The sequence below is a fragment of the Olea europaea genome, unplaced genomic scaffold (genome assembly GCF_002742605.1).
Source record: "Olea europaea var. sylvestris unplaced genomic scaffold, O_europaea_v1 scaffold1132, whole genome shotgun sequence".
Taxonomy (NCBI): domain Eukaryota; kingdom Viridiplantae; phylum Streptophyta; class Magnoliopsida; order Lamiales; family Oleaceae; genus Olea; species Olea europaea.
Genome location: NW_019228702.1, coordinates 149,176 through 221,264, shown reverse-complemented (window position 1 = coordinate 221,264; position 72,089 = coordinate 149,176). Strand labels below are relative to the sequence as shown.

General features: G+C 39.3%; 3 protein-coding genes and 2 pseudogenes across 3 annotated transcripts; 1 reads left to right on the top strand and 4 right to left on the bottom strand.

Annotated features, from left to right (window-relative positions):
• Positions 1 to 30,436: 30,436 nt before the first annotated feature.
• On the bottom strand, positions 30,437 to 36,989 carry LOC111373435 (phytochrome B-like). The gene is given in 5 exon segments (XM_022995970.1): positions 30,437 to 31,109; positions 32,414 to 32,707; positions 33,053 to 33,860; positions 34,659 to 35,770; positions 35,772 to 36,989. Coding segments are annotated over 5 exon segments (3,435 nt in total). The 5' UTR covers positions 36,773 to 36,989; the 3' UTR covers positions 30,437 to 30,889.
• Positions 36,990 to 46,710: 9,721 nt separating this feature from the next.
• LOC111373433 lies at positions 46,711 to 50,897 on the bottom strand (annotated as a pseudogene).
• LOC111373434 lies at positions 50,875 to 51,545 on the bottom strand. Its single transcript, XM_022995969.1, has one exon. The coding sequence runs from the start codon at positions 51,441 to 51,443 to the stop codon at positions 51,027 to 51,029; it is 417 nt and encodes a 138-aa protein (XP_022851737.1). The 5' UTR covers positions 51,444 to 51,545; the 3' UTR covers positions 50,875 to 51,026.
• Positions 51,546 to 57,784: 6,239 nt separating this feature from the next.
• On the top strand, positions 57,785 to 60,916 carry LOC111373432 (annotated as a pseudogene).
• A 1,404-nt stretch (positions 60,917 to 62,320) lies between these two features.
• LOC111373430 (pectinesterase inhibitor 1-like) lies at positions 62,321 to 62,785 on the bottom strand. Its single transcript, XM_022995967.1, has one exon. The coding sequence runs from the start codon at positions 62,783 to 62,785 to the stop codon at positions 62,321 to 62,323; it is 465 nt and encodes a 154-aa protein (XP_022851735.1).
• Between the last annotated feature and the right edge of the window lie 9,304 nt (positions 62,786 to 72,089).

Below are 72,089 nucleotides of genomic sequence, written 5' to 3'. Positions count from 1 at the left end.
GTTTCCGATCAACCTGTCAAAATTTTGCCCATTTCGACAAAGTCGCGAATAATGACGAAATTGCCCTAGGCGCGATTCTTGTTTCCGATCAACCTGTCAGTTTTTGGCCCATTCCGACATCGTCGCGAAAAATTACCAAATTGCCCCCGGCGCGATTTTTGTTTCTGATCAACCGGTCAAATTTGAGCCCATTCCGACACCGTCGCAAAAAATGACGAAACTGCCCCCGACACGATTTTTGTTTCCGATCAATCTGTCAAATTTGAGCCCATTCCGACATCATCGCGAAAAATGAAGAAATTGCCCCCCGGCACGGTTTTTGTTTCCAATCAACCTATCAAATTTGAGCCCATTCCGACACCGTCGTGAAAAATGACGAAATTACCCCCGGTGCGTTTTTTGTATCCGAACTACCTGTCCAAATTTAGCCCATTCAGACACCGCCGCGAAAAATGACGAAATCGCCCCCGGTGCGGTTTGTGTTTCCGATCAACCCGTCAAATTTTAGCCCGTTCCGACACCGTAGCGAAAAATGACAAAATTGCCCCCGGCGCGGTTTGTGTTCCCAATCAACCTGTCAAATTTGAGGCCATTCCGAAACCGTCGCAAAAAATGACGAAGCTGCCCCTGGGGCGATTTTTGTTTCCGATCAACCTGTCAAATTTTAGCCCATTCCGACACAGTCGCGAAAAATGACGAAATTGACCTCGGCGCGATTTTTGTTTCCGATCAACCTGTCAAATTTTAGCCCATTCCGACACAGTCGCGAAAAATGACGAAATTGACCTCGGCGCGATTTTTGTTTCCGATCAACCTGTCAAATTTTAGCTAATTCCGACACAGTCGCGAAAAATTACGAAATTGCCCTCGGCGCAATTTTTGTTTCCTATCAACCTACCAAATTTTAGCCCATTCCGACACCGTCGCGAAAAATGACAGAGCTGCCCCTAGGGCGATTTTAGTTTCCGATCAACCTATCAAATCTTAGCCCATTCTGACACCGTCGCGAAAAATGACGAAATTGACCCCAGCGCGATTTTTGTTTCCGATCAACCTGTCAAATTTTAGACCATTCCGACACCGTCGCGAAAAATGACGAAATTGCCCCAGTCGCGATTTTTGTCTCCAATCAATCTGTCTAATTTTAGCCCATTCCGACACCGTCGCGAAAAATGACGAAATTGCCCCCGACGCGATTTTTTTTCCGATCAACCTGTCAAATTTTAGCCCATTTCGACACCGTCACGAAAAATGACGAAATTACCCCCTGCGCGATTTTTGTTTCTGATCAACCTTTCAAATTTTAGCCCGTTTCGACACAGTCGCGGAAAATGACGAAATTACCCCCGGCGTGATTTTTGTTTCCGATCAATCTCTCAAATTTTGGCCAATTCCGACACCGTCGGGAAAAATAACAAAACTGCCCCCGGCGCGATTTTTGTTTCCGATTAATCTGTCAAATTTTAGCCCATTCCGACCCCGTCGCAAAAAATGACGAAATTGTCCCCGACGCGATTTTTGTTTCCGATCAACTTGTTAAATCTTAGCTCATTCCGACACCGTCGCGAAAAATGACAAAATTGACCCGGGCGTGGTTTTTGTTTCCGATCAACATGTCAAATTTTAGCCCATTACGATACCTTTGCGAAAAATGACGAAATCGATCCCGGCGCGATTTTTGTTTCCGATCAATCTGTCAAATTTTAGCAAATTCCGACACCGTCGCGAAAAATAACGAAAATGCCCCCGGTGCAATTTTTGTTTCTGATCAATCTGTCAAATTTTAGCACATTCCGACTCGTCGCGAAAAATGACGAAATTGCCCCCGACGCGATTTTTGTTTCCGATCAACCTGTCAAATCTTAGCCCATTCCGACACCGTCGCGAAAAATGACGAAATTGCCCCCAGCGCATTTTTTGTTTCCGGTCAACCAGTCAAGTTTTAGCACTTTCCGACACCTTCGCGAAAAACGACCAAATTGCCCCCGGCGCGATTTTTGTTTCCAATCAATCTGTCAAATTTGAGCCCATTCCGACACCGTCGCGAAAAATGACGAAATTGCCCCCGACGCGATTTTTGTTTCCGATCAACCTGTCAAATTTTAGCCCATTCGACACTGTCCGAAAAATGACAAAATTGCACTCGGCTCGATTTTTGTTTCCGATCAACATTTCAAATTTTACCCCGTTTCGACACCGTCGCGAAAAATGACGAATTAGCCCCCGGCGCGATTTTTGTTTCCGATCAATCTATCAAATTTTAGCCAATTCCGACACCGTCGCGAAAAATAACGAAATTGCCCCCGACGCGATTTTTGTTTCCGAGCAATCTGCCAAATTTTAGCCAATTCCGACACTGTAACGAAAAATAACGAAACTGCCCCAGGCGCGATTTTTGTTTCCGATCATTCTGTCAAATTTTAGCCCATTCCAACACCGTCGCGAAAAATGACGAAATTGAACCCGACGCGATTTTTGTTTCCGATCAATCTGTCAAATTTTAGCCAATTTCGACACCGTCTTGAAAAATAACGAAACTACACCTGGCGCAACTTTTGTTTCTGATCAATCTGTCAAATTTTAGCACAATCCGACCCGTCGCGAAAAATGACTAAATTGCCCCGGCGCGATTTTTGTTTTCGAGCAATCTGTCAAATTTTAACCAATTCCGACGCCGTCGCGAAAAATAACGAAACTGCCCCTGGCGCGATTTTTGTTTTCGATCAATCTGTTAAATTTTAGCCAATTCCGACACCGTCGCGACAAATAAAGAAACTGCCCCTGCCGCAATTTTTGTTTCTGATCAATCAGTCAAATCTTAGCCCATTCCGACACCGTCGCGAAAAATGACGAAATTGCCCCCAGCGCGTTTTTTGGTTCCGATCAACCTGTCAAATTTTAGCCCATTCCCACACCGTCGCGAAAAATGACGAAATTGCCCCTGGCGCGATTTTTGTTTCCGATCAACCTGTCAAATCTTAGCCCATTCCGACACCATCGCGAAAAAAGACGAAATTGCCCCCAGCGCGTTTTTTGTTTCCTATCAACCTGTCAAATTTTAGCCCATTCCGACACCGTCGCGAAAAATGACGAAATTGCCCGCGGCGCGATTTTTGTTTCCGAGCAATCTATCAAATTTTAGCCAATTCCGACACCGTCGCGAAAAATAACAAAACTGCCCCTGGCGCGATTTTTGTTTTCGATCATTCTGTCAAATTTAGCCCATTCCGACCCCGTCGCGAAAAATGACGAAATTGCCCACAACGCGATTTTTGTTTCCGATCAACCTGACAAATCTTAGCCCATTCCGACACCGTTGCGAAAAATGACAAAATTGCCCCGGGCGTGGTTTTTGTTTCCGATCAACATGTCAAATTTTAGCCCATTACGATACCTTTGCGAAAAATGACGAAATCGCTCCCGGTGCGATTTTTGTTTCCGATCAATCTGTCAAATTTTAGCCAATTCCGACACCGTCGCGAAAAATAACGAAAATGCCCCCGGTGAAATTTTTGTTTCTGATCAATCTGTCAAATTTTAGCACATTCCGACCCGTCGCGAAAAATGACGAAATTGCCCCCAACGCGATTTTTGTTTCCGATCAACCTGTCAAATCTTAGCCCATTCCGACACCGTCGCGAAAAATGACGAAATTGCCCCCAGCGCATTTTTTGTTTTCGATCAACCAGTCCAGTTTTAGCCCTTTCCGACACCTTCGCGAAAAACGACCAAATTGCCCCCGGCGCGATTTTTGTTTCCAATCAATCTGTCAAATTTGAGCCCATTCCGACACCGTCGCGAAAAATGACGAAATTGCCCCCGACGCGATTTTTGTTTCCGATCAACCTGTCAAATTTTAGCCCATTCGACACTATCACGAAAAATGACAAAATTGCACTCGGCTCGATTTTTGTTTCCGATCAACATTTCAAATTTTAGCCCGTTTCGACACCGTCGCGAAAAATGACGAATTAGCCCCCGGCGCGATTTTTGTTTCCGAGCAATCTGCCAAATTTTAGCCAATTCCGACACTGTAACGAAAAATAACGAAACTAACCCGACGCGATTTTTGTTTCCGATCAATCTGTCAAATTTTAGCCAATTCCGACACCGTCTTGAAAAATAACGAAACTACACCTGGCGCAATTTTTGTTTCTGATCAATCTGTCAAATTTTAGCACATTCCGACCCGTCGCGAAAAATGACTAAATTGCCCCGGCGCGATTTTTGTTTCCGAGCAATTTGTCAAATTTTAACCAATTCCGACGCCGTCGCGAAAAATAACGAAACTTCCCCTGGCGCGATTTTTGTTTCCGATCAACCTGTCAAATCTTAGCCCATTCCGACACCGTCGCGAAAAAAGACGAAATTGCCCCAGCGCGTTTTTTGTTTCCGATCAACCTGTCAAATTTTAGCCCATTCCGACACCGTCGCGAAAAATGACGAAATTGCACGCGGCGCGATTTTTGTTTCCGATCAATCTGTCAAATTTTAGCCAATTCCGACACCGTCGCGAAAAATAACGAAATTGCCCCTGACGCGATTTTTGTTTCCGAGCAATCTGCCAAATTTTAGCCAATTCCGACACTGTAACGAAAAATAACGAAACTGCCCCAGGAGCGATTTTTGTTTCCGATCATTCTGTCAAATTTTAGCCCATTCCAACACCGTCGCGAAAAATGACGAAATTGAACCCGACGCGATTTTTGTTTCCGATCAATCTGTCAAATTTTAGCCGATTCCGACACCGTCACGAAAAATGACGAAATTGCCCCCGGCGCGATTTTTGTTTCCGATCAATCTGTCAAATTTTAGCCAATTCCGACACCGTCTTGAAAAATAACGAAACTACACCTGGCGCAATTTTTGTTTCTGATCAATCTGTCAAATTTTAGCACATTCCGACCCGTCGCGAAAAATGACTAAATTGCCCCGGCGCGATTTTTGTTTCCGAGCAATCTGTCAAATTTTAACCAATTCCGACGCCGTCGCGAAAAATAACGAAACTGCCTCTGGCGCGATTTTTGTTTTCGATCAATCTGTCAAATTTTAGCCAATTCCGACACCGTCGCGACAAATAAAGAAACTGCCCCTGCCGCAATTTTTGTTTCTGATCAATCTGTCAAATCTTAGCCCATTCCGACACCGTCGCGAAAAATGACGAAATTGCCCCCAGCGCGTTTTTTGGTTCCGATCAACCTGTCAAATTTTAGCCCATTCCGACACCGTCGCGAAAAATGACGAAATTGCCCCTGGCGCGATTTTTGTTTCCGATCAACCTGTCAAATCTTAGCCCATTCCGACACCATCGCGAAAAAAGACGAAATTGCCCCCAGCGCGTTTTTTGTTTCCTATCAACCTGTCAAATTTTAGCCCATTCCGACACCGTCGCGAAAAATGACGAAATTGCCCGCGGCGCGATTTTTGTTTCCGAGCAATCTATCAAATTTTAGCCAATTCCGACACCGTCGCGAAAAATAACGAAACTGCCCCTGGCATGATTTTTGTTTTCGATCATTCTGTCAAATTTAGCCCATTCCGACCCCGTCGCGAAAAATGACGAAATTGCCCACAACGCGATTTTTGTTTCCGATCAACCTGACAAATCTTAGCCCATTCCGACACCGTCGCGAAAAATGACGAAATTGCCCCGGGCGTGGTTTTTGTTTCCGATAAACATGTCAAATTTTAGCCCATTCCGACACCTTTGCGAAAAATGACGAAATCGCCCCGGCACGATTTTTGTTTCCGATCAATCTGTCAAATTTTAGTCCATTCCGACTCCGTCGCGAAAAATGTCGAAATTGTCCCCGACGCGATTTTTGTTTTCGAGCAATCTGTCAAATTTTAGCCAATTCCGACGCCGTCACGAAAAATAACGAAACTGCCCCTGGCTCGATTTTCGTTTCCGATCATTCTGTCAAATTTTAGCCCATTCCGACCCCATCGCAAAAAATGACGTAATTGCCCCCTGGGCGATTTTTGTTTCCGATCAACCTGTAAAATCTTAGCCCATTCCGACACCGTCGCAAAAAATGACAAAATTGCCCCCGGCCCGATTTTTGTTTCCAATCAATCTGTCAAATTTTGGCACATTCCGACACCATCGCGAAAAATGACGAAATTGCCCCCGACGCGATTTTTGTTTCCGATCAATCTGTCGAATTTTAGTCCATTCCGACTCCGTCGCGAAAAATGACGAAATTGCCCCCGACGCGATTTTTGTTTTCGAGCAATCTGTCAAATTTTAGCCAATTCCGACGCCGTCACGAAAAATAACGAAACTGCCACTGGCTCGATTTTCGTTTCCGATCATTCTGTCAAATTTTAGCCCATTCCGACCCCACCGCAAAAAATGACATAATTGCCCCCTGCGCGGTTTTTGTTTCCGATCAACCTGTAAAATCTTAGCCCATTCCGACACCGTCGCAAAAAATGACAAAATTGCCCCCGGCGCGATTTTTGTTTCCAATCAATCTGTCAAATTTTGGCACATTCCGACACCATAGCGAAAAATGACGAAATTGCCCCCGACACGATTTTTGTTTCCGATCAATCTGTCAAATTTTAGCGAATTTCGAAACCGTCGCGAAAAATAACGAAACTGCCCTTGGCGCAATTTTTCTTTCCGATCAATCTGTCAAATTTTAGCACATTCCGACCCGTCGCGAAAAATGACGAAGTTGCCCCCGACGCGATTTTTGTTTCCGATCAACCTGTCAAATCTTAGCCCATTTCGACACCGTCGCGAAAAATGACGAAATTGCCCCCAGCGCGTTTTTTGTTTCCGATCAACTTGCCAAATTTTAGCCCTTTCCGACACCGTCGCGAAAAATGACGAAATTGTCCCAGCCGCGATTTTTGTTTCCAATCAATCTGTCAAATTTTAGCCCGTTCCGACACCGTCGCGAAAAATGACGAAATTGCCCTCGGCGCGATTTTTGTTTCCGATCAACCTTTCAAATTTTAGCCCGTTTCGACACCGTCGCGAAAAATGAGGAAATTGCCCCCGGCGCGATTTTTGTTTCCGATCAATCTGTTAAATTTTAACCCATTCCGACCCCGTCGCGAAAAATGACGAAATTGCCCCCGACGCGATTTTTGTTTCCGATCAACCTATCAAATCTTAGCCCATTCCGACACCGTCGTGAAAAATGACGAAATTGCCCCCAGCGCATTTTTTGTTTCCGATCAACCTGTCAAATTTTAGCCCATTCTGACACCGTCGCGAAAAATGACGAAATTGCACCCGGCGTGATTTTTGTTTCCGAGCAATCTGTCAAATTTCAGCCAATTCCGACACCGTCTTGAAAAATAACGAAACTGCCCCTGGCGCGATTTTTGTTTTTGATCATTCTGTCAAATTTTAGCCCATTCCGACCCCGTCGCGAAAAACGACGAAATTGTCCCCGGCTCGATTTTTGTTTCCGATCAACCTGTCAAATCTTAGCCATTCCGACACCGTCGCGAAAAATGACGAAATTGCCCCGGGCGTGGTTTTTGTTTCCGATCAACATGTCAAATTTTTGCCAATTCCGACACCTTTGCGAAAAATGACGAAATCGTCCCCGGCGCGATTTTTGTTTCCGATCAATCTGTCAAATTTTAGTCCATTCCGACTACGTCGCGAAAAATGACGAAATTGCCCCCGACGCGATTTTTGTTTCCGAGCAATCCGTCAAATTTTAGCCAATTCCGACACCGTCGCGAAAAATAACGAAACTGCCCCTGGCGCGATTTTTGTTTCGATCATTCTGTAAAATTTTAGTCCATTCGGACCCCATCGCAAAAAATGACCAAATTGCCCCCGGCGCGATTTTTGTTTCCGATCAACCTGTAAAATCTTAGCCCATTCCGACACCGTCGCGAAAAATGACGAAATTGCCCCCGGCGCGATTTTTGTTTCCGATCGATCTGTCAAATTTCTGTCCATTCCGACACCGTCGCGAAAAATGACGAAATTGCCCCAGGCGCGATTTTTGTTTCCAATCCATCTGTCAAATTTTAGCCCATTCCGACACCGTCGCGAAAAATGACGAAATTGCGCCCGGCGCGATTTTTGTTTCCGAGCAATCTGTCAAATTTCAGCCAATTCTGACACCGTCGCGAAAAATAACGAAATTGCCCCCGACGCGATTTTTGTTTCTGAGCAATCTGCCAAATTTTTGCCAATTCCGACACTGTCGCGAAAAATAACGAAACTGCCCCAGGCGCGATTTTTGTTTCCGATCATTCTGTCAAATTTTAGCCCATTCCGACACCGTCGCGAAAAATGACGAAATTGAACCCGACGCGATTTTTGTTTCCGATCAATCTGTCAAATTTTAGCCAATTCCGACACCGTCTTGAAAAATAACGAAACTACACCTGGCGCAATTTTTGTTTCTGATCAATCTATCAAATTTTAGCACATTCCGACCCGTCGCGAAAAATGACTAAATTGCCCCGGCGCGATTTTTGTTTCCGAGTAATCTGTCAGATTTTAACCAATTCCGACGCCGTCGCGAAAAATAACGAAACTGCCCCTGGCGCGATTTTTGTTTTCGATCAATCTGTCAAATTTTAGCCAATTTCGACACCGTCGCGACAAATGAAGAAACTGCCCCTGCCGCAATTTTTGTTTCTGATCAATCTGTCAAATCTTAGCCCATTCCAACACCGTCCCGAAAAATGACGAAATTGCCCCCAGCGCGTTTTTTGGTTCCGATCAACCTGTCAAATTTTAGCCCATTCCGACACCGTCGCGAAAAATGACGAAATTGCCCCCGGCGCGATTTTTGTTTCCGATCAACCTGTCAAATTTTAGCCCATTCCGACACCGTCGCGAAAAATGACGAAATTGCCCCCGGCGCGATTTTTGTTTCCGATCAACCTGTCAAATCTTAGCCCATTCCGACACCGTCGCGAAAAATGACGAAATTGCCCCCAGCGGGTTTTTTGTTTCCGATCAACCTGTCAAATTTTAGCCCATTCCGACACCTCGCGAAAAATGACGAAATTGCCCTCGGCGCGAGTTTTGTTTCCGAGCAATCTATCAAATTTTAGCCAATTCCGACACCGTCGCGAAAAATAACGAAACTGCCCCTGGCGCGATTTTTGTTTTCGATCATTCTGTCAAATTTAGCCCATTTCGACCCCGTCGCGAAAAATGAAGAAAGTGCCCCCAGCGCGATTTTTGTTTCCGATCAACCTGACAAATCTTAGCCCATTTCGACACCGTCGCGAAAAATGACGAAATTGCCCCGGGCGTGGTTTTTGTTTCCGATCAACATGTCAAATTTTAGCCCATTCTGACACCTTTACGAAAAATGACGAAATTGCCCTCGACGCGATTTTTGTTTCCGAGCAATCTGTCAAATTTTTGCCAATTCCGACGCCGTCACGAAAAATAACGAAACTGCCCCTGGCTTGATTTCATTTCCGATCATTCTGTCAAATTTTAGCCCATTCCGACCCCATCGTAAAAAATGACATAATTGCCCCCTGCGCGATTTTTGTTTCCGATCAACCTGTAAAATCTTAGCCCATTCCGACACCGTCGCGAAAAATGACGAAACTGCCCCCGGCGCGATTTTTGTTTCCGATCAACCTGTAAAATCTTAGCCCATTCCGACACCGTCGCGAAAAATGACGAAACTGCCCCCGGCGCGATTTTTGTTTCCGATCAATCTGTCAAATTTTGGCACATTCCGACACCGTCGCGAAAAATGACGAAATTGCCCCCGACACGATTTTTGTTTCCGATCAATCTGTCAAATTTTAGCGAATTCCGACACCGTCGCGAAAAATAACGAAACTGCCCTTGTCACAATTTTTGTTTCCGATCAATTTGTCAAATTTTAGCACATTCCGACCCGTCGTGAAAAATGACGAAGTTGCCCCCGACGCGATTTTTGTTTCCGATCAACCTGTCAAATCTTAGCCCATTTCGACACCGTCGCGAAAAATGACAAAATTGCCCCCAGCACGTTTTTTGTTTCCGATCAACCTGCCAAATTTTAGCCCATTCCGACACTGTCGCGAAAAATGACGAAATTGCCCCTGACGCGATTTTTGTTTCCGATCAACCTATCAAATCATAGCCCATTCCGACACCGTCGTGAAAAATGACGAAATTTCCCCCAGCGTGTTTTTTGTTTCCGATCAACCTGTCAAATTTTAGCCCATTCCGACACCGTCGCGAAAAATGACGAAATTGCACCCGGCGCGATTTTTGTTTCCGAGCAATCTGTCAAATTTCAGCCAATTCCGACACCGACGAGAAAAATAACGAAACTGCCCCTGGAGCGATTTTTGTTTTTGATCATTCTGTCAAATTTTAGCCCATTCCGACACCGTCGCGAAAAATGACGAAACTGCCCCGGCCGGGGTTTTTGTTTCCGATCAACATGTCAAATTTTTGCCAATTTCGACACCTTTGCGAAAAATGACGAAATCGCCCCCGGCGCGATTTTTGTTTCCGATCAATCTATCAAATTTTAGTCCATTTCGACTACGTCGCGAAAAATGACGAAATTGCCCCCGACGCGATTTTTGTTTCCGAGCAATCTGTCAAATTTTAGCCAATTCCGACTCCGTCGCGAAAAATAACGAAACTGCCTCTGGCGCGATTTTTGTTTCGATCATTCTGTCAAATTTTAGCCCATTCGGACCCCATCGCAAAAAATGACGTAATTGCCCTCGGCGCGATTTTTGTTTCCGATCAACTTGTAAAATCTTAGCCCATTCCGACACAGTCGCGAAAAATGATGAAATTGCCCCCGGCGCGATTTTTGTTTCCGATCGATCTGTCAAATTTCAGCCCATTCCGACACCGTCGCGAAAAATGACGAAATTGCTCGGGACGCGATTTTTGTTTCCGATCAACCTGTCAAATTTGAGCCCATTCCGACACCGTCGCGAAAAATGACGAAATTGCTCGGGACGCGATTTTTGTTTCCGATCAACCTGTCAAATTTTAGCCCGTTTCGACACCGTCACGAAAATGACGAAATTGCCCTCGGCTCGATTTTTGTTTCTGATCAACATTTCAAATTTTAGCCCGTTTCGACACCGTCGCGAAAAATGACGAAATTGCCCCCGGCGCGATTTTTGTTTTCAATCAATCTCTCAAATTTTGGCCAATTCCGACACCATCGCGAAAAATAACAAACCTGCCCCTGGCGCGATTTTTGTTTCCGATCAATCTGTCAAATTTTAGCCCATTCCGACCCCGTCGCGAAAAATGACGAAATTGCCCCCGACGCGATTTTTGTTTCCGATCAATCTGTCAAATTTTAGCCCATTCCGACCCCGTCGCGAAAAATGACGAAATTGCCCCCGACGCGATTTTTGTTTCCGACCAACCTGTCAAATCTTAGCCCATTCCGACACCGTCGCGAAAAATGACAAAATTGCCCCCAGCGCGTTTTTTGTTTCCGATCAACCTGTCAAATTTTAGCCCTTTTCGACACCGTCGCGAAAAATGACGAAATTGCCCTTGGCGCGATTTTTGTTTCCAACCAATCTGTCAAATTTGAGCCCATTCCGACACCGTCGCGAAAAATGACGAAATTGCTCGGGACGCGATTTTTGTTTCCGATCAACCTGTCAAATTTTAGCCCTTTTCGACACCGTCGCGAAAAATGACGAAATTGCCCTTGGCGCGATTTTTGTTTCCAACCAATCTGTCAAATTTGAGCCCACTCCGACACCGTCGCGAAAAATGACGAAATTGCTCGCGACGCGATTTTTGTTTCCGATCAACCTGTCAAATTTTAGCCCTTTTCGACACCGTCGCGAAAAATGACGAAATTGCCCTCGGCTCGATTTTTGTTTCTGATCAACATTTCAAATTTTAGCCCGTTTCGACACCGTCGCGAAAAATGACAAAATAGCCCCCGGCGCGATTTTTGTTTCCGATCAATCTGTCAAATTTTAGCCAATTCCGACACCGTCGCGAAAAATGACGAATTTGCCCCCGACTCGATTTTTGTTTCCGATCAATCTGTCAAATTTTAGCCAATTCCGACACCGTCGTGAAAAATTACGAAATTGCCCCCGACGCGATTTTTGTTTCCGAGCAATCTGCCAAATTTTAGCCAATTCCGACACTGTCGCGAAAAATAACGAAACTGCCCCAGGCGCGATTTTTGTTTCCGATCATTCTGTCAAATTTTAGCCCATTCCAACACCGTCGCGAAAAATGACGAAATTGAACCCGACGCGATTTTTGTTTCCGATCAATCTGTCAAATTTTAGCCAATCCCGGCACCGTCTTGAAAAATAACGAAACTACACCTGGCGCAATTTTTGTTTCTGATCAATCTGTCAAATTTAAGCACATTCCGACCCGTCGCGAAAAATGACTAAATTGCCCCGGCGCGATTTTTGTTTCCGAGCAATCTGTCAAATTTTAACCAATTCCGACACCGTCGCGAAAAATAACGAAACTGCCCATGGCGCGATTTTTTTTTCGATCATTCTGTCAAATTTTAGCCCATTCCGACCCCGTCGCGACAAATGAAGAAACTGCCCCTGCCGCAATTTTTGTTTCTGATCAATCTGTCAAATCTTAGCACATTCCGACACCGTCGCGAAAAATGACGAAATTGCCCCCAGCGCGTTTTTTGTTTCCTATCAACCTGTCAAATTTTAGCCCATTCCGACACCGTCGCGAAAAATGACGAAATTGCCCTCGGCGCGATTTTTGTTTCCGAGCAATCTATCAAATTTTAGCCAATTCCGACACCGTCGCGAAAAATAACGAAACTGCCCCTGGCGCGATTTTTGTTTTCGATCATTCTGTCAAATTTAGCCCATTCCTACCCCGTCGCGAAAAATGACGAAATTGCCCCCAACGCGATTTTTGTTTCCGATCAACCTGACAAATCTTAGCCCATTCCGACACCGTCGCGAAAAATGACGAAATTGCCCCGGGCGTGGTTTTTGTTTCCGATCAACATGTCAAATTTTAGCCCATTCCGACACCTTTGCGAAAAATGACGAAATCGCCCCCGGCCCGATTTTTGTTTCCGATCAATCTTTCAAATTTTAGTCCATTCCGACTCCGTCGCGAAAAACGACGAAATTGCCCCCGACGCGATTTTTGTTTCCGAGCAATCTGTCATATTTTAGCCAATTTCGACGCCGTCACGAAAAATAACGAAACTGCCCCTGGCTCGATTTTCGTTTCCGATCATTCTGTCAAATTTTAGCCCATTCCGACCCCATCGCAAAAAATGACGTAATTGCCCCCTGCGCGATTTTTGTTTCCGATCAACCTGTAAAATCTTAGCCCATTCCGACACCGTCGCGAAAAATGACGAAATTGCCCCCGGCGCGATTTTTGTTTCCGATCAATCTGTCAAATTTTGGCACATTCCGACACCGTCGCGAAAAATGACGAAATTGCCCCCGACGCGATTTTTGTTTCCGATCAATCTATCAAATTTTAGCGAATTCCGACACCGTCGCGAAAAATAACGAAACTGCCCTTGGCGCAATTTTTCTTTCCGATCAATCTATCAAATTTTAGCACATTCCGACCCGTCGCGAAAAATGAAGAAGTTGCCCTCGACGCGATTTTTGTTTCCGATCAACCTGTCAAATCTTAGCCCATTTCGACACCGTCGCGAAAAATGACGAAATTGCCCCCAGCGCGTTTTTTGTTTCCGATCAACCTGCCAAATTTTAGTCCATTCCGACACCGTCGCGAAAAATGACGAAATTGCCCCTGGCGCAATTTTTGTTTCCAATCAATCTGTCAAATTTAAGCCCGTTCCGACACCGTCGCGAAAAATGACGAAATTGCCCCCGACGCGATTTTTTTTCCGATCAACCTGTAAAATTTTAGCCCGTTTCGACACCGTCACGAAAAATGACGAAATTGCCCTAGGCGCGATTTTTGTTTCCGATCAACCTTTCAAATTTTAGCCCGTTTCGACACCGTCGCGAAAAATGAGGAAATTGCCCCCGGCGCGATTTTTGTTTCCGATCAATCTGTCAAATTTTAACCCAGTCCGACCCCGTCGCGAAAAATGACGAAATTGCCCCCGACGCGATTTTTGTTTCCGATCAACCTATCAAATCTTAGCCCATTCCGACACCGTCGTGAAAAATGACGAAATTGCCCCCAGCGCGTTTTTTGTTTCCGATCAACCTGTCAAATTTTAGCCCATTCCGACACCGTCGCGAAAAATGACGAAATTGCACCCGGCGCGATTTTTGTTTCCGATCAATCAGTCAAATTTTAGCCCATTCCGACACCGTCGCGAAAAATGACGAAATTGCCCCCGGCGCGATTTTTGTTTCCGAGCAATCTGTCAAATTTCAGCCAATTCCGACACCGTCGCGAAAAATAACGAAACTGCCCCTGGCGCGCTTTTTGTTTTTGATCATTCTGTCAAATTTTAGCCCATTCCGACCCCGTCGCGAAAAATGACGAAATTGCCCCCGGCGCGATTTTTGTTTCCGATCAACCTGTCAAATCTTAGCTCATTCCGACACCGTCGCGAAAAATGACGAAATTGCCCAGGACGTGGTTTTTGTTTCCGATCAACATGTCAAATTTTTGCCAATTCCGACACCTTTGCGAAAAATGACGAAATCGCCCCCGGCGCGATTTTTGTTTCCGATCAATCTGTAAAATTTTAGTCCATTCCGACTACGTCGCGAAAAATGACGAAATTGCCCCCGACGCGATTTTTGTTTCCGAGCAATCTGTCAAATTTTAGCCAATTCCGACACCGTCACGATAAATAACGAAACTGCCCCTGGCGCGATTTTTGTTTCGATCATTCTGTCAAATTTTAGCCCATTCGGACCCCATCGCAAAAAATGACCAAATTGCCCCCGGCGCGATTTTTGTTTCCGATCAACGTGTGAAATCTTAGCCCATTCCGACACCATCGCGAAAAATGACGAAATTGCCCCCGGTACGATTTTTGTTTCCGATCGATCTGTCAAATTTCAGTCCATTCCGACACCGTCGCGAAAAATGACGAAATTGCCCCAGGCGCGATTTTTGTTTCCAATCCATCTATCAAATTTTAGCCCATTCCGACACCGTCGCGAAAAATGACGAAATTGCCCTCGGCGCGAATTTTGTTTCCGATCAACCTTTCAAATTTAACCCCGTTTCGACACCGTCGCGAAAAATGACGAAATTGACCCCGGCGCGATTTTTGTTTTCGATCAATCTCTCAAATTTTGGCCAATTCCGACACCGTCGCGAAAAATAACAAACCTGCCCCTGGCGCGATTTTTGTTTCCGATCAATCTGTCAAATTTTAGCCCATTCCGACCCCGTCGCTAAAAATGACGAAATTGCCCCCGACGCGATTTTTGTTTCCGACCAACCTGTCAAATCTAAGCCCATTCCGACACCGTCGCGAAAAATGACAAAATTGCCCCCAGCGCGTTTTTTGTTTCCGATCAATCTGTCAAATTTTAGCCCTTTCCGACACCGTCGCGAAAAATGACGAAATTGCCCCCGGCGCGATTTTTGTTTCCAATCAATCTGTCAAATATGAGCCCATTCCGATACCGTCGCGTAAAATGACGAAATTGCCCGGGACGCGATTTTTGTTTCCGATCAACCTGTCAAATTTTAACCCGTTTCGACACCGTCACGAAAAATGACGAAATTGCCCTCGGCTCGATTTTTGTCTCTGATCAACATTTCAAATTTTAGCCCGTTTCGACACCGTCGCGAAAAATGACGAAATAGCCCCCGGCGCGATTTTTGTTTCCGATCAATCTGTCAAATTTTAGCCAATTCCGACACCGTCGCGAAAAATGACGAAATTGCCCCCGGCGCGATTTTTGTTTCCGATCAATCTGTCAAATTTTAGCCAATTCCGACACCGTCGCGAAAAATGACGAAATTGCCCCCCGACTCGATTTTGATTTCCGATCAATCTGTCAAATTTTAGCCAATTCCGACACCGTCGCGAAAAATGACGAAATTGCCCCCGACGCGATTTTTGTTTCCGAGCAATCTGCTAAATTTTAGCCAATTCCGACACTGTCGCGAAAAATAACGAAACTGCCCCAGGCGCGATTTTTGTTTCCGATCATTCTGTCAAATTTTAGCCCATTCCAACACCGTCGCGAAAAATGACGAAATTGCCCCCGACGCGATTTTTGTTTCCGATCAATCTGTCAAATTTTAGCGAATTCCGACACCGTCACGAAAAATAACGAAACTGCCCCTGGCGCAATTTTTGTTTCCGATCAATCTGTCAAATTTTAGCACATTCCGACCCGTCGAGAAAAATGACGAAATTGCCCCCGGCGCGATTTTTGTTTCCGAGCAATCTGTTAAATTTTATCCAATTCCGACACCGTCGCGAAAAATAACGAAACTGCCCCCGGCGCGATTTTTGTTTTCGATCACTCTGTCAAATTTTAGCCCATTCCGACCCCGTCGCGAAAAATAACGAAATTGCCCCCGGCGCGATTTTTATTTCTGATCAACCTGTCAAATCTTAGCCCATTCCGACACCGTCGCTAAAAATGATGAAATTGCCCCGGGCGTGATTTTTGTTTCCAATCAACATGCCAAATTTTAGCCAATTCCGTCACCGTCGCGAAAAATGACGAAATTGCCCCCGACGCGATTTTTGTTTCCGATCAACCTGTCAAATCTTAGCCCATTCCGACACCGTCGCGAAAAATGACGAGATTGCCCCCAGCGCATTTTTTGTTTCCGATCAACCTGTCAAATTTTAGCCCATTCCGACACCGTCTGGAAAAATGACGAAATTGCCCCCGGCGCGATTTTTGTTTCCGAGCAATCTGTAAAATTTTAGCCAATTCCGACACCGTCGCGAAAAATAACGAAACTGCCCCTGGCGCGATTTTTGTTTTCGATCATTCTGTCAAATTTTAGCCCATTCCGACCTCGTCGCGAAAAATGACGATATTGCCCCCGGCGCGATTTTTGTTTCCGATCAACCTGTCAAATCTTAGCCAATTCCGACACCGTCGCGAAAAATGACGAAATTGCCCCGGGCGTGGTTTTTGTTTCCGATCAACATGTCAAATTTTAGCCCATTCTGACACCTTTGAGAAAAATGACGAAATCGCCCCAGCGCGATTTTTGTTTCCGATCAATCTGTCAAATTTTAGCCAATTTCGACACCGTCGCGAAAAATAACGAAACTGCCCCTGGTGCAATTTTTGTTTCTGATCAGTCTGTCAAATTTTAGCACATTCCGAGCCGTCTTTAAAAATGACAAAATTGCCCCCGACGCGATTTTTGTTTCCGATCAACCTGTCAAATCTTAGCCCATCCCGACACCGTCGCGAAAAATGACGAAATTGCCCGCGCCGCGATTTTTGTTTCCGAGCAATCTGTAAAATTTTAGCCAATTACGACACCGTCGCGAAAAATAACGAAACTGCCCCTGGCGCGATTTTTGTTTTCGATTATTCTGTCAAATTTTAACCCATTCCGACCCCGTCGTGAAAAATGACGAAATTGCCCCCGGCACGATTTTTGTCTCCGATCAATCTGTCAAATTTTAGTCCATTCCGACTCCGTCTCGAAAAATGACGAAATTGCCCTCGACGCGATTTTTGTTTCCGTGCCATCTGTCAAATTTAAGCCAATTCCGACACCGTCGTGAAAAAATGACGAAATTGCCCCCGACGCGATTTTTGTTTACGATCAATCTGTCAAATTTTAGCCAATTCCGACACCGTCGCGAAAAATAACGAAACTGCCCCTGGCGCAATTTTTGTTTCCGATCAATCTGTCAAATTTTAGCACATTCCGACCCGTCGCGAAAAATGACGAAGTTGCCCCCGACGCGATTTTTGTTTCTGATCAACCTGTCAAATCTTAGCCCATTCCGACACCGTCGCGAAAAATGACGAAACTGCCCCCGATGCGATTTTTGTTTCCGATCAAACTGTCAAATCTTAGCCCATTCCGACACCGTCCCGAAAAATGACGAAATTGCCCCAGATCAACCTTTCAAATTTTAGCCCATTCCGACACCATCGCGAAAAATTACGAAATTGCCCCCGGCGTGATTTTTGTTTCCGAGCAATCTATCAAATTTTAGCCAATTCCGACACCGTCTCGAAAAATAACGAAAATACCCCTGGCGCGATTTTTGTTTTCGATCATTCTGTCAAATTTTAGCCCATTCCGACCCCGTCGCGAAAAATAACGAAACTGCCCCTGGCGCGATTTTTGTTTCCGATCATTCTGTCAAATCTTAGCCCATTCCGACACCATCGCGAAAAATGACGTAATTGCCCCCGGCGCGATTTTTGTTTACGATCAACCAGTAAAATCTTAGCCCATTCCGATACCGTCGCGAAAAATGACGAAATTGCCCCCGGCGGGATTTTTGTTTCTTATCAATCTGTCAAATTTTAGCCCATTCCGACACCGACGCGAAAAATGACGAAATTGCCCCCGACGCGATTTTTGTTTCTGATCAATCTGTCAAATTTTAGCCAATTCCGACACCGTCGCGAAAAATAACGAAACTGCCCCTGGCGCAATTTTTGTTTCCGATCAATCTGTCAAATTTTAGCACATTCCGACCCGTCGCGAAAAATGACGAAATTCTCCCGACGCGATTTTTGTTTCCGATCAACCTGTCTAATCTTAGCCCATTCCGACACCGTCGCGAAAAATGACGAAATTCGCCCCAGCGCGTTTTTTGTTTCCGATCAACCTGCCAAATTTTAGCCCATTCCGACACAGTCGCGAAAAATGACGAAATTGCCCCAGGCGCGATTTTTGTTTCCAATCAATCTGTCAAATTTTAGCCCATTCCGACACTGTCGCGAAAAAGGACGAAATTGCCCTCGACGCGATTTTTTTTTCCGATCAACCTGTCAAATTTTAGCCCGTTTCGACACCGTCACGAAAAATGACGAAATTGCCCTCGGCGCGATTTTTGTATCCGATCAACCTTTCAAATTTTAGCCCGTTTCGACATCGTCGCGAAAAATGACGAAATTGCCCCCGGCGCGATTTTTGTTTCCAATCAATCTCTCAAATTTTGGCCAATTCCGACACCGTCGCGAAAAATAACAAAACAGCCCCTGGCGCGATTTTTGTTTCCGATCAATCTGTCAAATTTTAGCCCATTCCGACCCCGTCGCGAAAAATGACGAAATTGCCCACGACGCGATTTTTGTTTCCAATCAACCTGTCAAATCTTAGCCCATTCCGACCGTCGCGAAAAATGACGAAATTGTCCCCAGCGCATTTTTTGTTTCCGATCAACCTATCAAATTTTAGCCCTTTCCGACACCGTCGCGAAAAATGACGAAATTGCCCCCGGCGCGATTTTTGTTTCCAATCAATCGGTCAAATTTGAGCCCATTCCGACACCGTCGCGAAAAATGACGAAATTGCCCCCGACTCGATTTTTGTTTTCGATCAATCTGTCAAATTTTAGCCCGTTTCGACACCGTCACGAAAAATGACGAAATTGCCCTCGGCTCGATTTTTGTTTCCGATCAACATTTCAAATTTTAGCCCATTTCGACACCGTCGCGAAAAATGACGAAATTGCCTTCGGCGCGGTTTTTGTTTCCGATCAACCTGTCTAATTTTAGCCCGTTTCGACACGGTCGCAAAAAATGACGAAATTGCCCCTGCGCGATTTTTGTTTCCCATCAACCTGTCAAATTTTTGCCACTTCCGACAACGTCGCGAAAAATGAAGAAATTGCCCCCGGCGCGATTTTTGTTTCCGATCAACTTGTCAAATTTTAGCCAATTTAAACACCGTAACCAAAAATGACGAAATTGCCCCCGGCGCGATTTTTGTTTCCAATTAACCTGCCAAATTTCAGCCCATTCCGGCACCGTCGAGAAAAATGACGAAATTGCCCCTAGTGTGATTTTGGTTTCCAATCAACCTGTCAAATCTTAGCCCATTCCGACACTGTCGAGAAAAAAACAAAATTGCCCCCGACGCGATTTCTGTTTTCGATCAACCTGTCAAATTTGAGCCCATTTCGACACCGTCGCGAAAGATGAAGAAATTGCCCCCGGCGCAGTTTTTGTTTCCGATCAACCGGTCAAATTTTAGCCCATTTCGACACAGTCGCGAAAAATGACGAAATTGCCCCTGGCGCGATTTTTATTTCCGATCAACCTGTCAAATTTTAGCCCATTCTAAAATAGTCGCGAAAAATTACGAAATTGCCCCTGGCGCAATTTTCGTTTCCCATCAACATGCCAAATTTTAGGCCATTCCGACACCGTTGCTAAAAATGACGAAATTGCCCCCGGCGCAATTTTTGTTTTTCATCAACCTGCCAAATTTTAGCCCATTCCGACACCGTCGCGAAAAATGACGAAATTGCCCCTGGGGCGATTTTTCTTTCCGATCAATCCATCAAATTTGAGCCCATTCCGACACCGTCGCGAAAAATTACGAAATTGCCCCCGGCGCAATTTTTGTTTCCCATCAACCTGCCAAATTTTAGCCCATTCCGACACCGTCGCGAAAAATTACGAAATTGCCCCCGGCGCAATTTTTGTTTCCCATCAACCTGCCAAATTTTAGCCCATTCCGACACCGTTGCTAAAAATGACGAAATTACCCCCGGCGCTATTTTTGTTTCCGATCAACCTGTCAAATTTTAGCCGATTCCAACACCTTCGCGAAAATGACGAAATTGCCCCCGACGCAATTTTTGTTTCCGACCAATCTGTCAAATTTTAGCCCTTTCCAACACCGTCGCGAAAAATGACAAAATTGCCCCAGCGCGATTTTTGTTTCCGACCAATCTGTCAAATTTTAGCCCATTTCGACAACGTCGCTAGAAATGACGAAATTGCCCCCAGAGCGATTTTTGTTTCCGATCAATCTGTCAAATTTTAGCCCACTCCGATACCGTCGAGAAAAATGACGAAATTGCCCCCGGCCCGATTTGCGTCCGATCAATCTGTCAAATTTTAGCCCATTTCGACATCGTCGCGAAAAATGACGAAATTGCCCTCGGAGCGATTTTTGTTTCCGATCAACCTATCAAATTTTAGCGAATTCCGACAACGTTGCGAAAAATGACGAAATTGCCCCCGGCACGATTTTTGTTTCCGATCAACCTGTCAAATTTTAGCCAAATCCGACACCGTCACCAAAAATGATGAAATTGCCCCCGGCGCGATTTTTGTTTCCAATTAACCTGCCAAATTTCAGCCCATTCCGGAACCGTCGAGAAAAATGACGAAGTTGCCCCTAGTGCGATTTTTGTTTCCGATCAACCTGCCAAATCTTAGCCCATTCCGACACCGTCGAGAAAAAAACGAAATTGCCCCCGACGCGGTTTCTGTTTCCGATCAACCTATCAAATTTGAGCCCATTCCGACACCGTCGCAAAAAATGACGAAATTACCCCTGGCGCGGTTTTTGTTTCCGATCAACCCGTCAAATTTTAACCCATTTCGACACAATCGCGAAAAATGACGAAATTGCCCCTGGCGTGATTTTTGTTTCCGATCAACCTGTCAAATTTTAGCCCATTCTGAAACAGTCGCGAAAAATTACAAAATTGCCCCCGGTACAATTTTTGTTTCCCATCAACCTGCCAAATTTTAGCCGATTCCGACACCGTCGAGAAAAATGTCGAAATTGCCCCTGGTGCGGTTTTTGTTTCCGATCGACCCGTCAAATTTTAGCCAATTCCGACACCGTCGCGAAAAATTACGAAATTGCCCCCGGCGCAATTTTTGTTTCCCATCAACCTGCCAAATTTTAGCCCATTCTGACACCGTCGCGAAAAATGACGAAATTGCCCCCGGCGCGATTTTTGTTTCCGATCAACCTGTCAAATTTTTGCCCGTTTCGGCAAAGTCGTGAATAATGACGAAATCGCCCCAGGCGTGATTCTTGTTTCCGACCAATCTGTCAAATTTTGGCCCTTCCGACACCGTCGCGAAAAATTAAGAAAATGCCCCCGGCGCGGTTTTTGTTTCGGATCAACCTGTTAAATTTTAGCCCATTTCGACACTGTCGAAAAAAATTAAGAAATTGCCCCTGGCGCGATTTTTTTTCGATCACCCTGTCAAATTTTAGCCGATTCCAACACCGTCGCGAAAAATAACGAAATTGCACATAGCGCAATTTTTGTTTCCCATCAACCTGCGAAATTTTAGCCCATTTCGACACCGTCGCGAAAAATGTCGAAATTGCCCCTGGTGGGTATTTGTTTATGCTCAACCTGTCAAATTTTAGCCCATTCCGACACCGTCGCGAAAAATGACGAAATTGCCCCCGGCGCGATTTTTGTTTCCGATCAACCTATAAAATTTCAGTCCATTTCGGCACAATCGCGAAAAATGACGAAATTGCCCGAGGCGCGATTCTTGTTTCCGATCAACCTGTCAAATTTTAGCCCATTCCGACACCGTCGCGAAAATGACGAAATTGCCCCCGGTGCGATTTTTGTTTCCGATCAACCTGTCAAAATTTAGGCCATTCCGACACCGTCGCGAAAAATGACGACAATGCCCCCTGCGCGGTTTTTGTTTCGAATCAACCTATCAAATTTTAGCCCATTTCGACACAGTCGCAAAAAATGACGAAATTGCCCTCGGCGCGATTTTTGTTTCCGATCAACCTGTCAAATTTTAGCCAATTTCGGCACTGCCGCGAAAAATGATGAAATTGCCCCAGGCGCAATTCTTGTTTTCGAACAACATGTCAAATTTTAGCCCATTCCGACACCGTCGCGAAAAATTACGAAACTGCCCCCGGCGCGATTTTTATTTCTGATCAACAGGTCAAATTTTAGCCGATTCCGACAACGTCGCGAAAAATGTCGAAATTGCCCCTGGTGCGATTTTTGTTTCCGATCAACCTGTCAAATTTTAGCACATTTCGACACAGTCGCGAAAAATGACGAAATTGCCCCTGGCGCGATTTTTGTTTCCAATCATCCTGTCAATTTTTAGCCCATTCCGACAACATCGCGAAAAATTACGAACTTGTCCACGGCGCGATTTTTGTTTCAGATCAACTTGTCAAATTTTAGCCGATTCCGACACCGTCGCGAAAAATGTTGAAATTGCCCCTGGTGCGATTTTTTTTTCCGATCAAGCTGTTAAATTTTTAGCCGATTCCGACACCGTCGCGAAAATAACGAAGTTGCCCCCGACGCAGTTTCTGTTTTCGATCAACCTGTCAAATTTGAGCCCATTCCGACACCGTCACGAAAAATGACGAAATTGCCCCCAGCGCGGTTTTGATTTCCGATCGACCTGTCAAATTTTAGCCCATTTCGACACAGTCGTGAAAAATGAAAAAATTGCCCCCGGCGCGATTTTTGTTTCCGATCAACCTGTCAAATTTTAACCCATTCTGAAACAGTCGCGAAAAATTACGAAATTGCCCCCGGCGCAATTTTTGTTTCCCATCAACCTGCTAAATTTTAGCCCATTCTGACACCGTCGCGAAAAATGACGAAAATGCCCCCGGAGCGATTTTCGTTTCCGATCAACCTGTCAAATTTTAGCCGGTTCCGACTCCGTCACGAACAATGTCGAAATTGCCCCGGGTGTGATTTTTGTTTCCGATCAACCCGTCAAATTTTAGCCCATTCTGACACCGTCGCGAAAATAACGAAATTGCCCCGGCGCGATTTCTGTTTCCGATCAACCAGTCAAATTTGAGCCCATTCCGACACCGTCGTGAAAAATGACGAAATTGCCCTCGGCGCGGTTTTTGTTTCCGATCAACCTATCAAATTTTGGCCCATTTCGACACAGTCGCGAAAAAAGACGAACTTGCCCCCGGCGCGATTTTTGTTTCCGGTCAACCTGTCAAATTTTAGCCCATTCCGACACAGTCGCGAAAAATTACGAAATTGTCCCCGGCGCAATTTTTGTTTCCCATCAACCTGCCAAATTTTAGCCCATTTCGACACCGTCGCGAAAAATAACGAAATTGCCCCCGACACGATTTTTGTTTCCGATCAACCTGTCACATTTAGGCGATTCCGACACCGTCGCGAAAAATGTCGAAATTGCCCCTGTCGCGATTTTTGTTTCCGATCAACCTGTCAAATTTTAGCCCATTTTGACAGAGTCGCGAAAAATGACAAAATTGCCCCTGGCGCGATTTTTGTTTCCGATCAACCTGTCAAATTTTAGCCTATTCTGAAACAGTCGCGAAAAATTACAAAATTGCCCCCAGCACAATTTTTGTTTCCCATCAACCTGTCAAATTTGAGGCCATTCCGACACCGTCGCGAAAAATGACGAAGCTGCCCCTGGGGCGATTTTTGTTTCCGATCAACCTGTCAAATTTTACCCCATTCCGACACAGCCGCGAAAAATGACGAAATTGACCCCGGCGCGATTTTTGTTTCCGATCAACCTATCAAATTTTAGTTCATTCCGACACAGTCGCGAAAAATTACGAAATTGCCCCCGGCGCAATTTTTGTTTTCTATCAACCTGCCAAATTTTAGCCCATTCCGACACCGTCGCGAAAAATGACAAAGCTGCCCCTGGGGCGATTTTAGTTTCCGATCAGCCCGTCAAATTTTAGCCCATTCCGACACCGTCGCGAAAAATGACGAAATTGCCCCCGGCGCGATTTTTGTTTCCGATCAACCTGTCAAATTTTAGCCCATTCCGACCCCGTCGCGAAAAATGACGAAATTGCCCCCGGCGCGATTTTTGTTTCCGATCAACCTGTCAAATTTTAGCCCATTCCGACCCCGTCGCGAAAAATGACGAAATTGCCCCCGGCGCGATTTTTGTTTCCGATCAACCTGTCAAATTTTAGCCCATTTCGACACCGTCGCGAAAAATGATGAAATTGCCCCCGGCGCGATTTTTGTTTCCGATCAACCTGTCAAAATTTTGCCCATTACGGCAAAGTCGCGAATAATGACGAAATTGCCCTAGGCGCGATTCTTGTTTCCGATCAACCTGTCAGATTTTAGCCCATTCCGACACCGTCGCGAAAAATTACCAAATTGCCCCCGGCGCGATTTTTGTTTCTGATCAACTGGTCAAATTTGAGCCCATTCCGACACCGTCGAAAAAAATGACGAAATTGCCCCCGACACGATTTTTATTTCCAATCAACCTGTCAAATTTGAGCCCATTCCGACATCATTACGAAAAATGAAGAAATTGCCCCCCGGAATGGTTTTTGTTTCCGATCAACCTATCAAATTTGAGCCCATTCCGACACCGTCGCGAAAAATGACGAAATTACCCCCGGTGCGTTTTTTGTATCCGAACTACCTGTCAAAATTTAGCCCATTCAGACACCGTAGCGAAAAATGACGAAATTTCCCCGGTGCGGTTTGTGTTTCCGATCAACCTGTCAAATTTTAGCCCGTTCCGACACCGTCGCGAAAAATGACGAAATTGCCCCCGGCGCGATTTTTGTTTCCGATCAATCAGTCAAATTTGAGCCCATTCCGACACCGTCACGAAAAATAACGAAATTGCCCCCGGCGCGATTTTTGTTTCCGATCAATCAGTCAAATTTGAGCCCATTCCGACACCGTCACGAAAAATAACGAAATTGCCCCCGGCGCGATTTTTGTTTCCGATCAATCAGTCAAATTTGAGCCCATTCCGACACCGTCACGAAAAATAACGAAATTGCCCCCGGCGCGATTTTTGTTTCCGATCAATCAGTCAAATTTGAGCCCATTCCGACACCGTCACGAAAAATAACGAAATTGCCCCCGGCGCGATTTTTGTTTCCGATCAATCAGTCAAATTTGAGCCCATTCCGACACCGTCACGAAAAATAACGAAATTGCCCCCGGCGCGATTTTTGTTTCCGATCAATCAGTCAAATTTGAGCCCATTCCGACACCGTCACGAAAAATAACGAAATTGCCCCCGGCGCGATTTTTGTTTCCGATCAACCTGTCAAATTTTAGCCCATTCCGACACAGTCGCGAAAAATTACGAAATTGCCCCCGGCGCAATTTTTGTTTCCCATGAACCTTCCAAATTTTTGCCCATTTTGACACCGTCGCGAAAAATTACGAAATTGCCCCCGGCGCGAATTTTGTTTCCGATCAACCTGTCAAAATTTAGGGCATTCCGACACCGTCGCGAAAAATGACGAAAATGCCCCTGGCGCGGTTTTTGTTTCGGATCAACCTATCAAATTTTAGCCCATTTCGACACTGTCGCGAAAAATGAAGAAATTGCCCCTGGGCGGTTTTTTTTCGATCAACCTGTCAAATTTTAGCCGATTCCGACACCGTCGCGAAAAATAACGAAATTGCCCCCATCGCAATTTTTGTTTCCCATCAACCTACCAAATTTTAGCCCATTCCGACACCGTCGCGAAAAATGTCGAAATTGCCCCTAGAGCGCTTTTTGTTTCCGATCAACCTGTCAAATTTTAGCCCATTCCGATACCGTCGCGAAAAATGACGAATTGCCCCGGCGTGGTTTTTGTTTACGATCAACCTGTCAAATTTTTGCCCATTTCAACACAATCGCGAAAAATGATGAAATTGCCTCAGGAGCGGTTCTTGTTTCCGATCAACCTGTCAAATTTTAGCTCATTCCGACACCGTCGCGAAAAATTACGAAATTGCCCCTGGCGCAATTTTGGTTTCCCATCAACCTGCCAAATTTTAGCCCATTCCGACACCTTCGCGAAAAATGACGAAATTGCCCCTGGGGCGGTTTTTTTTCCGATCAACCAGTCAAATTTGAACCCATTCCGACACCGTCGCAAAAAATGACGAAATTGCCCCCGACACGATTTTTGTTTCCGATCAACCTGTCAAATTTGAGCCCATTCCGACATCATCGGGAAAAATGTAGAAATTGCCCCCGGCAAAGTTTTTTTTCCGATCATCCTGTCAAATTTGAGCCCATTCCGACACCGTCGCAAAAAATGACGAAATTGCCCCCGGTGCGATTTTTGTGTCCGAACAACCTGTCAAAATTTAGCCCATTCAGACACCGTCGCGAAAAATGACGAAATTGTCCCCAGCGCGGTTTGTGTTCCCAATCAACCTGTCAAATTTGAGGCCATTCCGACACCGTCTCGAAAAATGACGAAGCTGCCCCTGGGGCAATTTTTGTTTCCGATCAACCTGTCAAATTTTAGCCCATTCCGACACCGTCGCGAAAAATGATGAAATTGCCCCCGGCGAGATTTTTGTTTCCGATCAACCTGTCAAATTTTAGCCGATTCCGACACCGTCGCGAAAAATGACGAAATTGCCCCTGGCGCGATTTTTGTTTCCGATCAACCTGTCCAATTTTAGCACATTTCGACACAGTCGCGAAAAATGTCGAAATTGCCCTTGGCGCGATTTTTGTTTCCGATCAACCTGTCAAATTTTAGCCCATTCCGTCAGCATCGCGAAAAATGACGAAATTGCCCCCGGCGCGATTTTTGTTTCCGATCAACCTGTCAAATTTTAGCCGATTCCTGGAGAAATAGAGAGGCATGATTGTAGTGTGTAAAAATAGAGAAAGAGTAAAGACGGCTCTATGACATAATCCTCCACTCCGCGTTAATTGACCAAAAGCAACAACACGTAAGATAAACGACATCGTTTCTTTCTTTCAATAAAAAAAAAAGCTACAGTGAGACAAAATGGAAAAATCTACTGTTCTTTTTACAGTAGTGAACCATTGCCCTTTTTATATAGTAGTGATTAAGCCCAGGTTTGCAAATCATTATTAAAAATAAAAAAAATAAAAAATTCTGCGTACTCATTTTTAATCACACATTCATACAATTAAATATTCTGCATAAAAGTTCAAAATAAAATTTTTCTTCTTTAGAGCGCACATCGTCCAAAATATCATTATTCAAAACTCCATTTTATTCAAATAATGGTTATCAAACAGGGGCTAAGAAAATATAATTAATATAATTAAAAGTATAAATTTTTTTTTACATTTATTCTAACATACTCCTACACTAAATAATGATTTACATGTGACTAAATTATATCTGTTAATAATAAATTAAATTAAATAGGGACATATTAAAAATTAAAAAACATCTATACTTTCAATAAGGATAATAGTTTATAATTTGAGATAAACGAAAATAAAAATTAAACTTATCTTGATGGAACCCAACGAGTACTCGTATTTTCCTCTTCATTTTGAAAGCGGGAACATTGCATCATGGGTCCCTAAATTATTGTAGAAGTATGAAGTAGGTCTCCTTCTATAAAAACTAGTATGTCTATAGTCTATGTTTGGGTCATGTTTATAAAATGTTTAAGAGACACTTGACTTACCTTTTATCATACATATCAAGACATTTACAAATACTACTATTAATTCATAACTCATTCATACATATTTATAATTTAAATCGATTATTAACACTTCACAGATATACACTTTAGATAATAGATCGGTCAAATTTTCGTTCCATCATCACATATAACAAAGAATTAGATGAGTTCGACTGTGAAAGGCAACTTTATAACCACAATGTAAGGTTGAAAAAGAATCATACTGCTTGTACAACCTTAAATGACAACTACACATTTGACAGCATTACATTCATTCCTTTTAAAAATTGTTAAAAATTATTTTTTATATCAATAATTCAAATTTTGACAAAACATGGTTGTCAACCATGTTTGTACAACTCACTTCATTGGATGAAAACTTACTTCCTTTTTAAAGATTGGAGACTAATCACTAATATATTATTCGTTTGGGAATGGTGTACTTTGAGCCCCATTTTTTTAAACGAAATTCATTCTTGAATAGTATTTTCATCATATGTCAATCACATATTTTTTAATAAAATAATATTACACGCAAATTCAAAAAAATTCTTTATATTTTAGGCCTCGTTTAGCATCCATTACTTGGATTTATAATGGGGGAAATAGTGTTTTTTTTTTAAAAAATGAATGGTTGTAAAAGAATGAAAAATTTTCGATTTGCATATAATATTATTTTATTGAAATTTATGTTGTTGAAAATAGGAGAAAGAAAAATTTAAATTAAATTGATGAGTTTTAATGAACACCATACGGGGAGCTTAACTACACATTATCCATCAATATACTATTCAAAAATGAGGCTCAAACAAAAGCTAAATGTTACTTGTACTGTACAGCCATATCTACCTATCTTAGTTCTTTTTTCGCGAAATGCCATTTTGTCAGGGTCATTTGAACATATCCTAGTCAAAATACTCTCGTGTAAGGGGGCCACCCCATTTTTTAATGGTCAATAAAATAATATTATACGCAAATTCAAAAAATTTCTTCATATTTTAGGCCCTGCCTAGACCCCATTACTTGGATTTATAATGGAGGAAATAGTGCTTTTTTAAAAAATGAATGTTTGTAAAAAAATAAAAAGTTTTCGATTTGCATATAATATTATTTTATTAAAAATTATGTTGTTGAAAATAAGAGAGAGAAAAATTCAAATTAAATTGATGAGTTTTAATGGGCGCCATACAGAGAACTTAACTACATATTATCCATCAATATACTATTAAAAAATGAGACTCAAACAAAGGCTAAATGTTACTTGTACTGTACAGCCATATCTACCTATCTTAGTTCTTTTTTTCGAGAAATGCCATTTTGTCGGGGTCATTTGAACAGATCCTAGGCAGAATACTCTCGCGTAAGGGGACCCATCGCATTTTTTAATGGCCAAAAAAATAATACCCCCCCCCCCCCCCCCCCCCCCCCCCCCCCCCCCCCGGTATGAGAAGAGTCTAGCCAGGGTCTATCCAAATACCCCTTGCAGAAAATCATTTTCCCCATTTTTGCTGTCCCTTTCAAAATTTTATGTCGATGTATTATATTCCAGATTAATATTTAATTTTTTCAGAACCAGAGGTGCCCGTTGAAAGTTCTTTAAAAGACCCTTTTAGACGAGAGAAGGAAACCGAGAAAAGGGACTTACGTGAGTGCTACACAAGATTGGACAGCAATATGGACAAATTTTAACTTATTTTTCTTTCTTAATACTGTTCGGTAAACCTTCCAAATGTACGCCAATATATATCAGTGTACTAAAATGAAGTAGATATACTAGCAACTTTTGACACGTCTGGTTTATTTGCTATTTTACGGGTACCAGCTCACAAAATTGGCGTACAGCCCTGCCAAAGTCTCTCTTTACACTCACGACTCTTCGAAAAAACTTCGAAATGGGAGGGCATTCCTCGTAGTTAACTGACTGTACCTCAAATCGACACACGAACAAATAGAGAATACTGCGGCACCTGAAAGAACCATGTCGAAGAAGCTAGGCGAAAAGACCCAATAACTTCGAGAGAAGGGGTGTTCATAAATAAAAAAAATGACTATACTTGATCTTTAACATATACTGGTAAATCCAGGCTCTATGTTTTCTGAATCAGGTGTTTCCCTCGGAGAGGAACCAATGTTAAATTATTAACAGCCAGCGACTATCAACCAAAATTAGAGAAGAAACACCAATAACCACAAGATTCATCAAGAGAACCCAAAGGCAGTAATTATCTTAAATTAGCATCGAAACTCGAGAGAACAATGCACAAACAATATTTCAAGGATACAGACAGTATAACAGCATCCCATGACAGTGCGTACAAAAATTTGCCGTACAACTTTTGTGCCTTTTCTCTTGGTTCATATCATATTCTACATGGTAGCAAACCCTTACATGTACTCAAGATTAGCGCTATATACTAGAAATCACCATCTCACAATAGAAACAAGGATGGAACTCATAAAGGGAAGTTCGTAAATGGATAAGTATAGGCTCAAGGGGCAGAAGATTCCAAAGAGCCTACACAAATATTATTGGCACTACTAATTACTCATTAGCAGGCTCGCAAAGCAAGGCTTGAAGTACTAACCTTCTACATTCCGCAGGAAGTGTAATAAAGGTATTGCAGGGAACAATATCGAGGATCTAGACGTACGTCCTTGCTTATGTAAATTTAGACAACGCTCTTTGAACCTCTCTGCGGCATGGGTAGGTCGAGGATAATCAGAAAATAGCATCTTTCAGATTCTCTGATATATTGAACTTCACCATTCATGAGCCTCAAGATTTTTCTGCACATGCTTAGTCCTAAGCCCTCCTGGGACACCCATCGACCGTTATGAAACATACCTTGAACCAGTTCAGGAGGAAGACCTTCACCTGGGCACACAATTCTTCATCAATGAAAAAGCAATATCAGTCACTGAGCAAGCATAGATATTTGAGAATTAAAGCTTAAACGGGGTAATGAAAAAAATAAAAATAAATAAATAAAATAAAGGATAGAAAATAACTTTACTGCTCAAGAGGTATAAAATGTCCTAATAAACAAGATTACAGTAATAAGAAATTCAACAATCATATGATCAAGAATAAAACATATATGACAAGTTTATAATTGTAGAGACACTTCCAGTAATGTTATGCTCAAGCATCTAAGATGAAGATTCTATCATCCTGAATGAACTAACATGATATGATTATAGATATTAAAGAGAGCATTTAGAACTTTTCAAAAGTTAAGTCGGGCTTCTATAATATTCCAAAGTGCCTCAACCTGAATCCCCAAGCCCAGATATTAACTTCACGGTCAACCTGAATGATGGGGACGACATCGGGCCGCATTAGGTTCAATGGTTGAAGTTATTTATTAGCATCCTTTTCACAATTGGTAAGTAAAAAGATGAAATGCTTCAATATTTCTATTGAATAGTGGATAAAGTCATTATAAATCGGAATATGAATGATCTTAGTTGGGTCAAAGCAACAAATAAATTTACAAAAGATGAAAATAGAGTGAAAACCAATTTTTATTATCATTAATTAAATCGATGAAACTAAAACCAGTGAAATCTTAAACATTTGCAACTTGTGTTAAAATCAGGAGTATATCCTCCATCATGTGGTCCATACATGGCCAGTTTGGTTTTGTAGATCTTCCTTATGAACAGGTGTTCCGTTAAGAGCCGGAGATGGTACAACTGAACCATGGCACAGCTTGGAGGATATCAAAATCGTGACTGGGATGTTTTTCTTCCTTGATTATTGGTGTTTCGAATAAGACCTACATGGGACGACTTACTACTACTGACAGGCAGTATACTTGCTTCAAACAGAACCCATATAAAGAACAATTCTACTCCATTAATTGGACATTTAATCGTGTCATTAGGTATAAGAAAATTAATAAATGGACAATGTCAGTGACTTCCGAATACATAATGAGAAAAGGCCTAAAGTGCATGCCATTTTATTAATGCTAAGACAGCTGCATTTCAAATGAATAACTCTGGAGTCACTTTCTGCCTATTTGATGGTTTCGCATCTTTAGTCTATCTTTAGAGTCAGTTTACCGAGGGATTGCTAAAGACTTCATGAAGCAGACAGAGAATCAAGATCCTTGATGCTGTAAAAATTACTAGTAAAATAATCACAACAGTATTAACAAATTATTGAAAACCAGTGCGGAAAATCATACCTAAATTTAATGTGCACAATGGTCATTCCATCAGAAATATGCTTCAAGATTGGTCTAAGTTGAATTTCTACCCAACCTTCTGGAGATGGTGCATAATGCACCATGTTCAATAAGAAATCTGCCAAGACCTGTTGAATTCTAACTTGATCACCATAGACCGACAATGTCTTAATTTCTTCTGGGATATCTCGGATTAATTGCAGACCTCTTTCCCTCAGCAATAACATTACTTGGCTAACAACAGCATCTATTACACTCCCAAGTAAGAATTCTGCCTTCTCAAGCTCCAGTGAACTACTAGAAGATAGGCTAAAAATTAGAACCTCTTTTTACTATCAACATGTAACAGATATGCAGCAACAGAAATATAAAGGTATTAGTTTAACAAGCTTTGAGAATCAGCAAATAAGTTTCTCACTCCATCCAAAACAGTTTGGATATATTCATCTTTTTACAATTGATACTACCTTGATATACAAATAAACAAAACTATTGTCACAAAAAATTCTGATGATGGAGCTAGAGTTGATGGATGACTTATCTTGAGGTGGTATGACCGTTTTCTTGGAGGAAAAAAAACCATTAAGGATGTTATATTGCCATCGAAACAGACAGTTCAAAGTTCAAATCAGAACTTACCCATCCTCGATATTTTCCAGATCAATATCCTTCACAATCTTAAACATCTGCTTCTCACAAGCAGCACTGGTTTCAAGAAACTGCTTTTGATCTTCTGTCAAATCTGTGGCTTCCAACAGTGAGTTAGTGAAGCATATGCCGCTTAATGGATTCTTTATTTCCTGATAAATGTAAGCCAGCTCTTTCATTTTTGAGACACACTTCTTTTCCTGTTGCCTCTGGACTTTTATAGCTTGCTGCAATTCAGGACTCGCAATCTGCATGAAACAAAATGCTCCAATAATCTGTCCCTCCATATTTACCCTCTTATTTGCAGTCAAAAGAGTTTGTACATATCTGCCACTTCGGTCAAAAAACGAAAACGGAAACATGTCAGTATCCTGGCCACCAATTGCATTATGCAAGACGATCATGAACTTTGTCATAGCATCTGTGCCTTTAAGCCGACAGCAACTGCCAAATACTTCCCCTACTAACAACTTTCCAATGATGTCCCCTCTGTTCCACCCAGTGAGCCTTTCTATAGCAGTATTCCACTCAGAGCAACAGGTGTTGTCATCTGAAGCAAATATAGGTGGAATCAGAGGGCTTGGACTGTGTACAATAGCCTTGTAATCACCTTGAATGTTGATAAATTTGTCCATTACCAGTTTCTGTCCAGTAATGTCCTGTCCAACAAAGCAGACCCCAACAATATTGTTTGTGTAATCCTTGCTTGAGCAAGCATTCACCACCACAAATACAGCCTTCTTATGTTCTTCAGTGCCAAAAGTCCTCAACTTTATTTCCACATTCTTATCTTCTTCACCTGCAATCATTAATTTTCGCATGAGGATATATCTTAACAAGCAAAGAGGATTGATGAATTAACGAAAAGTGCTGCATGCATTCCTCGAGATTAGCCAATGGCATATTTTTCATCTCTCTTTTCATCAGTTCAATATGGTGCTTTTCACAGCAAAACAGGGTGGTCAATAGATTTGGCACTTGCCCTAGATGAAACTTGTGTAACAGAGAGTTTTTATGGTAGTCTAATGCACAAGGGGTAGCTACAGCTGATAAAAGTCCAACATCATCACAAGGGGTAGCTTTGAGATGGTTACTTCTGAAGTAGATAGTAGAACACTAGAAATACTAAAAAAATAAGGCATATTTGAGAGCAGGTAAGAATAGATATCATTCACTTGTTTGTTTCTCGAAGGGTTTGCCTATTCCAAAAAAAAGAAAAAAGAAAAAAAATAGATTTGTAATCAGTACCATTTCATCATTCGACCTGCAAGTGCTTAAGGATCTTGTACATAGAACAGTCAATGAGTAACAACGCTTTAAAGATCTCAGATTTATATCGCATGAAAGCTGTTCAGGATAATTAATAAGTCGAAGGAAGAATAGTTATGCCTTTTCTCCTCTTCAGTCTACAATACCATTCACAAATAACAAAAGAAGGATAAATCAGACGAATGGCATAATAAAAGAAGCAACTAAATATATGGCTATCCGCATGAAGAAAAAATCAAGTATACTAGCATTTGAGTAGAATTTAAGGAGACATCCTTGATGATCTTAGAATATCAGCAGAAGGATAAAATTTAAATAGAGGGAATACCTCTTAGAGCACGAAACAGAAGCTTTTCTGCAATTTCTACTGATTCTTTATGAACAAGATCGTGAACCAAGGACTTCCCCGTTGCTTCTTCAACGGATAGTCCTGTCAAATCTGCAGCTTTTGCATTCCACCCATTTATGTGGCCTTCAACATCTACAGCAAAAATGGGAGCTGTTGCAGTCTCTATCAGCCTAACCATTTCTCTGGCAACAGAACTAAGCTCATCCAACCTTTGCAAGTCCAAGTCCCCACTCTGAGCTTGTACGACAGCCTTAGAATTGCTTCTATCAGCGTCCCTGAAAGAATCGCGTAAAATGAGCTGCAAAGAGTGAATGGCATCCATTTCTGCATTCTCCCAAGGCTTACTTCGGCTCTTAACCACTTCTAGAAATGCTTTGAATGAAGAACGCAGATGCATCCTCTGGCCATCATCTTTATCCTCTGGATGATGCTTTGCCCCACCCCACTTAATCTCTTTAGCAGTGTGGGAACGGAACCAGAACAAGAAGTCTCCTGAAGTGATATACGCAACAGCCATCCCACAAACAGCATCGCCTAGAGAGGCTGCCCCTGGATACCCTGCATCAGCCAGACTATCAGTGCTCAAACCTGTAGAGTCTCCATGGAAAGCCAACAACCATTCCACAATATCCTTTACTTGTGTTTCAGAAGGCGTCACGCCTGATGGATAATAATTCCCCTTGTAATAAAGTGCAGCACCATCACATTTCACAAGATCCATAATACTAGGGCTTTGAGTGACGATGCCAGTAGGGGAATCTCGAAGCAGCATGTCACACAACAGTGTTTGTGTCCTCAAAACACGTTTCTCAGACAACTGAGAAGCTAATTGCAGTTCCATGTTTAACTGAAGCCCGAATGCCTGCATTAGGAATTCACAAGCATAACGGAGTGGGAATGGAATGCACCTAGCAGAAGTGTGATGGCCAACAACCAATCCCTACAGCCTCATAGAATTTCTTCCTCCAACACCATCCTCGTCGTTTCCATTAATAATAACTGCCAAAGTCAGCGAGGCAATTGACCCCATATTTGCCATGTACTGAGAATGGCAGCCATGAGGTGCCCTAAGCGTTGACCCAACCAAACACAGGCTGCATTAGTGATTCATCCTGAATCACCCTAACATGGGTGGCATGACAGTCCACGATCATCCTAACCCTATTTTGCTTAAACAAAAACCTTGAAGCCTGAGGAATATCTGTGGCAGGATAATGCAAACCAATAAATGGCTCTAAGTCCTCCCTCTTACTCTCAGCCACAACCTCACCGTGCTCGTCCTCATGAAACTTATAAACCATAACCCTGTCGTACCCCGTGAGTTCCCTCACACTCTCAACAACCGTATCACACAAAAGCTTAATGTTCCCACCAGGGAGCGACTGCAAATGAGAAATAGCCCTCACTGCAAGTTTCTGTGACTGAACAGCACCCGCAATTGACAGGGCTGGATCCTCTGTCCTTGCAGGCTCTAAATCAATCACTATGGCAACATCTATCCTATGCAAAATAGCATAAAATGGCCTCCCAGAATTCTTAGAGTGAATCCAAATCGGATTCAATAAAGTTATCTCCCGTGCCCCAAACGCCCTCTCAAGCAAAACAGAGCTGGATGGGGTAAAAAGGGTCCGCACATCAGTCCCAATTGTCAAAATCTCAGGCTTCTCAAGACTGGGGACTGATTGAGGAGTTAAACCAAGCATTTCACGAGCATTTTCCGAGTAAGAAATCACACGAAAATCAGACTCATCCACGGCTATCATAAAACCAAAGGGTTGAATATGGCCACCACGCTGAATTCTCGACAAATAAGCAGCGATTTGCTGCTCGGGAACAGATTGTGTTGTGGTCTTAATACTCTGTGAATAATCAAATGATTTTCCTGACTCACCAGATTGCTCAAAGACAGCATGGAGCCTGGCATCAACTGTGTACTGTGCAACAGCTTTGCTAATTGGTTCTCTTTGATTACTGATAGAATTTACATTAACATTACTATGATGACGAGGATTGCTAGTACCTGACGACTGAGCTTGAGTTAAAGCCCGAGAATTGTGTTTATTAGCATGGGTTTCTCTGCTTCCTGAAGCCATTTTCTTCCAAAATAAAAAATGAAAAAATGCTACCTTTTAAAATTCTTGAGTTTCATGGAAAAAATTGTGTCAAGGGCACAAACAAAAACACATATTGGGAGAAAAATCAAAGTAAAAAACAAAAAGAGATCATAAATAACACTACTGGGGGACAAAGAATATGGGTGAAATTGGGTTTTGTCACTAGACGTTTATTCGGTGTGTGCGCAGTGGTGGTATCTTGGGACTGGAGAGTGAGATGTCCTCGCGAGGGGTTTGTTCTAATTTTTTTTTTTTTTTTTTTTTTTTTTTTTTAGTTTTTTTTTTTTTTTTTTTTTTTTTTTTTTTTTTTTTGAAGTTTATAGTATTATCTACTTTTATTATATGCTTTATAAATTGAGTTAAATAAGTGATTTATTTGTTAGTTTCACGAATAATTAAAAAGTAATTTAATTTTAACAAATTTATAAAAACTTGTCAAATTTATTTTTATTTAACACTGTTAAAGGAAATATCACTCCTATGCACAATCGATATACAATAATTATCACACGACAAAGTGGATAAGAGTTGTATTAATGCCTTTGTATTAAAAGGACATACTTTTTATTCTAACACTTATTTCACAAAGTGGTGTAGTGATTGGTTGAAATGTCATATAACGTTTTCATTTGTTGTATTATAAGATAAAATAAGCTCTTTTTTTTCCTTTTTTTCTTTTTATCAATTTAGGATATCACATTAGACGAATAGGTGAGATTTGAAATAAATAATAATAATCTTTGTATTAAAAGTTCAAAGGACATATTTTTAACATATATTTTTACTCTAACACTTTTTTTTTTAAAAAAAGTGGTGTAGTGATTGGTCGAAATGTTATTTAACGTTTTTGTTCGTTGTATTTTTATAAGCGAAAAATGAGCAATTTTTATCAATTTAGAAGATTACATTAGATGAATAGATGAGATCTCAAATAAAAATAAAAGTTAAATTTCGTTATCCAGAGTTGAAGTTTAGTGATCCAGTTCAATTGATATTACACTTCTACGTGTGAAATTTATGAAGTATATTGTTTCAGTTTGATATGAATTAAAATTTAAATTTTAATATAAGTCAAAGTCAGTAATTTATTTTAATTACATATATATTCATGGTTCTCACAATTTCTCAATCATATACTTTATCAACTTTTATAAAAATTTAACAAAAAATTAATTTTAATCTTCACCATACAAAAAAAAAAAAATCATTATGTATATATAACACTTCCATTATTATTATTAGTCAAGTTTATTATTAGAAAATTGTGGATGTGAAGAGAGGATCGGGATCCATAATTTTCAACAGAAGCAGGGTTTAATTGGTGGAATTCTGTGGCTACATACAAAGGGCACGTGGCGGAATATAGAGTTCACAACCCTTTTTTATATTAATTTATTTATGTGAAGAGACTTTAATATGTGAAGAGACTTTACTTTTTCGAACTTTACACACTTCCACTTCAAAAAAAAGTAATAAATTCTTAGTCGCATTTGACCACCATTGTTTTAATATTTTCAAACTATTTTTTTCTATATACACGAAAATTTAATTTTTTTTGTATTTTTTAACCAGACGTACTCATAAAAATACTTTTTAAAACTCTATTTTTCCTAAATAATAATTTTAAAATATAGCAAAACACAATTATTTAAAATTAAAAAGAAACTACAATAGTCACACACATATTACATTGTTTTAATACATGATTTAATATTTTCTTAATAATGGTAATTCTATTCAGTGTACTATATTTTTATATTTATTGATAAATTTAATATTTTCGTTAATGAAGCATAATTATTTATTTACTAATATATGTATTAGTAAATTAAATAAATAAATAATTTTTTAGATAAATAAATTGTTAAGAATAAAAAAAGAAAAAAATGATTAAACACTGTTAATTTGGTACAACTTTTAGTGTTATGTGTTGGAGATTATTTTTAATTCGATGGAAAATTTAATATGAAAAGTTCAAAACTTGCCTCAAATTTTGATATAGGATTGGAAATGATCTAAATATCAACTTTTAAAAAAATTATGGCCTTTTCCCAGATGCAACATGACACTTTGCTACATCATTATATATATATATATATATATATATATAGAGAGAGAGAGAGAGAGAGAGAGAGAGAGAGAGAGAGAGAGAGAGGAGGGCAAAGGCTTACAGGGGAGAGTAAAGTCAAAGCAATGGTTCTCTTTCCTCTATCTTTTCCGAAGGGCCTATGGGGCTCTCTACCTACGGGATGCAGCTTCTCTTGTTGAGGCGAGCCCGCTTGCTTCGTAAGTTAGGGCCCATTTGACAATTCTTCTGACTTCTATTTTTACTTCAATTCCTTGTAAAAATAAAAAATTATGAGAAAGTTACTTTAATTGATATTTAAAAACTAATTCTTAATATAACTTTCTTTTCTATAAGAGCTTTTACAGAAAATTAAATTGGACCAATTTTCTCTAAAAAAAAATTTCTAAATAAAATAAGCACTTCTGTAAAATTAATGCCAAAGCAATTTATGAGTCTCAATCTTCTTTTTGCTTCTCAAAAGTCATTACAAACGAAACCTTAATAACTTGAAAATTTGAATATTAAATTAATAATAATAATAATAAGTCATTCAATTTGACTAATGTTTAAATGAGCAATCCGATTTCAAGATTATTTTTTGAAAATAGTCTCCATCGTGTAATCTTTAAAAAAATGTGTAAGACATCAACTCCGCCTTGCATTGAGTGGGATTTTCCTTTTTATAAGATATAATTTGTTGTCACAACAAATAAAATTGATTTCTCGGACAAAATGACATGTGACGTGAAAAAAGAAAGAGATCGAGGGTGAAGATGAGAACTTATAAAAAAGAAGAATCGTTTGAAATTTTGAATAAAACAACAATAAAAACAAAAATAAAAGTGAAAATGAAAACGAAGACGAGGACAGAAAGCGAAATGCTAATCTTAGTTCATGAATTTATAGCTTTTAAATCTACGGAAACAAACAAGACATGAGGCAGTGATGTCTAATCCCTTTCAGATCACGTTCCCCGCAGGTCCCCATCTCATCCTAAATTATGCCCACGTTTGCCGAGTATTAAAACAAATTTTTATTAAAATTTATGTATAGCCCTGTTTGGTCCCATTTCCTGATAATGAAAATGAGAGAAATAGTATTTTTTCAAAAAATAAATGGTTGAAAAATGAGGAATTTTTTTTTGTTTACGTATAATATTATTTTATGGAAGATTGTGTGATTGAAAATATGAGAGAAAAAAATGAAATGTAATTTAATGGGGACCAAGCGGGGCAATAATTGAAAAAATACCCGTATGACCCTCGTTAATTTTCATTTCATTACATTTATTTTTCTCTCTCCTATTTTCAATCACACAATCTTCTATAAAATAATATTATACATAAATCGAAAAAAATTTCTTCTTTTTCAACCACCCATTTTTCAAGAAAATACTATTTCACCTATTTTCATTTCTAAAAAATGGGGCCAAACAGGGCTATGTTTACTTTTGATTTCATCTAATTCCTTCAAAAACAAGGGCCATATGTACAACTTTACTAATTTTTTTTTTTGATCGATAAATGTAAATATATAGATAAAAAATGTACCATGTACAAGTACACTGGACATACCCGGACGAATCAATGTCCAAAAACATACATAAAAGATCAATGATCAAAACACTAATAAACCCCATTAGCAATGATTCAATACAACTTTACTAGTATTTGTTGGGCACTGATTCCATGCACACACCACATTCGGGTTGTCATAGAAGTTTCAAATTTTCACGTCTCCATTTGATAGCCGCAGGAAAAAAATAATATTTTGAATAATTAATTTTTTGAAAATGTGTAATTAAAAAATAGAAAAAAAATTGAGCTTACATGCAAAATATTTTATTATGTGAATGCAATTAAAAATGAGTATGTAGAAAAGAAAAGTTAAAAAAAAAAAAAAAAAAAAATCAAACATGAGCTAAATTTGTGAGCACCTCTTATGGGCTTGGGTGTATAATGCGATCACAAGGTATTAGTTTTTCTTTCTAAGGTGTTTTCTACTTTTTATTTCAAAAGTGATATATCTTGTGTGAGATGGGTATCATCTAACTGTACATCTATGAATGATATATGATCCAAATTCATTAGAGAAAACAATTGTTGCTTTCCGTGTAATTGTCGAGGCACAAAAATAAGGATGTTAGCAATATCATTTTAACTTTAACCTGTTGAATTTTGGCATGTCTTGCATATAAATTTCTCTCTGATTGAAATGGCATATCACTTGACATGCTGCTAATGCTTTTATATAAAAGTAAGAATAACATATAGAAGTCTTTAATATGTATTACAATCTATAGTAGCAAAATAACTAAAATACAATCCAAAATGAAAAACTTAAACATATAATTTTCATATATTTTTCAACTTTTTTGTGGCTTCTTCTTCATAGTAACAACATAAATAATTTCATTTCTTGCTTCATTCCTGATTTTTTCAACTCCTGATATGTTTTTATAAATATCTACATCAAATTCTTCATAGTTTTTAGTCTTTAAACTAATGTTGTCATCAAATTATGAGTTTCACAACTTTGTAACTGCAATATGTCAAATTTTTCTTTATTTTTCAAAATTCAATTTTTTTTTTTTTTGGTATAATAAACATTGAGTTCTATGACATATTGATACCGTCGTGACATTTGTGCACAATAAAACATCAATATTAAATACTATGTGACCTTTTAATTAAAAATTGCTACAACGTGTCACTTTAAAATGAACAATCTTAATTCATATTTGACTAAAAATAAATAAATAGTAAGATTGAATATTTTCTATAAGTTTAAATAATAATATTCTACTACAAAATTCAAATAAGATAATTTGTGACTTTCTTATTAAAAAATGACAAATAATATCACTTTTTAGTTCAAAGCAAAGCGTTAATTCATAATTCATATTTACATTTTCGCAAACATCTCGTATGCATCTCCATAATTGATCCATTTTCAAGTATATTAGATTAGAATCATTGCTACAATTTTAAATTTTCACGTATATCAATTCAGAATCATTAATCAAAAGTTAAATTTTCATATGTAGAAACACAAACAAAAACATAAAAATTCTCAAATTCATAATTTAGTTCGTGTTTGGTGGAGATTAAAAACAGATTTTTAATAAATTTTAATAAAAATTGATGAAGTATATGATTGAAAAGTAGTGGATCCATAAAATAGGTTGTTAGAATTAATAATTAACTTTGACTTAGAAAATTTTGATTTTAATCAATACCAAACATAGGCTTAATAACATATCAACGGTTCAAATATATCCAATCATGCTCATATATCTGTGAAACTAGTTAATCATTGCTTTCGTTTCAGTGAATAATTATGAAATTTAGAACCTATTATTAAATGACCAAATAAAATTGAACAATTTTAATCAAAATTCAGAAATTACTCTCATGCAAGATTCCTTTTTCCTCAATTTATCGAGTTGGTCAAATAGATTTAATGATTTAAAACATATTTTATAAATCGTTAAGGTGTAATTTGCTATATTTGTTTTCAAACCTAATTAGTTTTAAATTCATAAATTATGTGCTAATTAAGGATTATTAATTTAATTAATAATAATTTATTATACTCCACTGCAAACAATCCACCCCACCCCAAATTTCAATCCCCACCCTAACACCCCAGCTTGTGTCTGTTTGATTGAATTTATCTGGGAATAATGAGTGATTGAATAGTATTTTTAAAGAATACATTATTAAAATGTAAGAAAATTTTAGTTTGTGTGTAGAATATTTTATTATGTGAATACATGGTGAAGAATGACCTTGTAGCAAACAATTTAAATTTTAAAGGATGACAAACATGGGCTTTATTTCTCCCATCTTCTCTCTCTTTTCACCATTTTTCTTTTGTGAGTTTGGTGATGATTTTAGGCCGCGTAGTATGATTTGGTGACTCGACATGCGTCGACGATCACATCACAGGTACAGCGTTGTGCGATTTAGTGGTGATTTTGAGTAGCATTGCATGATCTGAGAGAGTAACATTGATCATCGCTGTTGCAACAATTGGTGGTGATTTTGGGTAGCAATTATTTGGTTGTTAGTGGTTGTTTGTGGATGGTGATGATGATGTTTGTGCAGGTAGATATTGCGGTTGTGGTGTGATATTTGGGACTTTCCCAGTGTGGCTGCTACCGATGTGATTCTGCACTAGGTCTCGAAAATTTGTCATGTGGGCATTTAGAGAAGTCATCGAAGTTGGCTTTGAAGCTCTGAACCTCCATTTTGGAGTTATTGAAATAGTTTTCAGATTCAAATCACTTTCAGCTAATGAACATGAGTGTTTTTGGCCTGTTACTTGAATAGGATTTCATTTATATTGAAATCAGTAATTGACATTATAGTTGCATCAAAAAATTTGGGGCAAAGTATGGCTTCCCATTTAGGTTATGGTGCGGTCTGCGGTGTGTGTGAATTGCTACACTTGTTCTAAATTGGAAATACATGTGAAATATATCAAATAGATACTCTTTCAAATGAATAATACTCATGCCAACATGTATTTAAATACGTATTTCAATTAATTGCATTTTTAACTATGTATTTATGAAAATTGAATTTATGGCAAGAGAATTGAAATTAGAGATTAACATTAGTGTTTTTAAACAAAGTGAATGTAAAATGCCTTGTAAATGATGTATCTTTGAAACACTTTTAAAAACTAATCACACTCCCCAACCAAGATATTGCTAGTCTCTAGGAATAAAAATTCAAAAATAGTTCAAATGAAATAGCTTGTCGCATTTGTCTCAAGATTTGAAAATGTTTAACAAAAGACTTCTAAGGTTTGCTACCAAAATATAGTCTAACTTGTCCAATGCTTGATCAACGTGTGTGCGTGAGCATAATCAATTCAATCACACACCTTTTTTTGTAACGCCCCGAATTCTCGGAAATCGAAACGTTAAAATAATATTTGTATCTTTCTTTGGTTCGACCTCTTTTACGCTAGCCAAAGTATTTTATAAATCCAATTTTTTTTAAATATATAAAAATATAATGGAAGGTAGTTATCTATATAACTTAGGCAAATGTAGCAAAATTTGATTTTGTAAAAGATTTGAAGACAAATTGACAGTTACGGATTTAACGATAGCGGAAGAAAAATATCTTTGGCCTAGTAAATGTCTATTAAAATTTATGAAATTTTTATAGGGACTAAATCATTCATATATGTACCACATATAAAAATTTGGGGTCTCGACGATAACGTTTGAAGCAAGAAAATGTTGCTCTAAAATGCTGGACAGAAAACTCGGATTTGTAACGACGCAGTTTACTAAAATGAGCATAACTTTTTCTCTAGATAATATTTTAAGGAAATTCCAAAGGCTACGATTAGAAAATTCATGGATCTTTCAAACTAATCTAATTTCACTTTAAAACATGCACTGTAGCCCAAGTCATGCTATTTTCAACTAGATGGACAGAAACTGAAATTTCCATCCAGCATAAAATAAAACTTCATACAAATCAATCCAACACTTTTAAATTCTTGTTAACATGCACTGTATAAAAATGGAACAAAAAAAACATTAAAAGCATTTCTAAAAGTTCATCTAAGATCCATAAAATATTTACAAAATGGAAATCTTTACTATGAAGTGAAAGCATTTCAGATCGTCGAACACTTGCCACCATGCCAACCACTACCATGCTTCAATCTTAACCTATAAAATTTTTAGAAGGGGTGAGTACTATAAATAATACTCAGTAGGAAACACTTAAGTAAACGGTAAAAATATATATTTTTAGAAATGCAAACTTTGGTCAATTGTGTCACCGTCAATTTCAAGCGAATTGGTGATCAGTCAGTCCGCTTACTCTTAGATTTTGATAACCTCATTTCATTTCTCATGGTCATCTCTTCATCTCTTGTTTAAACCACCAAACGGTGATTCCATCATGAGCAACACAATAACACATTTAATGCAAACGAAAATATATAAATCTTACATCACTTACATAAGTGCCGAAACACCCCTATCTTAATGCTTGGAATTTGAAATATCCTTTCGTGTCCAAAGAATAAAATGCAGCGTACATCTTGCCCTTTTCTTTAGAAATTTTCAGATTCAAAGTTCTTTTTTTTTTGTCTATGGAAGAAGGGGCAAAATAATTTGATGCATAAGTATAATAGGGAGAGAGAGAGAGAGGCCGTGTAGAATTATAAAATGGGAGTTACAAATTTTCAATTGCAATGGTGGTGGGAGTTGTATTTAAAATTGGAGGTTACACTTGAGGAAATGGGGGTGGTTGAAATTTTAAAATGTTAACTTCCAAATGGATATGGATAGGGACGTGTAGGTTATCATCCCACTAACCAAATGGTAGTTTAAAAACAAAATGACAGTTTTCTTCTTATTTATTTATTTGTATTTTTTTTATTAATAAAAAAAATGGGGTTTAAATATTAAGGTAAGTTAGGATGGTTAATGTACTATACAATAGGTTTTTCTAGTCTAACTTTCAAAGATTTAATAGATATACCATAAAATGTGTGTCGTCAAAACAAAGTAACAAATAAAATTTGTCGTCTAAAGAGATTTTAGAACCTTGTAAATTTTAAGAAAATCAAGTACGCGAAATTTTACTTTCGTGACCAAAATTTAATTTGGACTATTAGGAAGTGTCGTAGCGACAAAATAATATAACCCAAATTATATTTGAGTCCTATAAGAAAATTTTATTTGAAACGAACAAAACACATTTTTTTTTCGATTGCTACATTTTTCAAATTGGACTCATCCCGACCCTCAATGGTCAATTATTTCTCTCTTCTCTCGTGGGATACACACCCCCAAACTTGATTTTGTAACTATTTTTCTAAGGTGTGATTTATGGTTAAATTTGTATGCTATTACTTACCCTCTCTAGTTTGGTTAGATTTTACTAATTATTGCTCAACACATCAATAAATGAGGATTCTCTTTAATTTTGATTGATACAACCTCCAAGAATCAACTAAGCTACTAATCCCTTATCAAATGTCTAAATCTCTAAAATAAGTGTTTGGGACTTAATCAAGGCATGTAGTGTGTCTTCTGTTTCATGCACCTGCTTTTTTCAAGTTTGAAGTGCGTATTCTGTTTCATGCACTAGCCTATCTCTTTTTATGTATATAATTGTCCTCATTGGGCTTTTTTAGGGTAGCTTCACAACATGACAGCTTTTTCCCTTCTATGTAATGATTAGTGCAATGCCTCTCATTAAACAGTTATTCTCGAAAATCGATCTTTAACTTAAGATTTTCACCTAATTATTATCTCATTGGTCTTAATCAATCCACACAAAATTTAACACACATGGAATCCACATCTATCTCAATGTCTCCCCACAACAGCTCAACCACCCCAAACTATCGTAGAGTTGGTTTAGTTGGAATTTTTTTTTTTTTTTGTCATAGTTAATTCTACATATTCTATCCATTGATCCAATCGAAATAATATGTGATTTTCATGATTATTTTGCTCAATGTAAATCAATCTAACATGAACAAGCTTAAACTAAATCAAAGCAGCATCCCCTAGTCACAATAATATAAAAACAATTTCAAATATTATCATCGGTCGGTAAGAACCTTTTTTTTTTTTTTTATAACATTTTGATTCCTTTCCCCCAACTTAAATGAAACATTATCCTCAATGTAAAGATTAAATGTGCAAAATATATGAAGGGCAATAAGGAGCAAAATTTTGAACAAAGGGACGGGTTTTGAGCTTTACCTGGAAAGTCTACATAAACTTGGCCCGAACGAACCTTCAATTTCATTAATAAAAAAAAAAGACAATAAAAGAAACAGACCAAAAAAAACACAACATTATAAAATTGAAAACAAACATAACAAAATAAAACAATGAGAAAATGATATTAATCTTTAGGATCATGTAAAGCAATGGACTCTTCTAATCTAGAGAAATTCTCAAGAAATGGTTTCAAACGATGTCCATTAACATTAAAAATATTTCCATTACTTGGATTTTCAATTTCTACAGCTCCATGTGGGTAAACAGTTTTGACAATGAAACGACCAGTCCACTTGAAGTGTAATTTTCCAGGAAATAAATGTAACCTTGAGTTGTATAAGAGAACTTTTTGGGAAGGCTCAAAAGTTTTTCTAACAATATTTTTATCATGGAATACCTTCATTATTTCCTTGTAAATTCGAGAGTTCTCATAAGTTTCATTCTTGATTTCTTCCAACTCATTCAGTTGAAGTTTTCTAACTGAACCTGCCTCATCTAAACCGAAATTAAACATTTTAATAGCCCAAAATGCTTTGTGTTCCAACTTAACAGGTAAATGACAAGGCTTTTCAAAAAATAAGTCGATAAGGTGACATACCAAGGGGTGTTTTGAAAGCTGTACGATAAGCCCAAAGAGTATGAGTTAATCGTAAAGACCAATCTTTTCTATTTGGATTCACTGTTTTTTCCAAAATGCATTTAATCTCTCTATTTGCAAGTTCAGCTTGACCACTAGTGTCTGGGTGATAAGGAGTAGACACTTTATCAGTAATCCCATATTTTTTCATTAGGGCATTAAAAGGTTTATTACAGAAGTGTAAACCCCCATCGCTTATAATGGCTCGAGATATTCCAAATCTTGACAAAATATTTTCTTTCAAAAATTTCAAAACAATTTTGTGATCATTGTGCTTACAATGAATTGCGTCTACGCATTTAGAAACATAATCAACTCCCACCAAGATGTATAAATAACCAAAAGATGATGGGAATGGATCCATGAAATCGATACCTCAACAATCAAATATTTCAATAACTAGTATGGGTGTCAGTGGCATCATATTTCTACGAGTTATCCTACCTAATTTTTGACAACATTCCCAAGCTTTACAAAATTCATGTGTCTTTGAAAAGAGTTGGCCAATAAAATCCAGACTGCAAGATTTTTTCAGCAGTTTTCTTTGAAGAAAAGTGACCACCACATGCTTTAGAATGGCAAAAGGCAATTATCTTTTGGATTTCATTATTTGGCACACATCTTCCTATTCTTTGGTCTGGACAATATTTAAACAGGTAAGGATCATCCCAAAAGAAATGTTTTACCTCTTTGAAAAATTTCTTTTTGTCCTAGGCATTCCAATGAGATGGTATTTGACCTGTCACATGAAAATTAGCAATATCAGCAAACCAAGGCAAGTAAGAAACACTAAAAAGTTGTTCATCAGGGAAAGTATCCTTGATTGATGTTGTTTCAAACAATTCATCACAAGTAAGCTTAGACAAGTGATCAGCTACAACATTCTCTACTCTTTTCTTTTCTCGAATGGTGATGTCAAATTCTTGGAGTAAAAGAATCCACCTAATCAACCTAGGTTTGGCATCTTTCTTACAGAGAAGATATTTTAAAGCTGCATGATCACTAAAAATAACAATTGGTAAGCCAACAAGATATGATCGAAATTTGTCCAAAGCAAACACTACGGGAAGCAATTCTTTTTTAGTGGTAGAATAATTCATTTGAGCATTATTTAGAGTTTTACTTGCATAGTAAATGACATGAGGTTTCTTATCTTTTCTTTGGCCTAAGACAGCTCCAATAGCATAATCACTAGCATCACACGTCATTTTAAAAGGTAAATTCCAATCTGGCGGTTGCATGATAGGATCACTAGTAAGCATGTTCTTTAGTTTAACAAAAGCTTCTTGACAAGACTTAGACCATCCAAAAGGCATGTTTTTAGATAAGAGATTACACAATGGTTTCGATATGGCACTAAAGTCATTGATAAACCTTCTATAAAAACCAGCGTGTCCTAAAAAAGATCTTACCTCTTTAACACTATGTGGAGTAGGCAAATTAGAAATCAATTCAGTTTTAGATTTGTCTACCTCAGTTCCATTAGGTGATACAATATGACCAAGTACGATGCCCTTAGTGACCATAAAATGACATTTTTCCCAGTTGAGCACAAGGTTCTTTTCTTCACACCTAACTAAAACTTTTTGCAAGTTAGTTAGACAATCATCAAATGAATCGCCAAAAACAGTAAAATCATCCATGAAAACTTCCAAAGATCTTTTAATCATGTAGCTAAAAATACTAAGCATGCATCTTTGAAATGTAGCTGGTGCATTACATAATCCAAAAGACATTCTACGATAAGCAAAAGTACTAAAGGGACATGTGAAAGTGGTCTTTTCTTGGTACTCAGGTATAATTTCAATTTGGTTATATCCAGAATATCCATCTAGAAAATAATAAAATTCATGTCCTGCCACTCTTTCCAACATTTGATCCATAAAAGGTAAAGGAAAATGATCTTTCCTAGTCATTGAGTCGAGTTTCCTATAGTCGATACACATGCGCCAACCAGTAACAGTTATAGTTGGAATTAACTCATTTTCTTCATTTTTGACTACAGTAACACCAAATTTTTTTAGTACAACTTGGGTTGGACTTTCCCATCTACTATTAGAAATAGGATAAATGATTTCATTATCTAAGAGTTTAATGACTTCATTTCTTACCACCTCTTTTAAAACAGGATTAAGCCTTCTTTGCATTTCTCTTGTAGGTTTAGCATATTCCTCCAAATAAATCTTATGTGTGCAAATCAAAGGACTAATCCCCTTTATATCAGCTATGGTCCATCCTAAAACATTTTTATGCATTTTTAAAGTTTGCAATAACTTACCTTCTTGGTGCGCATCAAGTTGGGAAGAAATTATTACCGGAAGAGTTTCATCTTCACCCAAAAATGAGTATTTCAGATTAGATGGTAATGGCTTCAAGTCGAGCTTTGACATTTGAACACTTGAAATCATGGACATATTGGACTGTTGTGATAATTTTTCAAACTTTAATTTCCAATCACTTGTCTTTTTCTCCTGAAAAGAATTCAACAAAGAAATTATATGCGAATTTTCAGAATTATTTTTAAATTCAAATTCTAGCACATTAGATGAAGATGTAGTGATAAACTGATCATCAACAATTGTTCAATAAAATCTACTTCATGTAAATCATCATTATCTCCATGTTGCTTGCAAGTGTTAAAAACATTCATTTCCACATTCATATTTCCAAAAGAGAGTTTTAAGATATTATTTCTACAATTTATCAACGCATTTGAAGTAGTAAGAAAGGGACGTCCTAGAATGACAGGTATTTGTGCATTTGAATTTAAAATAGGATGTGTGTCCAAAATTATAAAATCAACAGGATAATAGAATTTATCAATTTGAACTAGAACATCCTCTACAACCCCTATTGGAACTTTTACTGAACGATCAGCAAGTTGAAGTGTTGTTGCTGTTGGTTTAAGCTCTCCCAAACCAAGTTGCTCATACACAGAAAAAGGTAATAGATTAACACTAGCACCAAGATCAAGCGAAGCACGCTCTATCCTATTATTTCCAATCACACAAAAAATTGTTGGACAACCAGGATCTTTGAATTTAGGTGGAGTGTTTTGTTGAATGAATGAGCTCACATTCTCTGTCAAAAATGCTTTCTGTTGAACATTAAGTTTCCTCTTGACAGTGCACAAGTCTTTTAAAAATTTTGCATATGAAGGAACTTGTTTGATTGCATCCAATAATAGTATGTTAATTTTGACTTGTTTGAAAAGTTTAAAATTTTCAGAATTATGGTTGAATTTTGAAATTGGTTGCAATCGTTGAGGAAATGGAGCTGGAATGGGACATTTTTCAACAATATGTTCAGAAATGATCTTTTCCTTACTTTTGGAAACGTCATTTTCTTGCTTTGAAGTACCACCAGATTTTAGTTCTTTTGAAGGGATTGTTTTGTCAATAATTTTTCCACTACGAAGAGTTGTGATGGAGTTGGCATTTTCTTGTTGACTTTCAGAAGAACCAGAAGCATTTACATTAAATTGCCCAGAAGGATTTAGTTGAGGTTGAGCAAGAAATTTGCCTTTCTCTTGGGAACGTAAAGAAGAGGTCAATGAAGAAAGTGTGTTCTTGATTTCATTGATGGCTTGTGAAGTTTGATTATTAATATTTGTTTGTCCTTGCATAAAAGACTGCAATGTTTCCTCAAGAGTCTTTGATTGTGGTGGTGGAAAAGAAGGAAATTTTGAAAGCCCTTGAGGTTGTGATAAATGAACATGATTATCATCTCTCCAACTAAAGTTGGGATGATTTCTTCATTGTTGATTATATGTTTCTGAGTATGAAGAAGAAAAAGGCTTTTTGAAAGTGTTCATAGCATTGGCTTGATCATGTAAAACTTCTTTGAAAACTGGAATGTTAGGACAATCATGCGTAAGATGACCAAAAGTTTCACCAATGCTACAAATTTCATCATTTTGCACGGGTTTAACTTCCTTTACTTTCCTTAATTCCATAGCTTCAACCTTTCTAGACAAACTAGCAATCCTAGCATTTAGATCATCATCTTGACTCAATTGATATTTTCCTCCACTAGAACTAGCAAGACTAGATCTAATTGAGTTTTCGATTGGTTTTACTTTTTGCCAAGATTGAGAATTTTCAACTAGATGATCTAGAAATTCCAAAGCTTCATTTGGATCTTTATCTAAAAATTCACCATTGCACATCATTTCTACAAATTGTTTTGTTTCAGGAGTTAGGCCCTCATAAAAGAAACTTATAGTACGCCATTTTTCAAAATCATGATGTGGGCATGTATTTAACTAATCTTTAAATCTTTCTAATTGAAAGTACACTTCACTGGTTTTTTGAGAAAAAATTTGGATTTGTCTTTTCAAAGCATTAGTTTTATGTGTTGGAAAGAATTTCTTCAAAAACTCACTTTGCATTTCATGCCATGTGCCAATCGACCTAGGTTTCAAAGAGTTAAGCCAAGTTTTTGCTTTATCTTTTAGAGAAAAAGGAAACAATTTCAACTTAACAATTTCATTGGGACAAGTTTGATCGTTAAATGTGGCACATACTTCCTCAAATTCTTTAAGATGCAAATATGGACTTTCGGATTCTAAGCCATGAAAATTAGGAAGTAATGGAATCATACCCGGCTTGAATCGGAAATTATTAGCATTAAGAGGGAAAATGAAATATGAAGGAGCAGAATTTCGAGGAGGTTGCAAGTAATCACGCATGGTTCGTGCTTGTTGGTTTTCATTTTCATCATGTACGCTTTCATTATCAGCCATGGTGGAAGATGTAAGTGAGTATTGAGAGGAGTCAAATAAATTACTAAATAAAGTTTCACAATTATCTTTAACTAAACGATAAGAATTTAATTCACGATACCAATATGACATAAAATAACAAAAAGTAGATGTAACGAACGAAAATTAGGTGGCACGGCCAACCATATAATAAGAACGAAAATTAGGTTGCACAGCCAACTATATAATAAAAAGACGACAGATCGGGAGGCTCGGCCTTCCCTTTAAAGAAAGAAAAAAAGAAGAAGGTGGCTCAGCCTTCCTTTAAAGTAAAATAACTAAAGTAATAAGATTGAAAAAGGAACGAGTGTACCTGATTTGTAAAGATTATGAAGGAGAAAAAAACCTCACAGAAAGTAGCAGAAAATAATCTTTGACGCAAAATCTCCGGCAACGGCGCCAAAAACTTGCTACACTTGTTCTAAATTAAAAATACATGTGAAATACATCAAATAAATACTCTTTCAAATGTATAATACTCATGCCGACATGTATGTAAATACGTATTTCAATTAATTATATTTTTAACCATGTATTTATGGAAATTGAATTTACGGCAAGAGAATTGAAATTAGAGACTAACATTAGTGTTTTTAAACAAAGTGAATGTAAAATGTCTTGTAAATGATATATCTTTGAAGCACTTTTAGACACTAATCATGAATTATATATGGGTGGCTTTCTATAACCAAGTTTGTATAAATTGTCACCAGGTGTGACCAAAGCCCATGTAAATTGTGACCGTCTGTGAAGGTATATATTGTGGTATTGGTATGTAGTATATGTGGATTTATTTTCGGTGACTCTCTATGATAAACTCTATATGTATTTATGATCGATTGTGACCAATTATGTGTTAATTGCAATCAATTGTGACTTGGTCATATACCATCATGGTTAAGATTGACTCGGCCACATATAATCACAATAAATGCAAACTTCATCATAGTTAGTCACATATAATGAGGGTTAGCGACTCTATCACACACAGTTACAAATTAGATATATTTGGTTATAGACGATCACACTAATGAGAATTTTGGTCACAGTTAGTCACAAATAACACAAGTATGGTCACAAACAATAAATCTAGTCATAGATAACACAGTTAATTACAAATTTGGTCCATACAATACACCACTACTGCTACCACACAATGACCAAAATGTTGCTACCTCTCATCACTACCACCACCACTCAGATTAATCTCTAATGCACTTTCATCACCTGTAGGGCACCATCACTGTCACCTCGTAGATCTATTTCCTAAACAAATGATGTCTTGAATTTTTGGAAACTTCTACAGTGGGGTGAGGTTGGATGGGATGGGGTTTACAATTGGGAGGGTGGGCGAGTGTAGGGTCCGTAAGGTGGATTGAGAATTTAATGTATGTCAATTGTATAAAAATTAATTGTATATTATATATTATATATATTATTAAATGAAATTACCATCTGATATATGAAAGTGTTTTGTAAGTTTATTAGTTGTGAAATGTAATTTTTATAATATAGTAGTTGTGTGTTATTTCCTTGTTCGAATAGAAGCCCTTTTTTAGTGCATTTGAGTAAGTTGCCCTTTAAAATGGAAGGCCAAATAGCATAGTTTGCTATTTCGACCTCCAAGTGTCGACTTGGCTTGGTACTATTGCCTCGACAAGGCCTATCCCTACTTGATATAGTCCAGCATTCCTAAGGCCCAAGATTAACAGTCATAAAGAAAAATGTGAAAATTATAGGAATTAAGTGTTTTTCAATATCTTTGCACATAATTAAGAGTTTTTCTTTGAAAAATCAGATATAATTAAAATTTTATATATTAAACTAATCCACCCACCCCATAACCCCAATTCAATTTCTTCCTCAACCATAAAACAAGGAAAAATTGCAGTCAAGGTACCAAACCTTTCATTTATTAGCAGACTTTTTCCAAACCTTTAGTTTGTGCCACCGTGAGTACCAAACCTTTAAAAAATTCGCAGTTCAAGTCCAGATTGACGCTTTCCGTTAGTTTGACCCAAAAACTGTTAGTTGACCTCAAAAATTAAACAATCTAATAAATTTAACCAATTAAGGTAAGGGTAAAATTGTAACTTTATAATTTAATATAAAAAAATTATTAAAAAGGAAAATATAAAAAAAAATGAAAACCCATCTCCTCCTTCAATCTCTTCCAATTCCTTTACCCTAAAATCAAAATCACCTCTACCCAATTGACGGTTGACGGCACCACCGTTGAGGCTTTTTTCAGCTTTGAAGACAATTTCTCCTCAATAGCGTACAAAACAAGTAGGATAAAGGCACTAGACGTGCCAAAAAATCTGCAAAAAATTTCTACAGGTTGCAATGTCTAAGTCACCAAGCTTTGTATAAATGCAGAAAATTGAAAAATAGACTGTGTTGACCAAATTCAAATTCAGAAATTAATCAACTAGCACCTCTACATACACAATACATACATATCCTGCAATCTAGAAAACCCCAAGAACACACAGTAAAATAGGTTTACTGAAAACCCAAGCACACACAGTAAAAGAGGTCCACCGAAAACCCCAAGAACACCAAGAACACAAGCATCTAAACCTTGGCTGGACGTCTCAAAGTAGAAGAGAAACAATCGAACACAAGAAACTTGAAACAAACCAAAGCTTGAACTGGATAGAAAATCGGGCTGTCCCAAATCTGAAACTCACCAAAATCTGCTAGCTGAACCGAAATAAGCTAAAGTAGAAAATCTGTATACTGTCAAAATGAAAATCCATCGATTTATTCATACTCATTTCCATCTTCTTCTTCGTTGCCAATTTTGACCTCGGAGTAATTCCTTCCATAGCTGCAACATCACAGGAGGGTCCTTCTATTGTGGCTACTAATGTTGCAGAATTAGGCTTGCATACAACAATGAATGATATTGAAATGATGGAGATAAGATCAATTGGGGTTAGGTGATTGGGAGAGATTGAAGGAAGAGATAGGGTTTTTATTTTTTATTTTCATTTTTAATAATTTCTTTATATTAAAATTATAAAGTTACAATTTTACCCTTGCCTTAATTGGTTAAAATTATTAGATTGTTTAATTTTCGAGGTCAACTAACAGTTTTTGGGTCAAACTAACGGAAAGCGTCAATCTGGACTTGAACAGAGAATTTTTTAAAGGTTTGGTACTCACGGTGACACAAACTAAAGGTTTGGACAAAGTCTGCTAATAAACGAAATGTTTGATACCTTGGCTGCAATTTTCCCTAAAAACAATTTCCACTCTCCTTTTCCGCTTTCTATTTTCTCTCATCTTACTCTTTCTATCAACTCCCACAGACGACATGGCTCTCCTCCCTCTTTTCCCATGGCGCAGCCTTGCACCACTGTCGCAAGATAGTATAGCATCGTAAAGTGTAACCTCGCAAGATAGCATTGTAAAATACCATCACCACATGACAGCGCAACCTCGTTACATCGCCCATCTCTGCCCACGACGTCGTTTTCCCCCCTTGAAGCGGTACTGCAGCCACTCATAGATCTCCCATTATTCATCGTTAACGCAAGGGCCACCGCTTAGAACCAGTTCAGAATGGACTATGTCACCTTGCTCGCAGCGGCACGTGGTTTTGAGATGATTTTTGGGCATGAAGGATGGCGGGCACGCCAGATTTAGTTGATTTTAATTGGTTGGTGGCGGTGGTTGTTTCCATGATTTGGTAATGTTGGAGTAGTTTTATTGGCGATGCTATTGGTGGATTTGGTGCTGCTGCTGATGATGGATTTGGAGGTGGCGATGGTGATGACAATGCATTTAGCAATAGTGTTGGCAATAGTGATGATCATGGCCATGACAGTGATCTAGTGGTGGGGCCGTAGTTGTTGTAGTGAGTGGTTGCTTGTGACCAATTATTCAATTGATCATGACCAATAAATTGGTAAATTTGTGTCAAATAAATAATAAGTGACCTAAAAATATGATCGTGACTTATATTTTATTAGATTGTGATTGATAAATAATTTGTGACCAATTAATTTGATATTTTATAATTATAAAATAAGCTGTGACTTGTAAAATTTGTGATTTATGAGCAAGGAATAATACATGACCTATAAAATTTTGATTTGTGATCGTAAAATAATTTTTTTACTTATAATTTTTTTGTTTTGTGATTAAAAATTAATTTTTGACCAATTAATTCGATAATTTGTAACCAAAATATATAAAATTACGACGTTAATATAATTAATTAATTATTTCATAAATAAAATTTAATAATGTTTGATTTTTGAAATTTAAATTTTGTTTCTTAGTTTTGAAATGAGTTATAGTTAATCTCTTAGATATGAATTTTTCTAAAGAAAAATTCTTGAGACAGTAGGGTAAATATCATTTGTAGTCACTTAACTTTTAGAAGATTCTCAATTGTGTCCTTATATTTTAATTTTGAAACTAAATTTAAGATTAATGATCAAATTGAAATAAATTGAAGTCTAGGATTTAGAAACGAATTAAAATTTATCCTCTATATTGCTATTCAACCGCGTGCAACTTTGCAAGTACTATAGTTTACCTGTCGTTTTAATTATTAGAAAAACCCTAAAAATTTACCAAACTCAAACCTTAAAATTGCATAGTATGGAAGAGTCAAAGCTTGACTGGCTAAATCATATTTTAGGCTTGGCTAATATATATAAAGAAATATATTCTGCATAAAAAAGTTTCCCACAAACTTTTGTACAGGAAAATATCTGGTATAAATATATGCAAATTTTCTAATGTTCATAAGAAGAATAAAAAATATACAGAGAAATTGACGAAAAATAAGTCAATTTCAACAAATTTATGAATACCTTTCAAATTTATAAATGAATTTTTCTAAAATTTACATACACTTATTTTAAACATTAACCAATTAACGTGTAACGCACGTTCACCCATTAGTATTAAAAAAAGATTGCAGACTTTGTAGGGTAATACCCCTTATGCTGCAAGAAGCATAAAAAATATACGAAATAAGATTGAAACTAACTGAATCTAAAGAGATACTAATAATGCACGACTCTACTATTTTTTTTTGGTGTTAATATGTATTTAACTATTATACTTGTAATTTATTCGTAGTTTTGAAAAGTTATGGAAATGTATTTACAATTTTTTTGTTATTTTACGTCTTCTTTTTATATTTAATTAAAGAGAATGACAAATTTGCCATTTAATTGCCAAAAAGGAAGTAACGACGAATTTTGCTACATAAAAGATTGCGATGGATTATGCTGAAAAGGTTGATGATAGATTTCCACGTTTTCGATTACTCACTAAAGTTTCAAATGTCGAGTTTTGGTAATTGAATTTTGAAAAATATTGTACATTACTCACTGAACTTTGAAAAATATTATACATTACTCACTGCAAATTTGATATTTTTCAAAGTTTAACAGTTACGCTAATGAATAACGTACGGTATATTCTAACGTTTAGCAGCCAAAACTCGACCTTTTAAATTTCAATGAGAAATCTAAGATATAGATATAAGTTTAATAAGCAATTGAAGACATTACTTAAATTTAGTGATTAAAACTCGATATTTTAAAATTTAATAACCAATCAAAGATATGGACCAAAGTTCAGTGATCATTGGAATAATTAACTCAGTAAAAGCATGAAGAACTAAAATGAAATTTCACTCAAAATTTGGTGACCTCCATTGTAATTTGAACGTATAAAAAATATCTCACCAAAAGTCTCGCTCCCTCTCTCTATAATAGTTTGTTTTCTATTGATCAAAAAATTCATTTTATTCTTGGATCTAAAAATAATGGCGGAGGATAAGTACAATCTGAAAAATCCAGCGGTGAAGAGGATTTTGCAGGAGGTCAAAGAGATGCATTCCAATCCTTCCGATGATTTTATGAGCCTACCTCTCGAGGTTTATTTTTAGAATAAATTTTAATTCAGTTACCTAAACCGCTCACGTAATTGATTTTTTTTTTTATTTAAAAACAATTTCAATTCCGTTTCCTAAAGCTGACTTCAATTACATTTCCTTAAATGCCTTTTTAATTGAATTGTTTTGAATGGAATTCAGTTAATTGTCTGCTGTCGAAGATATTTATGATTTTATTAGGGGTTTTATATTAAAAAATAATTTCCATTTCATACCTAATCTGCCTCTTTAATTGGTTTATATATAATTGTATTCAGCTAAATTTCTGTAATGGAAAATATTTCTGATTTATTTGAGGCGGTTTATTTAAAAAATAATTTTAATTCCATTTTCTAAACTGCCTTCTTTATTTGTTTTATTCATGATCATGTTCAGCTAATTTTTGTGATGGAAAATATCTCTGAATTTTTTTTTAGAGGGTTTCTTGATGGATATGAACGATGAATTTTATTTTTGAGATGTAGTGGAATCCCTAAAATGACGTTGGAAACATTTATTTTCATCTATTATTTTTCCAGTGTTCTTATTGATCGTATTCACCATAAATGTGAATATGGGATGTGTTCTTTTTTAATTTCTTATCTGAAATAGTGAAATTTATTTTGTATTTTGGGATGACGAGTAAGCGAATGGAATTATCTAATGTTGAAATTCTTTTGGTTTGAGTATTGTGTATGGTTTTTACTTATTAACATATGTGATAGCTCAAGTTATTTAATCTTTTCTCTTAACTTGTGTGAAAATTTTTAAGTTTGGAAACTTAAAACCATGTAGAAGATTCATTCCTTTCTGTTTGATTTTACTGGTGAACAAGGTGCAGCCTTGTGTCTAAATTATAAAATGAAATGCTGTGCTGTTTTTGTCATGTTGAAGCAAGTAATTTTACTCTCAATTGGCTTCTTTATTTTTATTTTTTATATTTTTTGTGAATTATGCTACAACAATCTGAACTCAGGCCCCAAAATTTTGTTTTCAGGAAAACATATTTGAATGGCAATTTGCAATTAGGGGACCCCAAGATTCGGAGTTTGAGGGAGGAATATATCATGGAAGGATCCAGTTGCCTGCTGAATATCCTTTCAAGCCTCCTTCATTTGTGCTGTTGACGGTAATGCTCCATTTCTCAAGTAGCTCACTGTTTGAGTTCTTGGAATTTCAACAAGGATGTGTAGTAAAAGATTATAGTTTACTCCTTCTAAGAGTTACTATGAAATTTGAATTGATATTGACAGAAATTTGCTAATGTAATTTGGATTTCCCCTTTACAGCCAAATGGTCGATTTGAAACTCAAACCAAGATATGCTTGAGCATTTCAAGTCATCATCCTGAGCACTGGCAACCATCTTGGAGTGGTTACTTTTCTTCTCAAGCTATTTTCATGTTTCCAGTGATTCTAGCCCATTACTAGATAAAGTTATCTGTTTTATCTTATTACGAGATGTATTTAAATCATCTTTATGTCTTTTGTATGATATTCCATATGCATTTGCGGCATCTTCATAACTCCTACAAGCAACTATACTAAGCCCATGTTTGGTCCCCACTTTCTCAAACTCATTTTCAACCATGCATTTTTATAGGACTTACAATTTTTGTCAACTTTTCAAACCACACATTTCATTACTTTTATCAAAATCTACTATAAATATAAATTTTAGCTAAAACAAACTGAGGCTAAATGTTGAGAGAATTGTAATATAAATGAGCGTAAAATATCCAATGAGAGTATGTTGCACTTATTATGCCTTTTTGCATATACAACACTCTCGAAGAGGTCATCTATTTAGAGTCCTTTCACGAGTACGTAAAATTTTTCAAGCAATGTGTTAGAGACTGTTGATTCTCACAGTATTGGGTACTATTTTGCAGTTTTTACATACTTAAAACTATAACATCAAAGTTACTTGATCTCAAGAGAGAATGGATAGGTTTTTAAGTTATTCTACAAGAATAAGAGAGGGAGAGAAATTAAGACATGGGCTGCTTTAAAATCAAGTACTAGAATGGAGCATGTTCTTTGCCATCATCTTTGCTATTAACCAATAATTGCTCCGTGAGTACACCTATTTTTATTTTCTATGTGATAAACAAAAATTTATGATACCAGTCAATATGGATGGTTTTGGCAGTCCGGACTGCTTTGGTAGCTCTAATTGCATTTCTGCCCACCAACCCAAACGGTGCACTGGGATCATTGGACTATCCAAAGGAAGTAAGGCGGTCTCTAGCAATTAAATCTCGTGAAGCTAGCCCAAAGTTTGGGTCTTCTGAACGCCAAAAGCTTATTGACGAGGTTTGTCATCTCCTACTTTTCCTGAATTTATACATTATATGCGAGCCCAATACTTATTATTTTTTGTACAGATTCACGAATATATGCTAAGCAGGGTACCTGCAATTCCTCAAGAAAACACTACAAACGCTTCTGAAGTTCCAAATGATAACAATGAGCGTGAAAATCAAGAGAGTGCTCGAAATGCATCTTTAGATCATTGAGGCAGTAGATGATGGTAACGTTGAAGAAGCAAATGAAACATCTTCAAATGGAAATACTGTTCAGACATCACAACCTGCACCTGTAGCGTACTCAACCGAGCAGCAGCTGGTGCATAAGCCAGAAGCCGGACATTCCAAGCTGGCTGATGACCGCTTCTTCACATTTGCAGCTGTTGGGCTTACCGTTGCCATAGTTGTTCTTCTTTTGAAGAAGTTTATGAAAGCTAACGGGTATGGAACTGTCTTCATGGATGAGTCGTGAACCACGGTAAATAGGAGTTGAATATGCATAAAGGCAGTAGATGTAAAAAAGTGGAAGGGATATTCATACTCCAAATTGCGTTGAGAACGAAAAATTATGTAATCTAGGTTATTCAGTATCTTATTTCATTTTAATTTCAAAACATGGACACATATATGCATAACTTTCTTTTTTCGACTGAGAAATATTGTAGAGGATGAAAAACGATGTATTCATGTAGTACAAAAACTATAAAGATCTTATAATCGCTTCTCACAATTATGTATCCTGTTTGTATCCATTGACCTGGTCGAAATGTTGTAGGTTGAATGTAAGTTAACTTGAACTTGATGGACATCGATTGTCATCGCCTTTTTCTAGTATAAATATATACCTATAACTTTTCTACTGCCTACATCAACATTAACCAAAGCTAGAAAACATTTTTTCAGAACCTGTCCAAGCCAAATTGTAACGAATCGACACGCTTTTCTACACAATTTTGGAAACAAAAAGAAATTTTAGTTGTGCTCAAATCTTGGAAGGTTATGAATCAATTGATAGGTCAATACTAATGTCTTGATTTCAAGTGAGGTGTGGGAAAACCTAAAAGAAAATTCATTTGTATAGAAATGGATTCACAGAAACAATACAGAATACTCAGATGAGGGTAGGTCTCATGTAAATAAAATAGTGCCAAAAAAAAGAAAAAAGAAATTCCCCCATTTGTTGTGTATTTTGTGAACCGCTCCTCTATACACATAGCAGGTTTAAAAACCCGACTACAATCCATGCCCATTGAAGCTTCCGAACTTCAAATTTTGCCATCCTTCAGTAGGATGCCACCCTCGAAATCCCAAATTCTTCTCCAACAATCACTGTTGAGACTGTAAACCATTAGAGTTTCATTGAGAGGATAGCAAATGACTTCTACAACCATGCAATAATCTCAATCAGAAGCGAGCACATAACAAAAGAACCTTGCAATCACTCGATTCTACTTTTAAGTTACTCATTTTTTCATCGTTCAAACTTACTTTTTATACTGACAAATCTTGCTTATATAAAAGTAAAACAATAGTCCTTACTAACTTTCTGCACATCCAGCATGCCTTGCTGAGAAAACGTTGTTTGACAACCATATTGATATTGGATATAGCTCAATAATACTGTTGCACTTCACAGATTGATCCCAAGCCAAGTTCTAACTTCCACATTTTCTATAGAAATTTTTGTAGCTTGTCAAAGGGGTCGAGAGAGAAAAGAGAGAGAACTAAATGACGATAAAATAAATTTTTTTCTTTCTTTTTTATCCTGATGCAAAACGATGCCGAAAGAAATCATTGGGATTCCAATTTCCAACTCACTCGTTTACAGAAGAAATAAAAATTATAGATGGTTTCACTGAAAAATGGCGTCCTTTAGGTCGAAAATGTGAACAGTAGATTCTAATAGTATAACTTCCTTCTTATTTCCTATAAGCTTCTTGATGATGTTCTCACACTAATGAGAACAGCTCAAAATTTTGTACATCTTTAACTAAACGATGAAAATAAATAAATCCTAGAATTGCAAATTTAAACACCATTATGCAATTTTCATGAAATGGATTTGTTCATCGATCAATCTTGAAGGAGGGAAGCAATGGCAAGAGAATTGCTAGTCATGTTAGTCAACTTCTCGGCATAATCCGATAGAGGAGAAGTCGTGGCCGTACTGGAGAGTTCGTCTTCACAGTCTCCGACATCTGTTATAACGGCGCTGAGCATGGTATTAAGAGTTCCTATATCACGTTCAGGTAAGGCATTAATTGCTTTCTCAAAATTGGACATAACTGCGTCGTAATTGTCTTTGCAATCGCGAATAATAGAGGCTACCTGAGGAGGAACTCCGGGCATGTTGGAAATTTTTTTCGCCATGGACAATGCGAACTTTGTTAATTCGGAGCAAGCTTTAACTGACACTTCAAGCACAGAAAATTGATCAGTTTTGTCATCTAAGAGGGGTACGACAGTGCCAAGACAGAGAGAAGGGTGGTCAGTTGAATCACAAATTTTCATGACTTTAGGATCGACATTTTTCGCCATGGACAATGTCACGTCGATTGCATTGCGGTGTGCATGTGTATGTGGGGTTAAATATAAGAATAAGACGACCGATAAGACGATAAAGAAAAGTCCGTAGCAATCATGAGTCTCCATTTTGATTTTGCAAACACGGGAAAACATTCAACTTGTTTGAGTTTGAAAATTCCACAAAATAAGGATAAAATCACAATAAATTTGAAATTCTTTTATCTTTCTTGTTGCTCTATCTTACTCTCTCCCTTATGTATTTTATCAAAACCTTAGCCCTTCTAATTTTTTAAAATTTGTCTATAATTTCTCGACAAATTATCACATTCACTACAATTTCACTTCCTAATCAAATTTGCAATTAATTAGAATCTAAATTTGCATTTTCTCCTATCCTATTTATATATATATTGGAAACGGTCCGAGAAATTGGACTCGGGGGGGACTCTCGAGATCTCGGGAAATTAACAAAGAAAAATCGCACCAGGGACAATTTTGTCATTTGTCGTGACGGTTTCGGAATGGCTAAAATTTGGAAGGCTGATTGGAAACGGCTCGAGAAATTGGACTCGGGGCGGGGTCCCGAGATCTCGGGAAATTAAAAAAGGAAAACCGCACCAGGTGTAATTTTATCATTTGTCACGACGGTGTCGGAATAGACTGAAATTTGTCAGTCTATTGAAAACGGCCCGAGAAATTGGGCTCGGGGCGGAGTCCCGAGATCTCAGGAAATTATCAATGAAAAATCGCACCAGGGGCTATTTTGTCATTTTTCGCGTCAGTATCGGAATGGGCTGAAATTTTGTAGGTTGATTGGAAACCGCCCGAAAAATTGGGCTCGAGGTGGAATCTCGAGATCTCGGGAAATTAACAAAGAAAAGCCGCACTATGGGCAATTTTCTCATTTGTCGCGTCGGTGTTGGAACAGGCTGAAATTTGGTAGGTTTATTCGAAACGGCGCGAGAAATTGGACTCGTGGCGGAGTCCTGCGATCTTGGGAAACTAACGAAGAAAAACAGCACAAGCGGTAATTTTGTCATTAGCCGCAACGGTGTCGGAATGGGCCGAAATTTGGTAGGCTGATTGGAACGGCCCGAGAAATTGGACTCGGGGCGGAGTCCCGAAATCTCGGGAAATTAACAAAGAAAAATCGCACCAGGCACAATTTTGCCATTTGTCTTGACGGTGTCGGAATGGGCTGAAATTTTGCAAGCTGATTGGAAAAGGCTTGAGAAATTGGACTCGGGGCGGAGTCCCGAGATCTCGGGAAATTAACAAAGAAAAATCGCACAAGGGGCAATTTTGTCATTTTTCGAGACGGTGTCGGAATGGGCTGAAATTTGGCAGGCTGGTCGAAATTGCCCGAGAAATTGGACTCGGGGCGGAGTCCCGAGATCTCGAGAAATTAACAAAGAAAAATCGCACCAGGGCAATTTTGTCATTTGTAGCGACGGTGTCGGAATGGGCTTTAATTTGGTAGGCCTATTGGAAACGGCCCGAGAAATTTGACTCAGGGCGGAGTCCCGAGATCTCGAAAAATTAACAATGAAAAATCGCACCAGGGGTAATTTTGTCATTTGTCGCGATGGTGTCGGAATGGGCTGAAAATTGACAGGCTGATTGGAAATGGCCCGAGAAATTTGACTTGGGACGGAGTCCCGAGATCTTGAGAAATTAACAAAGAAAAATCGCACCTGGGCAATTTTGTCATTTGTCATGACGGTGTCGGAATGGGCTGAAATTTGGCAGGTTGATCTGAAACGGCCAGAGAAATTGGACTCGTGGATGAGTCCCGAGATCTCGGGAAATTAACAAAGAAAAACCATACCAAGGGCAATTTCGTCATTTGTCGCGACGGTGTCGGAATAGGCTGAAATTTGGCCGGTTGATTGGAAACGGCCTGAGAAATTGGCCTAGATCGTGGGAAATTAACAAGAAAAAATCACACCAGGGACAATTTTGTTATTTGTCGGGACGATGTTGGAATGGGCTGGAATTTGGCAGGCTGATTGGAAACGGCCCGAGAAATTTGACCTGTGGTGAAGACCCAAGATCTCGGGAAATTAACAAAAAAAATCGCACCAGGGGCAATTTTGTCATTTGTTGCGACTGTATCGGAATTGGCTGATTTTTTGGCAGGCTGATTGGAAACAGCTCGAGAAAATTGGACTCGGGGCGGAATTCCGAGATCTCGGGAAATTAACAAAGGAAAACCGCACCAGGGGTAATTTTGTCATTTGTCGCGACGGTGTCGGAATGGGCTGAAATTTGGCAAGCTGATTGAAAACAGCCCGAGAAATTGGGCTCGGGGCGGGGTCCCAAGATCTCGGGAAATTATCAAAGAAAAATCGCACCAGGGGCAATTTTGTCATTTGTCGCATCGGTGTCGGAATGGGCTGAAATTTAGTTGGCTGATTTGAAACGTCCCGAAAAATTGGGCTAGAGGTTGAATCCCGAGATCTCAGGAAATTAACAAAGAAATGCCGCACCATGGGCAATTTTGTCATTTGTCACGTCGGTGTATGAATGGGCTGAGATTTGGTTGGATGATTGGAAACGGCGCGAGAAATAGGATTCGTGGCGGAGTCCTAGGATCTCAGGAAATTAACAAAGAAAAATCGCACAAGGGGTGATTTTGTCATTAGTCCCGACGGTGTCGGAATGGGCCGAAATTTGACAGGCTGATTGGAAAGGGCCCGAGAAATTGGACTCGGGGCGGAGTCCCGAGATCTCGAGAAATTAACAAAGAAAAATTGCACAAGGGGCAATTTTGACATTTTTCGCGACGGTGTCGGAATGGGCTGAAATTTGGCAGGCTGATCAAAAACGGCTGGAGAAATTGGACTCAGGGCAGAGTCCCGAGATCTCGGGAAATTAATCTGCCCTGAGTCTCGGGAAATTAACAAAGAAAAACCGCACCGGGGACAATTTTGCCATTTGTCGCGACGGTGTCGGAATGGGCTGAAATTTGCAGGCAGATTGGAAAAGGCCCGAGAAATTGGACTCGGGGCGGAGTCCCGAGATCTCGGGAAATTAACAATGAAAAATCGCACCAGGGGCAATTTTGTCATTTTTCGCGACGGTGTCGGAATGGGCAGAAATTTGGTAGGTTGGTCGAAAACGGCCCGAAAAATTGGACACGGGGCGGAGTCCCGAGATCTCGAGAAATTAACAAAGAAAAACCGCAATAGGGCAATTTTGTCATTTGTCGCGACGGTGTCGGAGTGGGCTTAAATTTGGTGAGCTGATTGGAAATGGCCCGAGAAATTGGACTTAGGGCGGAGTCCCGAGATCTCGAGAAATTAACAAAGAAAAATCGTACCAGGTGCAATTTTGTCATTTGTTGCGATGGTGTCGGAATGGGCTTTAATTTGGTAGGCTGATTGGAAATGGTCCGAGAAATTGGACTCGGGAAATTAACAATGTAAAATCGCACCAGGGGTAATTTTGACATTTGTCGCGATAGCATTGGAATGGGCTGAAATTTGACAGGTTGATTGGAAACGGCCCGAGAAATTGGACTCGGGGCGGGGTCCGAGGTCTCCGAAAATTAAAATAGGAAAATCTTACCAGGGGTAATTTTATCATTTGTCGCGACGGTGTCGGAATGGACTGAAATTGGGCTCGGGGCAGAGTCCGAGATCTCGGGAAATTATCAATGAAAAATCGCACCAGGGGCAATTTTGTCATTTTTTGCGTCGGTGTCGGAATGGGCTGAAATTTTGCAGGCTGATTGGAAACCAGCCGAAAAATTGGGCTCGAGGTGGAATCCCAAGATCTCGGAAAATTAACAAAGAAAAGCCACACCATGGGCAATTTTCTCATTTGTCGCGTCGGTGTCGGAATGGGCTGAGATTTGGTAGGTTTATTGGAAACGGCGCGAGAAATTGGACTCGTGGAGGAGTCCTGAGATCTCGGGAAACTAACGAAGAAAAACCGCACAAGGGGCAATTTTGTCATTAGCCACAACGATGTCGAAATGGGCCGAAATTTGGTAAGCTGATTGGAAACGGCCCGAGAAATTGGACTCGGGGCGGAGTCCCGAGATCTCGGGAAATGAACAAAGAAAAATCGCACCAGGGACAATTTTGCCATTTGTCGCGACGGTGTCGGAATGGGCTTAAATTTGGAAAGCTAATTGGAAAAGGCCCGAGAAATTGGACTCGGGGCGGAGTTCGGAGATCTCGGGAAATTAACAAAGAAAAATCGCACCAGGGGCAATTTTGTCATTTTTCGCGACGGTGTCGGAATGGGCTGAAATTTGGCAGGCTGGTCGAAATTTCCCGAGAAATTGGACTCGGGGCGGAGTCCCAAGATCTCGAGAAATTAACAAAGAAAAACCGCACAGGGGCAATTTTGTCATTTGTCGCGATGGTGTCGGAATGGGCTTTAATTTGGTAGGCTGATTGGAAATGGTCCAAGAAATTTGACTCAGGTCGGAGTCCCGAGATCTCGGGAAATTAACGATGAAAAATCGCACCAGGGGTAATTTTATCATTTGTTGCGATGGCGTCGGAATGGGCTGAAATTTGACAGGCTGATTGGAAATGGCCCGAGAAATTGGACTCGGGGCGAAATCCCGAGATCTCGGGAAATTAACAAAGAAAAACCGCACCAGGGACAATTTTGCCTTTTTTCACGACAGTGTCGGAATGAGCTAAAATTTGGAAGCTTGATTGGAAACGGCCCGAGAAATTGGACTCGGGGCGGAGTCCCGAGATCTCGGGAAATTAATAAAGGAAAACTGCACCAGGGGAAATTTTGTCATTTGCCGCGTTGGTGTCGGAATGGGCTGAAATTTGGTAGGCTGATTTGAACGTCCCGAAAAAATTTCAGCCTATTCCATCACCGTCGCGACAAATGGAAAAATTGCCCCTGGTGCAGTTTTTTATTGTTAATTTCCCGAGATCTAGGTATTACGCCCCGAGTCCAATTTTGCGGGCCATTTCCAATCAACCAGTGAAATTTAAGCCTATTCCGACACCGTCGAGACAAATGACAAAATTGCCCCTGGTGCGATTTTTCTTTGTTAACTTCTCGAGATCTTGGGATTCTGCCCCGAGTCCAATTTCTCGGGCAGTTTCCAATCAGCTTGCCAAATTTCAGCCCATTCCGACACTGTCACGACAAAAGACAAAATTGCCCCATGTGCGGTTTTTCTTTGTTAATTTCTCAAGATCCCGGGGTTCCGCCCCGGGTCAAATTTCTGAGGCCGTTTCCAATCAAGCTGCATAATTTCAGCCCAATCCAGCACCGTCGCGACAAATGGCGAAATTGCCTCTGGTACGATTTTTCATTGTCAATTTCCCGAGATCTCGAGATTCCGCCCCGAGTCCAATTTCTCAACCGTTTCCAATCAGCCTGCCAAATTTAATCCCATTCCGACACCGTCCCGACAAATAACAAAATTGCCCTCGGTGCGATTTCTCTTTGTTAATTTCCCGAGATTTCGGGACTCCGCCCCGACTCCAATTTGTCGGGCAATTTCCAATCAGCTTGCCAAATTTCAGCCCATTCCGACACCGTCGCGACAAATGACAAAATTGCTCCTGGTGCAATTTTTCTTTGTTAATTTCCCGAGATCTCGGGATTCCGCCCCGAGTCCAATTTCTTGGGCCGTTTCCAATCAGCCTGCCAAATTTAATCCCATTCCCACACCGTCGTGACAAATGACAAAATTGCCCCTGGTGCGATTTGTCTTTGCTAATTTCCCGAGATTTCGGGACCCCGCACCAACTCTAATTTCTTGGGCAGTTTCCAATAGGCCTGCCAAATTTCAGCCCATTCCGACACCGTCGCGACAAATGACAAAATTGCCCCTGGTGCGATTTCTCATTGTTAATTTCCCGAGATCTCGAGACTCCGCCTCGAGTCCAATTTCTCGGTCAGTTTCCAATCAGCCTACCAAATGTCAGCCCATTCCGACACCATCGCGACAAATGACAAGATTGCCCCTGGTGTAGTTTTTCTTTGTTAATTTCCCGGGATCTCGGGATTTCGCCTCGAGTCCAATTTCTCGGGCAGTTTCCAATCAGCCTGCCAAATTTCAGCCCATTCCGACACCGTTGGGACAAATGACAAAGTTGCCCGGGTGCGGTTTTTACTTTGTTAATTTCCCGAGATCTCGAGATTTCGTCCCGAGTCCAAGTTCCCGAGCAGTTTCCAATCAGCCTGCCAAATTTCAGCCATTCCGACACTATCACGACAAATGACAAAATTGCCCTTGGTGCGGTTTTTCTTTGTTAATTTCTCAAGATCTCGGGATTTTGCCCAGAGTACAATTTCTCGGGCCGTTTCCAATCAGCCTGCTAAATTTCAGCCCATTCCAGCACCATCGCGACAAATGAGAAAACTGCCCCTGGTGCGATTTTTCATTGTCAATTTTTTGAGATCTTGAGATTCCGCCCCGAGTCCAATTTCTCGACCGTTTCCAATCAGCCTGTTAGATTTTATCCTATTCCGACACCGTCGCGAAGAACGGCAAAATAGCCCCGGTTCGATTTTTCTTTATTAATTTCTCAAGATTTTGGGACTCCACCCCGAGTCCAATTTCTCGGGCAGTTTCCAATCAGCCTGCCAAATTTCAGTCCGTTCCGACACAGTCGCGACAAATGACAAAATTGCCCCTGGTGCTGTTTTTCTTTGTTAATTTCTCGAGATCTCGGGATTCCGCCCCGAGTCAAATTTCTCGGGCCTTTTCCAATCAGCTTGCAAAATTACAGTCCATTTCGACAACGTCGCGAAAAATGACAAAATTGCCCCAGGTGCTGTTTTTCTTTGTTAATTTCTCGAGATCTCGGGATTCCACCCCGAGTCCAATTTCTAGGGCCGTTTCCCATCAGTTTGCAAAATTACAACCCATTCCAGCATCTCGCGACAAATGACAAAATTGATCCTGGTTTAGTTTTTCATTGTTAATTTCTTGAGATCTCGGGATTCTGCCCCGAGTCCAATTTCTCGGGCAGTTTCCAAACAGCCAGCCAAATTTAAGCCCATTCTGACACCGTAGTGACAAGTGGCAAAATTGCCCCTGGTGCGGTTTTTCTTTGTTAATTTCTCAAGATCTCGGGATTCCGCTCCGAGTCCAATTTCAGGGGCCATTTCCAATCATCCTACAAAATTTCAGCCCATTCCAACACCGTCGCGACAAATGACAAAATTGCCCCTGGTGCGGTTTTTTATTGCTAATTTCCCGAGATCTAGGGATTCCGTCCTGAGTCCAATTTCTCAGGCCGTTTCCAATCAGCCAGCAAAATTTAAGCCTATTCCAACACCGTCGTGACAAATGACAAAATTGCCCCTGGTGCGATTCTTCTTTGTTAATTTCCTGAGATCTCGGGATTCTGCCCCGAGTCCAATTTCTCGGGAAGTTTCCAATCGGCCTGCCAAATTTTAACCCATTCCGACACCATCGCGAAAAATGACAAAATTGCCCTTGGTGCGGTTTTTCTTTGTTAATTTCCCAAGATCTCGAGTTTCTACCCCGAGATCGGTTTCTCGGCCCGTTTCCAATCTGCCTGCCAAATTTAAGCCCATTCTGACACCGTCGCGACAAATGAAAAAATTGCCCCTGGTGCGGTTTTTCTTTGTTAATTTCCCGAGATCTCGGGATTCTGCCCCGAGTCCCAGTTCTCGGGCATTTTCCAATCAGCCTGCCAAATTGCAGCCCATTCCGACACGTCTCGACAAATGACAAAATTGCCCCTGGTGCGGTTTTTCTTTGTTAATTTCTCAAGATCTCGAGATTCTGCCCCGAATCCAATTTCGGGGGCCGTTTCCAATTAGCCTGCTAAATTTCAGCCCATTCAAGCACCGTCGCGACAACTGATAAAATTGCCTCGGTGCGGTTTTTCATTTTCAATTTCTCGAGATCTCGGGATTCCGCCCAGAGTCCAATTTCTCAGCCGTTTCCAATCAGCCCACCAAATTTAATCCCATTCCGACACCGTCGCGACAAATGACAAAATTGCCCTTGGTGCTGTTTATCTTTGTTAATTTCTCGAGATCTTGGGATTCCGCCCCGAGTCAAATTTCTCGGGCCGTTTCCAATCAGCTTGCAAAATTACAGCCCATTCCAGCACTGTCGCGGCAAATGACAAAATTGCCCCTGGTTCAGTTTTTCATTGTTGATTTCCCCAGATCTCGGGATTTCGCCCCGAGTCCAATTTCTCGGGCCGTTTTCAATCAGCCTGCCAAATTAAATCCCATTCCCACACCGTTGTGACAAATGACAAAATTGCCCCTGGTGCGATTTGTCTTTGCTAATTTCCCGAGATTTCGGGACTCCGCACTGAGTCCAATTTCTTGGTCAGTTTCCAAACAGGCTGCCAAATTTCAGCCCATTTCGACACCGTCGCGACAAATGACAAAATTGCCCCTGGTGCGGTTTTTCTTTGTAAATTTCTCAAAATCTCGAGATTCTGCCCCGAGTCAAATTTCTCGGGCTGTTTCCAATTAGCTTGCAAAATTACAGCCCATTCCGACACCGTCGCGACAAATGACAAAATTGCCCCTGGTGCTATTTTTCTTTGTTAATTTCTGGAGATCTCGGGATTTCGGCCAGAGTCAAATTTCTTGGGCCGTTTCCAATTAGCTCGCAAAATTACTGCCCGTTCCAGCACCGTCGCAACAAATGACTAACTTGCCCCCGGTTCAGTTTGTCATTGTTAATTTCCCGAGATCTCGGGATTCTGCCCCGAGTCCAATTTCTTGGGCAGTTTCCAATTAGCTTGCCAAATTTAAGCCCATTCCGACATCGTCACGACAAATGGAAAAATTACCCCTGGTGCGATTTTTCTTTGTTAATTTCTCGAGATCTCGGGATTTCACCCGGAGTCCAATTTTTGGGGCCGTTTCCAATCAGCCTACAAAATTTCAGCCCATTCAAGCACCGTCGTGACAAATGGCAAAATTGCCCCTTGTGCGGTTTTTTATTGTTAATTTCCCGAGATCTAGGGATTCCGCCCCAAGTCCAATTTCTCGGGCCATTTCCAATGAGCCAGCGAAATTTAAGCCTATTCCGACAACGTTGCTACAAATGACAAAATTGCCCCTGGTGCGGTTTTTCTTTGTTAATTTCTCGAGATCTCGGGACTCCTGCCCGAGTCCAATTTCTCAGGAAATATCCAATCAGCCTGCCGAATTTCAGCCCATTTCGACACCATTGCGACAAATGACAAAATTGCCCCTGGTGCGATTTCTCATTGTTAATTTCCCGAGATTTCGGGACTCCGCCCCAAGTCCAATTTCTCGGGCAGTTTCCAATCAGCCTGCCAAATTTCAGCCCATTTCGACACCGTCGCGACAAATGACAAAA

Excerpts from the sequence above, each read along its gene's own strand:
- LOC111373434 (XM_022995969.1), bottom strand. The coding sequence starts at position 51,443 with ATGATGTGCAATGGTGAATTTTTAGATAAAGATCCAAATGAAGCTTTG.
- LOC111373430 (XM_022995967.1), bottom strand. The coding sequence starts at position 62,785 with ATGGCGAAAAATGTCGATCCTAAAGTCATGAAAATTTGTGATTCAACT.